We start from the raw sequence: 72,089 nt of genomic DNA on the forward strand, positions 1-72,089 counted from the left end.
TGTTAAATATTTCGGATAACAGATATCTGTCATCAGTATGATTATCAATGATGTAAAGGGAAACCAATCAATCTATTCTGATATAACTATAACAATCTTGAAAATTATACAATTGAAACAGAACACAGCAACGTACGCTTGTACATTTCTAAAATTTTAAAAATGAAGTAGGTTAGGTATTTACAACAGAGACTGCATAGATATGCTACTAACGGAAATAGTAATGTTCGATATGAACACGTATATTTCTAAAATTTCAGCAGTTTGATAATGATTAAAAAACATAATTATTATGAAACAGGTTAAGTAATTGAACGTGGCTGCGTACTTGAACATTCCAAATGAATAGCACCCTTCGATTTAGACTTGTATAATTAAAGAATTGAAGAATAGACAAAGGTACAGGAATTGCAACAGAGACTGCGTAGTAATATGAAATATAACCCAAGCAATGCGCAAATTAGAACTACACCTTTTCATTGATCCCATTTGGCACACAAATTATCACGAATCAATACGCTGGTAATTCTTTTTTTCCAAATTAATGTTCAGGAGGAGGAATAAATTCCTAACAGCTGTAAGAGTCATGTATTGAAGCCTGAGTTACTGGAAACAAGTGATGGAAGTGACTCATTCTATGTTTTTTTCATTAATGCCATCTGTGAAAACTGTCCTTAACTTTCTTATCCAAAACTTTTCCACTCACATTTTTTTAGTCTTCTTGTCCATGCATTAAAACCTTGGGGTTATCGGACAGTCGAAACAATGTGCGTAAAATATAGCAAGAAACTTTATTTTACAAATGGTTTATGCAGTCTATGAAAAAACACAAATGACTGATACATGAAAAAGTATGCAAAAAGTCAAACATGCAATACATATAGTCCTTCCAAGGTTTAACAGGTTACTAGAAATTCAAATACAAAAAATGAAATTGTGATGTCATAAAATCTTGCTATAACTCATTTGACATTTACGTACGCAAAGAGATTAGCAAATGCTGCTATGAAATTTCAAAAGAAAAGAAAACGTATGTCCTCTGAAGACAATTTTCCGATGTAAAGGTAATAAAGAATGGTCATCGGGGGAAAAACATATCAACCGTTGGCACCCGTCATGCTGTTCATGTCATGTACATAGTCAGATTCTGTTAATTTCATCGGGGGAAAGAGAACATCATTATGGTAACGACAATTGGAACATATTTGTGTGACACAGGTATTCCATAATAGTCAGCCATATTATGATGGCGTCAGTATGGGTCTTCTTTAATTGTTCATGATAATTAAAACAAGGACAAACAAATCTCTAAAATGAAGTAAAGGAAATAGCTTACACTAAGAGTAACTAAGCGATAAAGCCTTCTTTTCTTTTAAATCAGTATATGTATTATACAATAACGTTCTTGGCGATTTTTATATGGTTTTCCAATTGTGCTAGATTCTTTCTTAACATAAGTTTAATGTCTTACGTTGGATTGTAAATGTTAACTCTTCTGTACCATGACGGTTCTCTGCTTTAACGACATATGTTCCAAGGTCGCGGATCGGTAGGGGTAATATCAGAGATTCCTAACCCATTCAATTTCATCCCTTCATCTGGATATAAATTATCTTCATTGCGGATTGGCTCACTGTAGAGGTATAATCTTTGTAGAGAAACCGATTCTCCTGCTAATCGCTCTCTTCCATTTTCAGTTACCTTCCACCAAGTAACCATGGATCAAAATAACCTAATCATAAATATACTAAGCTTGAGTTATACCAATAATCAGTTACCTTCCAACAAGTAACAAGTGGATCATAATAACCTAATTATAAATATACTTATAGAAATAAGAAGAGATGTGGTATGATTTCCAATGAAACAACTCTCAACAAGAGAACAAATGACACAAAATTAACAACTATATGTCACCGTACGGCCCTCAACAATAGTCAAAGAGTACCGATATTCAGTTACTTCCCACCAAGTAACAATTAAGTGGATCATTATAACCTAATTATATATAAACTAAGCATGAGTAATATCGATGTTCACATAATGTATCATGATACATTAAAAAACGACAATATCAATATTGGATTAAAAACAAGCAGAATTGTATCCATTTCCAACGGATCAATGCCTGATAGACATGTTCTATACTCATAGGTTAAATGGTTGGTTGATCAGCGGATCAATGAACTTCCCTGATAGAAATGTTCTATACTTATAGGTTAAATGGTTGGTTGATCAGCGGATCAATGAACTTCCCTGATAGACATGTTCTATACTCATAGGTTAAATGGTTGGTTGATCAGCGGATCAATGAACTTCCCTGATAGACATGTTCTATACTCATAGGTTAAATGGTTGGTTGATCAGCGGATCAATGAACTTCCCTGATAGACATGTTACATCACTATGTAGGACTATAGGTAGTGTTGAGCACCCAATTTTTGGACTTCCCTGATTGCACGTTACATCACAGTCCCAGGTTGGGAGGATAGTTAAGCAACAGAACGATGGACTTCTAAATCCTCATATAGGCATGATACATCACTGACCCAGGTAAAGAGTTCGTCCATTGTTGAAGGCCGTAAGGTAACCTATAGCTTACCACCATTTCATTTGGTGTCTTGTGGATAGTTATCCCATTTGCCATCATATGATTGATTGATTGTTGCTTGCTTAAAGAGAACAATACATGAAATATATATATGTCATATAATAGAAGTCGCCATGGGCGACGGACATGAAATTTGAACTGTCATTGGAAAAAGAAGGGTAAATTGAATTGGGACTATGATTTAGCCTACAACAGAGATCTACAGACCCCTCAAATAGTTTGAATATAATAGCTTATAATTTATACATCCCGCAAAGTCAAACGGACGTGCTTCTTTAGTTTGGATTTTACTGGCGGTCGAAAGAAGACCAAACTGACCATATTTCTTGTCCTCAGCTACATTTAGTGTGTTTGTTATCATATCCTGATTAAAACATGAATTGCATCTAGTAATAATTGTCAAGTGAATACTAACTTTTAATACACGATGACATGAAGATGGGTCCTTTCTGATATGTAAAATTCATAAATTCAAATATAAATATATCTCATCCTCTTTATATTGAGAAAATTAAGGAATGTTTCCCTCTTTTTTATAAGTAAATACGTTAAATTGCACATCTGCGGATTTAACAATTTCCTCAGAATACAGCGTTAGTCCGAGTATTCCTGTCATAAATAACTGCATCTCCAGGGAAAATAGCATTTACATTCGTTTCAGTATACAGTGTATAATAATAAAACTTTATCGTATATATAACGTGTTTACGGAAAGTCCGAAACTGGACTCATTTTTTCCGAATTTATTACGATCATTGACACAATTACTTGACCGTTTCTGCCGGGTTGTTGGAACTATTTACAAGTTGTCCGTGCAATGTTCAAGGATTCAAAACATTTCGTATCAAACGTTATTATTAGCTACGAGGACAGAATGTAGACCACTTTTTATCTTAAAAGATCTTTTAAAATGAGCAAAGAGTTTTAAAATAGAATTGTTTTTTTATTACACATAGGATTCACTAGTTTTATATGCAATTAATTTTTCATGTTTCTTCATAACATTTGTATATTTAATCTTATAAAGTAATGAATATATCACAATGTCATGCGTCTGTTAAAATAAATGGGACCGTCATCGCCTGTCTGAAAATCGTTGTGTTATCAACATAAACAAAATTAAAAAAATACATTTTTTTAAATGAATGTGTTAAAAGTACTTTTTTTAGACCTTCATCGGTAAGCAATTGCAACACGTGAAGAGCTATATAACAAAGAGGGACCCTACATAATCACCAAACCACGTGAAGAGCTATATGAAGAGGGACCCTACAAAATTACATTAACACGTGAAGAGCTATATGACCAAGAGGGAACTAACATAATCACCTTAACACGTGACGAGTTCTATGACCAAGACAGATCAAACATAATCACCAAAAACACACGAAGCACTATATGACTAAGAGGTACCTAGCATAGTTACCAAAACACGTGAAGAGCTATATGACCAAGAGGGAGCCTACATAATTATCAAAACACGTGAAGAGCTATAAGACAAACAGGGACCTAACATAGTCACTAAAACACGTAAAGAGCTATATAACCAAGAGGTACCCTACATAATCACCAAAACACGTGTAGAGCTTTATAACCAAGAGGGACCTAATATATTCACCAAAACACGTGACGAGCTCTATCACCAAGAGGGACCCTACATAATCACCGAAACACGTGAAGAGCTATATGACTTAGAGGTAGCTTCTATATAACTGCCAAACCACATAAAGAGCTATATGATCAAGAGTGTCCTTACATGATTGCCAAAACACGTGGAGAACTATATGACCACGAGGGACCTTACATGATTGCCAATCCACGTGATGAGCTCTATGACCAAGAGAGACCAAACATAATCATTAAAACACGTGAAGAGCTTTATGACCAAGAGGGACCTTACACAAATGTACATGATTGCCAAAACACGTTTGTGAACTATATGACCACGAGGGACCTTACATAATTACCAACAACACGTGAAGAGCTATATGACCAAGATGGACCCTACATAATTACCAAAACACATGAAGAGCTATTTGACAAAGATGGTATTAACAAAGTCACCAAAACACGTGAAGAGCTATGTGACTTAGAGGTAGCTTACATAATTGCCAAAACACGTGGAGAACTATATGACCAAGAGTGACCTTACATGATTGCTAAAACACGTGAAGAGCTATATGACCACGAGGGACCATACATGATTGCCAAACCACGTGAAGAGATATATGACAAAGAGAAGCCTTACATCATTACCAAAACACAAAAAGAGCTATATGACAAAGAGGGACCTTACATAATTACAAAATCACGCGAAGAGTTATATAACCAGTTCAACCTAACATAATCATCAAAATAAATGACGAGCTATATAACCAAGAGGGACCCTACATAATCACAAAAACACGTGACGAGCTCTATGACCAAGAGGGGCCTCACATAATTACCAAAAACACGTGAAGAGCTTTATAACCAAGAGATACCCTACATAATCACCAAAACACGTGAAGAGCTTTATGACCAAGAGGGACCTAACATAATCACAAAAACACATGACGAGCTCTATCACCAAGAGGGACCTTACATAAACACTTAAACACGTGAAGAGCTATATGACAAAGAGGGACCTTATGATTACGGAATTTCCGTTTTGAATATTCCACGGAGTTCGGTATTTTTGTAATTTTACTCTTTATATAATTGCCAAACCACGTCAAGAGCTATATGACCAGGAGGGACCGTACATGATTGCCAAAACACATGAAGAGCTATATGACAAAGAGGGAAATTACATAATTGCCAAAACACATGTTGAGCTATAATACTTAGAGGTAGCTTCCATGATTGCCAAAACACATGTTGAACTATATGACCAGGAGGGACCTTACATGATTGCCAAAACACTTGAAGAGCTGTATAACTTAGAGTTACCTTGCATAATTACCCAAACGCGAGAAAATATATATGACCAAAAGGGACCTTACATAATTACCTTAACACGTGAAGAGCTATATTGCCAAAAGGGACCTTACATAATTACCCAAATACGTGAAGAGCTATATCATGTATATGACAAAGAGGGACTTTACATGATTGCCAAATCACGTGCAGAGCTATATGACAAAGCGGGACCTTACATGATTGCCAAACCACGTGAAGAGCTATATAACCACGAGGGACCTAACATAATTACCAAACCACACATGAAGAGCTATATGACCAAAAGGGACCTTACATAAATACCAAAACACGTGAAGAGATTTATGAAATGCTAGTGATTTTCGATTATTTTTATTATATTTCAACGATTTCTTGTTTTTACATTTGTTGGTTAGATTATTTTATTTTTTTACTAATCCACTTATTTGTGTAAAACCATTTTCAGTGATGCCTGAAAGATTTTTAATCAATTTCAACTTCGCTTTAATTCAATAGAATGGGTATACATTTATTATTTCCTTTTTTTTTATATGACGTGATCGTACACAAACGGACAAACAATACATAAAGAGACCAGCGATCAGTCCCTACATCAGCAAATTATCTGTTTGGCGACCAAAAACCTAACTCATTGTAAACACACAAAGAGACCACCAAGGAATCCTTAATATAGCAAATTATAGGTTTGGTGACCAAAATCCTAATTCACTGTAAAACACAAACAGAGACCATCAAGCATTCAAAAGCAATCAAAAGTGCTGACTATTAGGTTGGTGATACTTTCTGGGTTGAAACTTCTACCAGCAGTGGTATTATATTGCAAACATTAATTAAAAAGTGAGTTACTGAGTGTGAGGACACAATTAATATTTCAGAAAGTGAAATTAAAGAAGTCTGCAAGATTTTTTAAAAAGTTTTTTATGAGGTTTGCTCATATGAGTACAAACACAAGTCGGCCATAATGGGTGCAAAATTTGATATAAAAGTAAGAAGACAAATCCATTGCATGTAATGCTCGGTCCACGTAAAACGAATGTTTTAATGTCGAAAATTGAATTTACCTAACAACACATAGTGGGGCTATACGGATATTTGCGAGATTTAGAATAAACTTAGCGTAAGCAAAGCTTTAAATACAGAACAGTATATTCGCTGTAACTCAAAATTAACCGATAAGCAATTCAAGACATAATTTCGATGTTAAAATCACATAAATCAAAAACCCCACGAAACAAAGTATTTGTCTTTTGACCTTATTCTTATAATATCATCGATGCAATTTTGGCGTCAAACATAAGCAGCAGACAATTGTTGCAATATCTACGCACAAAACGAAACGAACTAAAATTTGAGAAAAAAGACAATTTCAGGTGATACATATGCTTACTTTTTGTATTTTCTTGAGAAAAAAACCTACCAATTAATTATGAATTTGAAATAGTGTTTTCCCTTATCTACAGACTAGTAGATGAAGGATATTTACCAACCAAAATATGAAATTTACTTTGGTCAAAAATATGATAGAAATTGGTTGCAAAAAAATGGACTATTTTGTAGGAATTTATTTTTCTAATTGTAAAAAGGAAAACAAAAAGGCTTGATTCAAATGTACACATATTTCTAAAAGAGAGGCAAAAGATACCATAGAAAAATTAAAACTCATAAGTCGATAATAAACTGACAACGCAATGACTAAAAAAGAAAAAGAACGCAAGACAAATAATTGCTCATGTTAGTACGAACCCGGTAATAAGTCTAATTCGGAAGGTCACATTCAGGAAAATGGGACGAGATTGTAGTCACTACATTGTGGAACAAATCTTCTGTAATTATATGTAGTACACGCTCAAATTCTTACCAAGACTAAACGCATGTTATATATATGAGAATCTTGCTTGCGTTCATCCCTTTGAGATATTATATATCATCTCTGCGAACAATTCAATGAAAGGTATATAATTACCTACATTCACTTTTGAACTCTGGTAGATGGTTGTCTCATTGGTAATCATACCACATGTTATTTTTACAATGTTCACACAGTCGTCAATCAACTTTTTTCAGAGGAATGAGTCATATAACTGATCTGAACTGCTCTGACTATTTCTTACCTATTTTTGTTTTATGCTGGTATAATGTTAGTTTCCTATGTAGCCAGTAGCCAGAACTTCGGTATTGGCATGAAGGGACGGAAATCGTTTAATTTAATTTTCCTGTTATGGAATTTCGATATAATTTAAAATAAAAGGATGCATCCCGAATGCAGCTATTTGCTCTTTGTATTAGGACTTGAAGAGTTTAAGTATCTAAACAAAATGCCTGTGTGATGATTCAGATTCGGACAGATAATCGAAAAGAAAATTGTCTAGGACCTGGAAATGCATACAACCGTATCACGGACAAAAAATCCTCATCCCCTATCTTTTTCCATGTTATTTTGGGCTATGGAATACCACTAACAGAGCTTTGGAACCGAACATCCCGACCGCTGTCTATCAGATACTGATGATAATCCTCCTGTACATTAAAATACTTTTTGATTATTATATACAACTGTCGCAAAACATAACAGTTAAAGAATTGATGGACCACTCTTGTATTTAAATTCATGAGGAAGATTGATTGCATTAGAAGATGAATAGTAACGGAATATTTGATAACACTAAAAATATACATTCGTACAAATGGTATATATCATTATTCATTGTTATTCAAACTTAAATCAAAGAAAACGCAATATAACCAAATGTCTTACAGAAAAAAAATGACAGTTATGTGAAGTCTGTAGTGAATCATATATAATAATGCCATGGACAGGGTAACTGTCCCCATAAGAGAAAATGTCATATTTTCAAAATGGAAAACGTTATTTATTCTTTTTCACCCCTCTAAATTCTTTACGTGCCTGTCCTTACTCAAGAGTTTTTAATTGCGTGGTTGTTGTTGTAAATTAACTGTTCTTACTTTTTTTCGTTTAAATTCAGTAGAAACTACCAAGTGGTCTCTCTATTGAGCTGTTATACATTTTATCGTGTTTTGGCCTTTCATAGCATACGCACAGTTATATTATTGTAATATGGTAATGTACTATTATAAAGTTATCATGCTTTGACCCAACTAACATGATTATTTAGACAGTGTCCAAAATTGTTGAACGGTGAGGGCGAAAGCCCGAACCGTTCAACAATTTTCTACACTGTCTAAATAATCATGCTAGTTGGGTCAAAGCATGATAACATTTTTGTGCGGTTATGCTAACCGTATAGAGTATATAATTAATGAAACGTTAAACAAACAAATGTCCTAGATTTCACTTCGTAAACTTCACATGTTTACTCCGCCCACTGACCGCGTGTTTGACCCTCACTCTTAATGTGTATGCTCCGCCCACTGATCGTGTAACCTGATGATCTATTGATTTTCCATGTAGCGCATAGTTGGTGTGTTTTTATGTCAACTAAAGATGGAGCCTGGTAAAAGACGATTTGTCGATACAAGTGATGAAGAAATCGAACAAAAACGTTTGAAAATGAGTGCTGATAAAACAATAAAGCAGAATATAGCAACAGCGACTATTTTCCGGGAGTATTTAAAAGAAAAGAAAATGGATCCAGGATTTGAACATTATGACACATTAAAACTAGATGAAGCGTTGGGCCATTTCTATATGGATGTGCGTAAAGCTGATGGAAATCGTTATAAAACAAATTCACTGCAGTGCTTGAGATACTCATTGAATAGATATTTAAAGGCTCAACCGTACAATAAAAAAATTGACATTGTCAATGATGAAAGATTTAGCGCTTCCAGAGAAAATTTCAAAGCGGCAATGGCAGAACTAAAACGCATGGGATTAGGAGATGTCGAGCATTATCCGTCTATTGACAAAGCTGACAGAAGGAAACTATATACCTCAATATATCTATCCTCAATTACACCATTTGGACTTCAAAATAAAGTTCAATTCGATATTCGCTTGTATTTTTGTCGACGGGGAATGGAAAATATGCCACAAATGACAAAATCTACGTTTTCTGCCAAAAAAAAAATCCGAAGACGGGGCTAAAATATGTTTTTAAAACTTTAGATGAGCTGACAAAAAACCATCGCAGCAGTGACAAAGAAAAAACTTCAGGGATAATGCCAAAAAATTCCGGTTCTGAATTTTGCCCCGTGTAAAGTATGTAAATAAATTAAATCCGGAGTGTGACAAACTATGGCAGAGACCGAAAGATCAGTTCTGTGAGGAGGATCCTTCATGGTATTATAACATTCCTGTGGGCGAAAAAACGCTTGGCAATTTCATGTCATACCTGAGCAAGAAGTCCAACTTGTCTGAAATCTACACTAACCATTCTATCCGAGCTACCGGGGCTACTGTTCTGCAATGCACAGATCATGGCCGTAACTGGACATAAGTCAGTAGCATCCCTTTCTTTGTACCAGCGGGTTGATAATGATGATAAGATACGTATGGGACAGACGTTAACAGAAAGCATCACGGGACCTTCTAAAGCATTAGCTTTAACTGTTGGTGAAACATCATCGAATATTCGTGCTTTACCAAGCTCCAGTTGTACAGTGCCTCCTAAAACTTTGCCAATTGGCCCTTCTTCTACATTTCTTCCTCTACCGAATATTACAACAGGAAGCACCGCTGTCGTTAGTACAGAACGTAGTTCCGTTACTTATAACGTTGGACAAAATACTCTATATACATCTGCTAAGGAATACAAAGCGGCGCCTTTACCATTTAGCGGACCTTTGCCATGCAATATTTTTAAGCCAAAACATTTAAGTACAACCCAACAAGGAAACAGCACACAGTCATTTAATGAATCATTGCAAGGTGTCAATCCAAACGAACTGTTCAATGATTTTACTGAAACTTCCGTAAACATAAATCGTACTACACTTTGTCCACAAGTTTTCAACAACTGTTCCGTAACTATTGTTTATAAAAAAGAATGACTTCATTTTTAGAACAAGAACGGATTTGATTGTTTTAGAACATATTTTTATTTAGATTTTACATCTGTTATCACTTTTAATTTTGTATGATATATTACAGAGAAGTATAATAAATATATTTTATTTGAATTGCTCTAGATCGACAAAGCCCTGGATTGCGCCATGCATGTATAGATGTCAACCAGTGGAATTTTTCATTCACCGGCCGGTTAACAGGTCAACTTGCCTTATGTAGGGCAATACACTAAGGTTATCACAAGACAGTGTGTTCCTTACTTTGTTCTTTTTATAGCACACATGATTTAAGGTCAACAGGTTGAGCACACATGATTAAAGGTCAACATATTACAACGCGATTGCTGGTTGGCTACAGGCACATGTTTTGTTAGAAGTTTTCTTTTTTGGGGGCAATTTGATTGGGTTGTGTACGGCGCACATGGTTATTAAGCAGATGACAAGACAGCCAGTAGAATTCAAGTTTACAACTGCATAACCGTACAATACATTATTTATCTATGTATTTCTCTGTGCTCAGTGTTCTTGTGTTTGTGTTTACTGTATTCCTGTTGTCATTTTAGCGATATTTTTAACATTGCCATATAAGCGGGAGTTTTGGCTAGCCATAAATCCAGGTTTCATCAACCACTTTTTCTTAAAATGTCCTGTACCATATCAGGAATATGACAGTTGTTATCTACAGTCCGTTTCTGTGTAAGTTGGCATTTGCTTTTGTTGTTTTTCAGTGTTTCTGTTGTTCCGTTGTTTTCCTCTTATAGTTGATATTTTTCCCTCGGTAAAAGCTGTACTGGATTTGTTTTTCGCTTAATCGAAGTATAACTATTGAACAGCGGTATAGAGCTATTGCCTTTATTTACGATATGGATTTTGTCCATTGTTGAATGTCATTCTGTTATCTTGTATTGTTTGAATTCTAGACCATTTGTCTCTTGTAAATAGTTGTCTCATTGACATACATACCACATCTCCATATATTTAAGGTAAACATAACCTTCATAAAATCAAAACCCTGATATGGTCAACCTGATAGAATTCAATAATTTAGACTTAAAAACTTCTATTGAGATGAAGAAAAACATAGTTCAATTAGTAAAATCTTCGTTACATTGCACCTCTGTCCGTTGTACCATACGGTAATTATGTATACTGTAAATATCATAATTATGTTTATTTAATTAAAACGTTATGGATAAGATAAAACACCACAATGGATGGTTTCAGATAAGCCATTTATATATCTATACATGTATTGTCTGTAGTACAGTTGTAATCATGTATGACAAAATCATTTGAATCATTGTTGATGTTTTGTGCTCATAAAGATTGCTAAGAGCAATCTGATAAACAGGCAAGTTTCATAAACTGTTACATCTGTCTTTATGTAAAAGAATACCTGACACGTGATTATATTTAATATGTCACATGTTCCTTATCATTTACATAGAGTCAGTTATTAATAATCCGATAATGTTGATTATGAGGAATTCGTCAACCCAAATTCGTAGTGTTTTTTTTTTGAACAGACAAAAGATAAATGAAAACATAGAAAAATACTAAAATTACTGACAATCTATTCAAATATATATATATATATCGTAACAATAACGTGCTGAAAGACTAACTCTGATAAAACTACACTGAGCAACAGTAGTAACACAAGGATAATAGCTCCACTGAAAGATAATCCAGGTCAACCCACATATAAGCTGTTATATTTATGTCTCTTCGTGACAATATATTACATTATTTTCGATTGAAAGTTAAAGTAAGCTACTATTATCTCTAACAGGATAAACAGCATATTAAATCCTGGCATATAATATATGAAAACGAGTATTCTTTAAGGTTCGTGATTTAACTATGTCAAAGTACACTGTTATGACAATGACTAAAAGTTTAAAAAAGAATAATAGGAAAATAAATTGACTTTGATTATCTCTGTTCGGTCTTATACATATGTTGATTTTGGTTACCTCAGATCGCCTTGCCCATATATTTACTTTGGTTATTTATGGACACCGTAAGCAGATAATGAAAAATCTTTTACCTTCTGTAACCTTAAACATATATTGACTTTCTTTACCTCAGGTGCCACATGTGGAGCAGGATCTGCCTACCCTTCCGGAGCACCTGAGATCACCCCCATTTTTGGTGGGGTTCGTGTTGCTTAGTCTTTAGTTTTCTATGTTGTGTCTTCTGTACTATTATTTGTCTGTTTGTCTTTTTATTTTTAGCCATGGCGTTGTCAGTTTATTTTCAATCTATGAGTTTGACTGTCCCTCTGGTATCTTTCGTCCCTCTTTTACTTCAAAAGGTGTTGACTTTGGTTCCCTGTATTTTCTATGCTCACTGTTAACTTTCAAAACGTAGGTATTGCTAAAAGGTACTAAATGTCACCTTACACTGATACTGACTATGGATGCCACTGGTCACCTTACACAGATATGGACTTTGGTTAACTCATGTCTGTATATTTCAGTGTAAGGTGACTAGTGGTAGCTTTGTAAGTAAGCTGACCAAAGGTTACCAAAGTTAATATATGTGTTAGGTGACCAGCGGATTTGTACTAACATGAGCCACACGACGAGTTGCATATCTGGAGCATATGTCTGCTTCACCCTGGTGGTTTTGTATACATTCTTAAGTTTTCTATGTTGTGTTTTGTGTACTGTTGTTTATATGACATTGTCGATTTATGAGTTTAAATATCCCTTCGGTCTCTTTTGCCTCCTTTTTTGCTACACATCTGAGTGTTAAATTAAAACAATTATTCGAATGACCTTAACGAAATATGACAACTTCGACTATTACATGATATAATGATTACAGTTTTCTTGGTATTTACTCCGATTGACTACTTCAAAGTAGGATCTATTAAAAATTGTAGGCATCGGTAAAATTCAAAAATTGTTTGTCGACATGGTCTGCGTCTACTACTACTTACATAGCGTTTCAAATTTTGTAATTTCCATAAAGAGTGGTTATTCCATTTATAGAGGACACTCATACCATGTCGACGTAGCTGGTTTTTGTCCTGTTTTGAAATTAGTGCTATTCTCTTGAGTTCTATTTATTTTCATCTTAATCCGTGTATTATAATAATCAACAAGACGTGAACATTAGTAGACTGCCATTGATTCAGATCTAAAAAAAAGTAAAACAGAATTGACAGAAAATCTTTAATTATATTTTAGATTCAGGAAAGTATTAACTAAATAATAGATGAGCTGGTTACATCTGGTTGCTGTGTCATTTCCTCAAGAAATATTTTAATTAGACTCAACTGTAATAATAAAAATAAAATGACAAGTAATAAAATAACATAAAAAGAATGAATATTATTAACTTGATATAAGCCCGATATAATGATATGTTTTAACAAAACTTATTAATCAGTGAATATGATACATGAATAGGTAGTCAAAAGAAATATCTAGATATACACAAAGAGTGAACTGTTATTAAATAAATTTTCAATGACGGTAAATTTAGATAATAACTTCGGAAGCGACAGTGACAATAGTCCGTATACACATTCGTAGCCTATCGTTTTTCGTCGTCAATGTCGGTGACAAACCTTCATGGTATGTCATGAAACTTATACAGGCGTTTTGAGGAGCACGTGATGTCATCTGCAGCACACGTTTGAAGATGAATCTGTATGATTGAATTGTGAAATTAAGAACTTTATTACCAGGAAAATATGTCGTTGCGAGAAACATATGACTTAAAAAAACGGTTAAAAAAATGCTACAAATGAACATTTTTAAACTTAAATTAATTCTTGTGCAATAAAAAGTAAGCCCAATTTGATTTTTTTTTGTAAGAAAACTATGTAGAGATAAAATGGACATTTCATCATCGAACATATCATCACAAGAAGTCGGACTTTTGTAATTTCAAATTAGAATTAAAAGGTTAAAAGTACAGTTTCAAATTTTTTAAGATAAATTGTTAAAATCTGTCTGAAGACGAATATGTATATTTAATTAATAGTGCGTTTTTTATATTCGATTTATTTTTAGATTGCCCGTATGCATGTAGTCAAACCTACATTGAAGTATTTGCCTGTCTTGATCTAGATAACATTTATTTTAATTCTTTAGACACTTTCGTCAAACACTTAAATTCGTGGATAAAGCCATCCACAAAAACCATGAAAATAGGACCCCACGAATAAAAGTAATTATACAGTATTTGCTATTTATTTAGAGTACGTGATGGTGAACATGTCAAACGAGTTTCAGTAAGATCTTTTGAAATCAACATTTTATTTTTCGCATCAAAATGAAGGTCGGTGGTTTTCTCCGGGCGATCCGGCTTCCTCCGTCAATAAAAACTGGCCGCCACGAAATAGCCCAAAAGCGGTGCTTAAAAGTTGCGTTAAAACAACAAAAATCAAAACAAATCACATCAAAAAGAGTTTACCTAGTTGAAACTCGACATAGGCTAAATACTACAAAAAGAAAACTTCCTTTAAACATTGCACAAAAATCCAAGTTCTGACCAGATGGAACGCTTTCATAAACCGGGATATTTAAAAGAACACGAAAACTAAGTTCAGTTAGTGGCCTCCGTAGTGTTGCTCATTGTACATGCTATAGGTAAAACGTTAGATTCGATGATGCTTATCAAGATAAAAAGACTGAATATATGCTGAGCTGTGACTTAGGTTGTCCATTATTTTATCATACAATGTTGGAGTATATATTTTCATAAATTATCGTTAATTATTTAAAACAAAAAGGAAAGTCTAAACTGAAGTAAAGTAAATAGCTTATACTTGTGGTAAATGAACGATTAATCATTTTCTTAACAGCGGTATACTACTGTTGCAGTTATTTTTCCTATCAAATCAGAATATCTGTAATAGGATAACTTTCTTGGTAATGCTTTAATCGTTTTTTTATTGTGCCCGACTCTTCTTTAAAATATGTTAAATTGTCTTACGTTGCATTGTTAATGATAACTCAGCTGTACCAATTGTGTTCTCAGCTTTAACGACATAAGTTCCAAGGTCTGTTGGAGAAAAATTATAGATTCGTAACCCATTCAATTTCGATCCTTCATCTGGATAGAAACTATCATCATTGCGAATTGATTCACTGTAGAATTCAAATCCACGTTCCCAGAAACTATTTTCAGGTAATCGCTCTCTCTCATTTTCAGTGACCTTCCATCAAGTAACATGTGGATCAGGATAACCTAATCATTGAAATATAAATCGTAAATAATAACGATATTCAAACCTTCCACCAAGTAACATGTGGATCAGAATACTTAGTAACCTAATCAATAATATACAAATCGTGATTAATAACGATATTCAGATAATTTTAACTACATTCAAAACAACAATAGTAATATTAATATTGGAGTGAAACAAGTAAAATTGTATCCAGTCAAAACGGATCAATGTCTGATGAATATGTGAGATAACTGTCCCGATGGACATTATATTGAGGGTTGAGCGACGGATATATGGATATTCCTTAGAGGTATTATACATCACTGTCCCTGTCTATTGCAGGGTTGGGCACTGGATCAATTAACTTCTTTGACATGCTATTTCACTGTTCCACGGTAAGAGGAAGCTTGAGCATTGGATCGATAAACCTCCCAGCTAGGAATATCACATTACTGTCTAAGGTAAGGGGATGTTGAGCAGCAGATTGACGAACTTTTATTAATAGATATAAGAAGATGTGGTTTGAGTGCCAGTGAGACAACTCTCCATCCAAGTCACCATTTGTAAAAGTAAACCATTATCATATGGAGCCTTGGCTCACACCGAACAGCAATATATAAAGGGCATAAAAAATGACTAGTGTAAAAACATTCAAACAGAAAAACCAAGGGTCTAATCTGTATAAAAAACGAGAAATGAGAAACGCTTAAGAACTACATCAACAAACGACAACCACTGAACAGCAGGTTTCTGACTTAGAAAAAAATACAGAGAGTTTAAACGTTTTTAACAGGCGCCAACCGTCACCCTAACATGTATTTGTAGATATACCTTTATAAATTGATTCATTACAAAATGTCATGCTTCAATACAAGGTCCGGGTTCGTCATGTCTGAAAATTCTGAATTTCATTGTTAACAATCATTCATCAACAAAAAACATGAAAAAACATGTATATTATTGCCAAATCCTTCTTCATTATGAAGAACCAAAGCAAACGGTACTAAATTTTATATCCAATTAAATAACTTTTCAGATCTGTTCATGATATTTCTAACTTTGTTTGAGTAAAATATGGAGATGTGGTATGATTGTCAATTCACCAAAGTTCAAATGAAGTGGATGTGAACAATTATAGACAACCGGATGGCCCTCAACAACGAGAAACACCCATGAGGTATAGTCGGCTATAAAAGGCCCCGGCATGAAAAATATGAACGACAGCCACTGAACTACAGGCACACAAAGAATGTGGCGGGGTAAAATTTTTATAATTATGTTCATTAAATTATCTTTTTAATGTTACAACAATTTACAAAAGGAAGGTTTGAATATCGATGAAAATTGAAGAACTCCGAAATCCAAACTTTGATTAGCTAACTAAATTGTTAAACTTTTCTTTTGGAGAAGCTAAACCAAAGGAATACCAACTTATTTGTGTAAAACGACTTTCAGTACTGCTTGGATGACTTTGAATTAATTGTAACTTCGCTTCAAAATTCATTATATTTGGTTATATTTCTACTCTAATGGGACGAGAAAGGGAGCAAATTTACTTAAAATACTTAAAGAGAACATCAAGCAGTCTCGACAACAGCAAAGAATCTGTTTGGCAACAGTAATCCAGAAATGAACGTGCGTTCTGAAATACTAATTCATTGTATAACGAAAGGACAAATTCTTTCCAGATTACAACAAGAAAGTCTAACAAGTACAAATTAAGTGTATGTTGTTATTTTACCTTCTACTATAACTTCCATTTCTTTATATTCCATATTGGGTTCTTCTACCCAATTATAGTTTACTTCATCCTGTCTTAGTGTTTTAACACCTCCAGTTGGGTTGGAATATTTAATCGTTGGATTAAAAGTTCTAATATATATTGGAATTGCAGTTTTATTGGTCTTTCCAATTCCATTATCAGCCACGCAGACATATTGTCCTTGATCCTCTCTAGTTATTGAAGGGAAATGTAACACTGGTCCCTATAGGTTGCACATTGTAAATACAGCTGTTTCTCAAACCACGCCTCTCTTGGGGAGATATTTAATATTCATAGGTATGTTAATTTGTTAACGTACTGGTTCCCATTGATGATCTCTGTGTTTCATCTCATAGAGACATCACTTGGGAATGTAACCAGTATAGAAAAACATGGTAGCGGCTAAATTTTAATTCTTAGGAGGTCCAAAAATGGAGGTAAGGGTAGTATAGAATTTTAGTATAAGTTTAAACTCTTAGAAGTTCAGGGCATATAAATGTTGAAAATATGCCGCACAGCCCTATATTTTGACCTTTGAATAAAATAGTAGTGCATATAAACTTTCCGTTCTGGGATATTATTTTTCACGAAACTTCATAGTAAAAGTGTCACAGTTTTAGCCGCAAAGGGAGTTCCTATGGGAAATTGCATTGTCTGTATTTACAGAATTGCAACCTATATAGGGTTAAAAAATAGAACATACAGAATTTCACAAAATCTGGTTTATCTCAGAGATTTTAAAGAATTTAACTCAAATATGAAGTTTTATAAATATTTCATGAAGATTGAGAAAATCCTGGGCCTTAACTATGATGACTCAGCATAAATTCACAGTTTACAGTATGCATGGTTTACTTAAAGCCCTGAATTCAAAATAAATTCATAATATATGCCTATTTGTAATTTAAATTGTTTAGAAGTGCTTATATTTACTCTTCGCAGTAATTGCAACTCATTGATCCTTCCTAAATATTTCTGGTGGGGTGTTTTCGTCCTGTCGATAACCCAAAAGTAAGCCGTAACGCCTAAATGTGCTTTTTTGTGACTGCGGCATAAAAAAGTACAAGCTAGAATTACAAAAAGACCTCAGTAAAACTTACAATAGTGTGTTCTATCCTAAATATGGAGTAAATATTCCACATTGCTAGAAACAGGGAAAAAAATTAGGAAATGTGAGGCCCCAGGGGCAAAAAACAGAGAAAAATGCCTACCCCTGAGTCATAAAACAGGTAATTTAACTTGTAAATGCTATGATTTTTTTATTTTAAAGGTCTTTTATAAAGTAAACAATAACTGTGCTAGGAAGTTATGCAAAAATCAGATGTAAGCAGTCATTTCAATCAAACTTTTAGTGAATTTATGCACCAGGCTGATATCTTCATAAATACAACTTTTGCAAATATGGCTTTGTTTAAACACTTCTAGGACATATATTAACTAACTTATGTTAGATATATGGTTAGGGATGATACTGTTGTGACAAGAATTCTAAACTGACCATTTGAGGCAGAAATTGTGAACTTATATTGACAAATAGGCATACAGTAAGATGTGGACTGGAGACACAGGCAGGATTGGATACTTTGTATAATCTTGAATGTTGGAATGCTTAACTACTAAACAATACATTTATAGTATTCTAAAATGCTTTCAATTTGTTATCAGAATAGTTTCAAACAGGTTTAAGACAGTTCATGTCAGAAAACATGCACATAGGGTAAGCTGGCAATAATTAGAGTCTTGTTTTCAAAATCTTTAAAAAATTGAAACAGGGGTAGGGGTATAAAATGTACTGTAAAAGGAGACTTAGAGTATATGCAGTGATTTCTTTAAGGCTATAATTCTGATAAATAAGTATTGTTGTGAGAAAAAGTGTTTTTAGAGAGTTTTCTATTTGAATAAATATTTGTATAGGTTGCACTTTGTAAATACAGCTGTTTCTCAAACCACGCCTCTTTTGGGGAGATATTTAATATTCATAGGTATGTTAATTTGTTAACGTACTGGTTCCCATTGATGATCTCTGTGTTTCATCTCATAGAGACATCACTTGGGAATGTAACCAGTATAGAAAAACATGGTAGCGGCTAAATTTTAATTCTTAGGAGGTCCAAAAATGGAGGTAAGGGTAGTATAGAATTTTAGTATAAGTGTAAACTCTTAGAAGTTCAGGGCATATAAATGTTGAAAATATGCCGCACAGCCCTATATTTTGACCTTTGAATAAAATAGTAGTGCATATAAACTTTCCGTTCTGGGATATTATTTTTCACGAAACTTCATAGTAAAAGTGTCACAGTTTTAGCCGCAAAGGGAGTTCCTATGGGAAATTGCATTGTCTGTATTTACAGAATTGCAACCTGAAAAACAAATTATCTATGAAATATATTTATATATCAATTCAACTAGAAATCAATCAATGTACAATGGTTCATTTAATGTTTCATTTATATGTTGTCAATATATTGGTATTCAATGCGACTGTCATACAAGTGAGAGATTCAGCTAGCTATAAAACCAGGTTTAATTCATATAATTTAATTTTATATAACTGATCTAAACAGCTCTGACATTATAACTGTTACTACAGTACTGGCATGAAGGTTCGGACATTACTTTATTGTATTTTGATGTTATGAAATTGGAATAATTTTACTTTGAGGGATGAATTTCCCAATATATCTTTTCAACCTTTGTATTAAGCCTTGAAAAGACATCTCTTTATAAAATGTTTTTTTCTATTTGCCTGTGTTACGAATAAGAATCGGACAGAAAATAGAAAAGAAAATTTTCCGGACCGAAAAGTGCATTCAGGTCCGACATACAAACGTACCACAGACAAAAAATTTTCATCCCCTATCTTTTTCCATGTTACTTTGGGCTCCGGAATACCGCCAACAGATCATTGGAACCGAACATCCTGATAGCTGTCTATCGGTTTCTGATGGTAATCCGTCTTAACTTTTGTTATTCTTGTTGTACAAAACATTGATAGTACCGGATGGAGTTGCCAGACTTTTTTCCAAATTCTCTCACAACTTTACTCAATTGAGCACTTGCATCACTGGTCACAGATTTAACTTTTAAAATTTTAAGATCATTCATTTTTTGTAAAAAAATTTCGGCAAGTTTGCCTTCACTAGAAGAAATGGATTCTTCAGAACTATAAGTTTTCTTACATTCATTATGACTACAATTAGTTTTCTTTGGATTCTTCAGAACTATAAGTTTTCTTACATTCATTATGACTACAATTAGTTTTCTTGTTGTAAAGTTTGTTAGCGGTTGACATTGTCATAAGTAGATTAAGTCCAGTATTTTTTTCAATTAGTGGGCAAAAGGACTGTGTACCGGCCTCATATCCGAATTGGTTTCTGTTGTTATACCCCGTGTCAGTCTCCACATCAACTTCATTTTCTTTTCCTATGCAGTTATTAAATTCTTGAACAAATTGCTGATTTTTTATCATTGCCGCTTCATTTAATTCTATCATTGTGTCACATTGTTTGTTGACATTTGTAGATATTAACTGTAAACTTGGTACCTTGATGTTAAGACATGCTAGGGCCATTTGTAAATCTGTTCCTCCCATTTTTGTTTTTAGTACTGCAAGAGTCATTGCCTCATGGAGGTAACCAGCAAGTGGTCCTCTGCTTTTTTTTCACATCAGTGTAAACTTTACAGGACCTTGTGTCAAAATGGCATTTCTCACAAATGGCACGAAGAGAAATACATAAGCCCATGCGCTTTGAAATGGCCACATCTACTTTTGAATGGTTCCTGCACCTGTGTTTTATGCACTTTTTTATAAAATCTTTTAACTTTGAAAAATTTACTATCATGATGTTTTCGGAATAGTCCTCCTGTTCTTTAGTTTCCTCCTTATGGGAATGACGAGGCCGCAGTCTTGTTGGCAATGTATTGGCTGCACCGTTATGCTGTGTCAGTGCAGCTTCATAAATTTCCATTTCAGGTGTACTGACTCTGATATTTGCAGCATTTGAAGGATCTCCTTCAGCACCCAATTCAAACTGTAACTAATTGTTCCAAGGTGTGTAACCTTTGTTGAAGTTATTTTTTTTTCTCCTCAGTTTTTTGTTTTTCCTCATTTCTTGGCCAGGAATTTTGAACTTTGTATTTTAACTGTTTGTTTCAAATGAAATTTTTTGGACTGTTATTGATGACGTCACAAATGTCGCTATGACGTTAAGATTGTCTCAATGATGTTAATAGACAATAGCAGATTTATTTTATTTACATATGCTGAGAAAATTTTTATAAAATTGCCAAGTACAAATGAAATATTGTTTAATCTTTTTATTTTACTTTCTTCATTGTGTGTAAATTTGCAAATTTGAAATTAAAGGATTATCTCCCCCTTGACCACAAATGAACTCTATAACATAGAGATGTGTATTTTTTATTTTGTTGATAATAAAATGAAAAAAAGATGATTATTCATGGTTCAATATGTCATATTAGAATTTCTTTACTAGGTTGACTGTCGTTTATTGTTAGATATTGGCTTTTTCATTGTTATATGTTTTATTATGTTAAAAATCCTGGTTTATGTGTACACCATTTTAACCATACAGTGCAATTATATGGCCAGAATTCATTGTGCTTGACCTTTTCTAGAAGTTGAAGTCTCTGTTGATCATGTTATCTATTTCATTCAACAGAAGAATGAGTTGCAATAAATAATGTCTTCACAGATTTAATATTCAGATTTTTCATTTTATTGCCTCATAGAAGGTTTGATGCATTGCATACTGAAATGACAATATCTCAGCCATTTTTACACCAAAATACAAGTTCAAGGCACCAAAATGCTTGAAATGACACTGGGTTTGCAACTTGATGTACAAATGGGTTATTAAAAGACATGCTAACTGGTTAAGGGTGCTATAAATAGTTTCGTATAAAAAACTAGGGGTATTTCCCCAGTGAAATTTACATACTGATGGAATACCCTGCTATTTATATACCACTGAATGAAAAATTTGATTGTTTTTATGTTTAATGTGAAAAACATATATTACAGTTCAATTAAAATGCCACTTTTGTCAAGATTTAAAAAAAAATGTTTTTGTGACTTCCTACTATATAGGAGGCAACTCCATAAACAGCTGATTTTCACCTGTTGCTAAAAGCACTTTTATTTGTCAGGTAAGATAGCGACTCTCGGAGCTGGAAAGCGTACCCTAAAACTTCATTATCTAAAATCAGCCGGACAAGCTCTTCGAAATACACCTTATTAGAAACCTCAAATATGTGCCCAGGTTATTGATCCATGGGCCCAAAGGTGGTATGTTTTTAAGATTTTTACGGGAAAAATGCCTCATTTGCAGCTTATAACTTGTACCAATTTGCATTTTAAACCAAGAATTGTTGGAATTATTTTTATTTATTAAAAACAATTCATGGAATTATCTTTCCGTTGATGTATAGATATCTATATAACTATGAATATTTGTCTTCTATATGATGGATCCAATTGTTCATGCCCTGTTACATAATGACGTCACGTAAAAAACTATTGATTGCACCCTTGAACTTAGGAATCTGGTGAGATTTTGTTTGTCCAGTGACAATGTGGGGACGTGGGGTATGTGAGCGTGCTCACAAAGGTTCTTTAACATATCTAATATATAAGAGCGATCTCGAATATCCTATATCAAAAGCCAAAATAAAAAGTTCAAACACATTAAACGAATGGAAACCAACTGTCATATTCCTGACTTGGTACAGGCATTTTCTTATGTAGAAAATGGTGGGTTAAACCTAGTTTCATAGCTAGCTAAACCTTTCACGGGTATGACAGTAAACAGTCATGATGACAGTATTTCCTTTGTAAATACAAACAGCTTTTTTATGCAAAATAAGATTACATAGTGACTTGAAATAATGAAGGAAGAAGATGGTGTGTGATTGACTGATGAATGTTGGGTGTTGTACGCCACTTTCATCACTCTTGTAAATATCATGGTGGCCAGATGGAGAAAACAGCAGTGCCCGGTGAAGCCTCAAGTTGATTCGGTATGAAATTTGGCAATCCTAGTCAAATCAATTCATGCGACGTTCGTACTCACAACCTTAGTGTTGACAGGTTTTTGTTAGTTTAGTTTTATTTGCATTACCACAAATTGGATAAGACACAAGACAACCAGACGTATGAAGTGTTCTCCATTTAACATATTTCACAATACAATATATAATAAACTCAAACACAGTAAGTATGTGGGAGCTAGCTAAGACTTTCCAAAGCTTACTTCGTTTTTCTGAATATAATATACATTTAAAAAAGAAATGATGCGAATCTTCGCGATATACACCGCAGCGGCAAGATGGATCAGATATAATATTAACTCTATGCAGATCATAATTTAAGAAGGAAGCAGATCATCTAAGTTTGGTAAGAACAATATTGAGTTTGCGAATTCCAAACTCATATTGTTTCGGCATGTATTTATTACTATTGGGATTTACGTTTTTCGGTTTCATTTTAAATTTTCCTATTGTATCTGCTTCATGGATTTTTGTTAGTTTTGTTGACATTTTCATACATGTATGATTTAAAACAAGATTTTTTTTGGTGGGGGGGGGGGGGGGGGGCTCATACTGTATGCATCTTATTTCCAATGGGTTCCAAATAATTGCCAAGCATTAAAAAAATCTGTAATTCAATTGTGGCGCTAAGCGGAAACTTGTGATATCAGGTTTCAGCTTACAAACTTCAACAATATCACATTGGTGTAGATGAAATACTTAAACCACCCTTTTATATTAATCAACTGGTTTGCAAAAGCCTAACATATACACATAATAATATTTCATGAAAGAAGGTCTGGATGGGGTTCACAGAGAAGAGAATATAATGAAAGCAGAAAAATGAGCTAAATCTATAAAGAATAGAGAATAATTAGGTAAAGTATAACGAATAACTTTGGAAAATTAATATTGATTACAGAAATAAAAAATGTACAGAATATAAAGAAATCATCTAATTACTGCAAAAATTTAAAGGTAAAATCATTTTCATGAAAATTTTACAGAATAAGCATTTTTACAGAGAAAGAAAAAATGCTTTATAAATTTAAAGAATACAGAAATTAAGGACCCCCAGACCCTCGTGTTACCGTCCAAAGTAATTTTGTGGTGTAAACACCAATTAAATTACTCCTATGTAATTCCTCATATGTAATTTGTGGTTTGCTTAGTGAAATTAAAAGCCTTTCTTAGGTTTTGATATATGCACTTTTTAATCCTCAGTATTAAATTTAAATAGAGCCATTCCATATACTACACTACCAAGAATTTACTCACACTGTTATTGTACTTTTCTACCCTCTTGAGTAGTGAGCGGTAACATGATAATGTACTTTGGCTGAATTTTATACTTATATTTGTAGAGTGACTTTTTGTTATATTCAATACACATTCTATTAAACAAAAGTATTCTATAATCCTATTCCGTCAGGAACAAATAATGTAATACGTTGGTCTGTTACGGACAAGCAGCCTGGCAATCAGCAATACTTTTGAAATTGTTTCCATTTCCTTGACAACCACCGTATGTAAATGTTAAGCATCGCTCCTTTTTCCGATTGTAATAGTATCTTTGAAAGCCTGCTCTACATGGTCCGGTTACAGGCTCTAGCTTACAAACTACAAAATATATTGTAAAGGTGATTTAATAAAACACTAGTTTGAAGCAGTATATTCATTATTTAAAACAAATAATAAAAAAATCTGTATTGATACATGAATACAAATTAAAAAAAAGAAGGCATTTTCATACATGTATGATTTAAAACAAGATTTTTTTTTGGTGGGGGGGTCATACTGTATGCATCTTATTTCCAATGGGTTCCAAATAATTGCCAAGCATTAAAAAAATCTGTAATTCAATTGTGGCGCTAAGCGGAAACTTGTGATATCAGGTTTCAGCTTACAAACTTCAACGATATCACATTGGTGTTGATAGAAAAACTCTACTATATCTCTGTTGATGTAGCTATGCTAGTTTGAATGAATAACTACCGGAGATGAAAAATCCAATTCTGGTAGATCACGAGTTTCTTCATTAGACTTCAGGTGTTAAAAAAAAAGGTACGCTAGAACGCTCTAAATAAAAGATTCAAAAGAACAATTAACAAAAGTTTTGAAATTTGAAATTTACAGAAAAATGCATCATTTTGACATTAAATTCTAATTCCTGGATTTTTTTGTTATGGACGTTGCCAGGGTTTGATAAAAGGGGGCGTAATTATTCGTGAGGGGAAAAATGGAGAGCGGAGATGATTTTATTACGATTTACTGTTGTCTGTTGCTGTCTATCATGTTTCGTTTTTTTTTTTAACACAAACATCTATGTCAATTGGTCTCTGGCTGGTGAACAGTTGTCTCATCGGCAATCATTCCACATCTCCTTATTTTATATTCATCATTTTATTTTATAAAAAAAGCGTAAAATTTACAATGTAGTTTGAATCACAATTATCCTTTAAGTTTAGAAAATTTCCAAAAGTAACAAACATGTTTACCGTCTTTTCATACATAGCTGTAACAATTATGCCTTAAAAATACAGTTTGTTATGAAAAATATCTGATGCACGAACTTGTGTTTTTTACGAATTTTTTTGTAGCTTAAAATCGTCCAAAAATTGTTCGCCTCGCTACGCTCGGCAGTATGTAAGTTGTTTGAATTACGCCCAAGTTTGAAAAAACCTAAATCCGTCCCTATATATTGTCAATGTACGATAATCATAACACAATGGAGAGATAACGGAACCGTTTATTTATAGAACTATTAATAAAAAAATCATTATTGCATTTTCTTGATGACCTGAGACTAATATACAAATTTAAACTTAGTAATATCCTTTTCTCCCCATAACATTCATTTTCTATGGCGATTCTGCATGCATATACATTTGTCTTATAATAAACACTTAGCCTTAAGTAGATTTATTTTAAACGATCATAGGAAAGATTACACCCCTTGGAAGATTGGATTAATTATAAAGATAACCATCCTGTTGTGCAAGAAAATCACATATCAAATATGCGTGTTTCAATCTTTAAGACCGTAAACTCTAATTTCAAGTTTGATCACTTACATTTACATATTTCATATAAAAAACGTAAAGAGAACTTAAACCTCAATTTGTGTTGTAACTTTCATTTCTATCTATTTCGCAGTTAAAGTATTTTTTTAAATGCAAAGCAAAATTATAATTATTTTTGTTCAAATATAGTAGGAATTCAAGTGTTTAATGATTCAAATAAATAATAAGTTGTCCTCTGAAAGAAATCGTTTTCCAACGAGCCACCAGACTCCTTTTAAACGCAGAAGTTCAATTATGTTATGCGATTATGCATTTTTTTCTTTGACAAAACCAGGTTCTGCCTTGTGAAATCTAAGACAAAACCGGGTTGTACACATTGACAAAACCGGCTCCTTCCATTTTGACATGACCCATTTCTTTCGTTCCATATACAGAAATACAAGTATTGAGGTGCTAAAAGTGGTTAGTTTAACAATCTCCATGTCAATATCTTTCTTTTCATACCTTTCTTTCCGTACAATGTGAACAATTTAACGAGATATTAAACAAATTCGAGGCAAGGTTCACTCAATTCGTCATTTTGACGTGCATTTTGACTTATTTCTCCGATAATCTAGAACGGTCGGATAAAGTATTATATCTCACAATAGAAAATAGTTATATATGTATATAAATTCTTCGATATCATAAAAATAACAAATAAATAAACAGAAACCCACATTTTCTCTGTCTATTAATGTTCCGTCACCGTGCCGGTTATTAGATACCATCGAGTCCAAACATTTTTTGCCGGTGTAGTTTAGACACAGTGATGATGTAAATAACTATACAATGTATTAGTCTTAGACACCTGCTATCTATTAGTTCCGATGAAAATAGTCACTTTGTTTTTATAATTGTGTGTTCAACTTTTTGTGACAAAATTGATTAAATGTTCTGTACCAAGTAGCACTTATCCAAAGTTTGTATTCATTACTTAATCATATATTTATCTTTTTTTATTTTTGAGGTAAGGGCTATTCCATTAAAATTTATGTGGGAGTGTAAGAAGGGACCTTCAAAATATCCCTAGAACCAAGAACCATTTTTTAGATAATGTTGCATGAGGGTAATAGACACATACTGAAAAAAGACCCATGACCCACATTCAATAATTAAACTTTCCTTCCTACCCTCCCACATACATTTTAATGGAATAGCCCTAAATAAGAAGAAGTATATTGTAATTGTTTATGATTCTGTGTTATTGTATATAAATTGTTCTTTTTCTTCCCGTAGAGAGAAGTATTATATTAACTCCTTTCATTTTACTTTCGTCTAAGTAGTCGACCTACTGTATCACTAGCCTGTCAACACTGAGGTCAATTGAAATTTTAGTTGAGCACATTTGTTGATATTACCACACATCTGTGTTTTAGTGCACACCCATATGCATGTAGAGTTATCGACATCAACAAACAAGAGTGCACACGCTGAAATGTCTCGCCTGTTCGACTTATCATTGATTTAATGTTGTAAGTCTGTACTATGAAGGTTTTTTCTTTAAGTATCACACAAACTTAACATTATCAATAATTTATGAGAATGAGGTGACAGTCAGATGGCAATCATTCCATTCAACAAATATAGTGGTCATATCGCTAACCGTACCTGCATGAGAAACAGATCAAACCACAAAAACTTATCATTGACCAATGAACCATGAAAATGAAGTCAAGGTCAACCTTGCCAGAATGACAACTACACCTTACAATCATTCTATACACCAAATATAATTGGCCTATTGCACATGCTTATAGTATCTGATAAACTGACTAAATTACCAATATTTATCATTGACCAGTGAACCATGAAAATGAGGTCAAGGTCATATGAACCCTGCCAGACAGACATGTATACCTTGCAATCGTCAGATTTTTCATACATCAAATATAATTTTCCTATAGCTTGTTATATCAGAGAAATAGACCAAGTTTGTCCAATGAACCATGACAATGAGATCAAGGTCAGATGAAACCTGCCAGACAGACATGTTCACCTTACAAACTTTCCATACACCAAATATAGTGGCTCTATTGGTTATAATATCTGAGAAATAGATCAAACCACAAAAAACTAAACATTGTCCAATGAACCATGAAAACGAGGTTAATATCAGATGAAACCTGCCAGACAGACATGTACACTTTACAATCATTCCATGCACCAAATATAGTGGCCCTTTTGATTAAAGTATCTTAGAAATAGACCAAACCACAAAATCATTGTCCAACGAACCATGAAATTGAGGATAAGGTCAGATGAAATCTGCCAGTCAGACATATACACCTTATAATCATACCATACATCCCATATAGTTGACCTCATGCTTATAGTATCTGAGATACTGACTAAACCACAAACTTAAACCTTGATCACTGATCCATGAAATGATGTCGAGGTTAGGTCAACCCTACCTGACGGACATCTGGACGTTGCAAGGAACCAATATTCCAATATATAAATAACACATAGCTGAGAGGGTGTTAGAGCAGATTGTTACCCTATCTTATTTGTAGGTCTTACTTTGCTGAACATTTTTGCCTTTTATAGATCATCAATATCTGTTATAGTTTCTGTTAAAAAAAAAACTAAAAACAATTGGTAAAATTCATCTTTAAAAAGCAATAATTCCTATAAGGGATCAACTGATGATTTAGGTCATGTTGAATTATTCTAAGGTCTTACTTTGTTGAACATTTTTGCAAATTAAGTTTTTCTCTATATGTCACAGTTTCGACAAAAAAACTTATCAAATCGCGAAACTTTTCAAGAAAGGCTAACAACATAAAAGAGATTGCAACCATTGCTATAAATCCCTGGTAACTGTCAAAATGAGAGTTTTAATTAAAGTAATTAAAGAGATCACAGTCCTTAAAAAAAAAAACTTTTCAAAAATTTCAATGCAAGTTTAAGATCATCAGTGTCAGTTGTTGTCAAGAGATTTTAACAACACAAAAATCCTCTAAGCCTTATAGAATAGGGTTAATGTTTTCGGTGTAAAGTCTTGCAAAGACTGAAATGAAATGTTCTACTGGGAATCTTCCAAGTTCTGAACGTTGAAGATTTGTTGAATTAATCGATCGTTTAGTTGTCTATTCAATACATTGTTTTTATCTGAACTGAATTAAAAAATGCAGGAAAAATCAATTGTTGTCGAATCAATCTATTATCGAATACTGGACCTTAATGTAGAATTGCAGACAATAGACCATGATGGTTAACCATCAACACACTTTTTAAGCAAATATCTATACTATTAAACGAGAAGACCTCATTTTGTGTGTCGCTTTTCTTCCTTAACCAATAAATTAATCATCATGCCTCTGTGTCCTATAGGTACCATGCATAGTGGCATTTGTCATCCATTCTTATGATTATTCAGTTTGGGTTATTTTGGGAGAAAAACGAAGAAAAATGCGTCCGGATATTGTTTCCGTCATCAGACCGACTTTTAAGTCATACCCAAGACTTCCGATTTTAAACTTTAAAAGAGGGGGTAAAGGGTTATTTTCGTGCAACGTGTTTTGCCACTTTTTATTTCACGTGCAGCCGTGAAAAAGGTTCGTTATTCACCGTGTTTCTTGAAATCGATAAAAAGATCAACGTGCAAGAAATTTTTAATTGTTCGCTCATCGTGAAATGGCAATTTTATTTCACGTTCTTCTGTGCAGATACCCCCCCCCCCCTCTTACTCCCCTCTTTAAACATAATTTTCATAATTACTCGGGGACAGGACAATTATTTTCGCGTTATTCTGCATGTACACTATGATTATAATCCTATAATATATAGAGACTCTCTATATAATATATCCGTGATCGCCGTGGAGAAGAAACTTGGAATTGATAGTTAATAGCAAATACACTTTATTTATATTAAATGTATGTTAATTCATAGTATACAGAAACGCGAAAATCATGGAATTTAACAGAAAGCAAAAATATAACGGACTTTGGAAAAAAGGGAGAGGGCTTAAAATAATTGCCCTGTCTCCAAGTGCCTATGACTCAGTTTGATACCTTTTCTGGAATTCTTTTACAAAAATTCATCCTACAACAGTTTACATACTTTCAACCAAGCTCTAAATACCCGCGATTTCGCGGGTGTGTTCTAGTATCATTTCAACATCAAAAGAAATCAAAGTACTGAAGTACTGAACATCGGATGACCACAAGTTCTTGAGGATGGTCAAAAGAACTTGTCTCAGAAAAAAACAACATATCTCTTTACCTAAAACTGAGGTTAATGTACAGAGATATATTTTTTTCTGAGACAAGTTCGTGCGTGGATGATGAATAAATGACAGGAAATTCAACTTCACCGTAATAACTATTATATTGTAGTGATACAAATCAGTATACACTGAGTTGTTGTTTATATTATATTAAAATAACAGTTACATATATATATGATTTGAATCCATTTGTATATCATTCTATTCTACTATTCTAAAAATAGTGCAATGCAAGTGCATGGTGGACACTTTTCTGTAAAAATTCGATTTTTCTAAGATTGGATACGAATAGGCATTCATATTTTCCCGCAAAATCAATTACAGAGTTACCGGTCCTTGACGGTATTTTCAAAAAAACGTTCTTTGAGATATTCTTCCGCATGCTTTAACACAATTTTTCGGTACGTGTGCATTGATATTATCAATGATTTTTTACTTATATATATATATCTAACTACAAAACATTTTCATATTATTAATTTATGTTGTAAACAAAAATATTTTTATCAGTATTCATTGAAGAGATGTATTTATATCAAACGATAAGGAATGTTATTTTGCACTCGTTTATGTGCGCGTATTTATCATGTTTATAGATCGGTTACAAACCCAAAACTAATTTACATAATGGAAATCTAGGCGATAGCAATACATCGGGATGACCTCAAGGTCATCGCGATGTAAAAATGCAATTTATATTACAAATATCATTTCGTCGCCTCGACAATCATCGGAGTCGTGTGTACATAGAACTTACATCATTCAGTCGAAATGCAATAAACCTAATCCAATTACGGCGTAAATAAATAACATTAAGACTTTACATTTGAGTTTAATGGACGTGATGCTCCATATTAAATATTGATACACAGTTCGTTATTATATCTATTCTCAGAAGACAATTCAGAAGATATGTCCCAAATTGTTTAAATTAAAATCCTTAATATTATTGCGAAGGTCAATAGTACCTTAGATCTATAACTGTGATCTGCGTCAAGGTAGGTTATAATACCCTTGAAACAGATTAGCAATTGATCAAGCAAGATAACAAATAACTGGTGTATTGCAAGACTAATATTTTGAATAATGTTGACGTATATAAAATAAGAAAATAACCCAGGTATAATTGTCAATGAGACAACTTTCCTCAAGTGACCAAATGACGTAGATGTTAATTAGCAACTATATGAAAATATGGAGATATGGTATGATTGCCAATGAGACAACTATCCATCAGAGTTCAAATAAAGTGGATATAAGCAATTATCTTACCTCGTATACATTTCTAGGAATATGATTGGTTAAAAGCGGCCGCGTGGAGACCGTGTATATTCCATATTAGGTAAGTATGGAGGCGGGGCTTATTTCAATACATGGTTAGTAGTGGAGTTACGACTTTGGCACAAAAGTTCTGTTAAATATTGTTATATCCAAGGCCGTTACTAGGCATATTATTTTAGTGAGGCAGAAAATTGAGCCGAGCGAAGCGAGGCGAAAAATTTCGACAGGGGGTCTGGAATAAATGGTGTAAAATCCTGCATTCTTGGCATTTCCAGAGAGTTTGTCATCGTTGAGACAAGCTGTCCAGAGTTTTTATTTTTGGACACTTTTTATATATTTTTTATATTTTAAGACATGTACTAACACCAAATTTTTAACAACTTTATCTAAATTTATATGTCAGATACACATCCAAATATCAATTTGAGTCTGCCGCCAGAACACAGAACAAACATCGACTCAGTAACAATTGTTATTCAAATTAGAGTTTGCCAATTGTTCTATGGACGGTTTTGTCAAATCGTTTTAGATCAACAATCGAATAATGAGGGGTTAGGAGGGGTCCGATCCCAAAATCCCGAATTAAAAGACACGAAATCAAGAAGTCCCAAATTAGAAAACACGAAATCCCGTTTTAAAGGTCCTACCGTCCCTCAATAATGTCAAAATTGGATTACGGGATGTTCTTTCAAATTTTACGGTAAAAGAAACATAGATAAAAACTAATCCATGCAGGTTTCATATTATTTAATTTTTGTTTATCTGTAAAGAGAACGAATAATGTTGGGGAAAACGGGGAAATGAATACTCAGACAGGACTGCTCCCGTGCGGTGTCCCAGTACTTGTTTTGTCAGTCTATTTATAGCTTTTGGATTAGTTCGAATGAAAATATATTCAATACTGGAACTCTTAACACCTGTTGTGATCACAAATAACATCAATTAGTACACGTGACTATAATTATTCCTTCCTCACCTCCAGTATCGCTTTTCCTTTTTCTGCAAGAGCCTGTTTTTAACCAGAGATCCATGATGATTACCGGTTACTAGTTTAATGTAATCGAGAAACCCGGTGAGATGCTGAGTTATATCCGGGAAGAATAATTTAAAAGGAACGATGTCAAGTTATAAAAATTAAGGTTGAGACCGAAAAAAATGACTATATTTCGTATTAAATTACAATAAACAAATACACAAAAAAAAAATTCAGTGTCGAAATTTTAGTGAGGCAATTGCCTCACTTGCCTCAATGGTATTTACGGCCTTGATATCAAGGTTGTTGATACTAAATTGTTATTGTTGACATTAGTTTTTTTTGTGCAGACCAGTGGAAGTAGGTTCTTAATATTGAACACTTGAACACTTTAATATAAAAATAAGAAGATGTGTGGTATGATTGCAAATGAGACAACTCTAGTCTAAATTCAACAAATAAAGATAGTCGGTAAGATAAATTCGTTGCATAGTGTTCGAGTTCCAACATCTATACATAAAATCTTCAATCGGGAAACCCCTAAACCATATACTTTATTTGTTTTAATCTTAAATTGATGACATTTCCTTGCTCTTTTTTGTCATGGGGACTGAAATAGTAAATTATAAAGAAATACAATTTCATTTTCTCACTGTTGGACTCGCCATGGCAAGAAATGATGAGCCCCGGGACTGGGCTTCTAAAATCCTTGGTGAAAAACTCAGTGACTATAGCCTGACTAATGACATCATATTTAAGACCAGAAACAAAGGGTTCCATTATGAATATTAGTACGACATAACCTTGGGTAAAACCCAATTATGATGACAATTCAATTACACGCAATATAAGATTCTATCAATTTGATGAGAAATTTATTAAGTAATTATCATTGCTTGGCGTAAGACAAGATGGAGTAATTGATGTTTTGTCATTATTATTATTTCCAAAAGTGAAATTGATATAATTTTGCATAATGAGATGGATTCTCGCAGATATGCTTAAATAAGTATAACAAAAAAATATTAAGATATGCATGAATCCATTAAGAATACAATAATTAGCAATAGACTTATGTTTTTGAAATTCCCAGAGGAGGTTCAGAGCAATCACCTGAAGTTAAAAAAGATTTTTGTTCATCAATAACAATTCACTATAAAAAGGATTTCTTAGGTAAATATCTTAAAAAGCTTTCACTTCGCTATGCCAGAAACACTTGGAGACAAACTAAGAGATTTTGCTGGTAACACCAGTATCCATGGTTTTGGAAGAATAGCCGATTCTGTTTTTATCTTGAGAAAAGTGTTCTGGATATGTGCGCTCTCAGCGTCATTTGGGATGTGTGTTTTTCAGGTCTACCGTTTGTCATTACAGTTTATCAGGTAATGTAATAGATTGCATATATATTTCACATTAATTTTTTTATTAAGCTATATATATTTCAAGGTAATGCATAAGAGTACTCGGTATAGATACGCAGACATATCCGGTTGGAAAGGAGACATAATTTGATGATACTTGTTGGGAGAGAGTCACATTCCCAGCATTTAAAACACCTATAAACATGTATATCAAATCTTCGAGGGGTCCACTTATAGCTAGTTGCAATGTTAAGTTTCCAGTCCGAGTTCCTCGCTCTTTTTCCCGGTCCATTCACTTCACAGAACCTTTGATGTATTGCTCTATTCGTCGGTCTGCCCTGAGTATGCCTGAAATATTTGTCACTGGACGTTAGTCAAATAACAATAGATTAATCATACCTAGTATTGGTTTATCTTTCATGTTGTGCACTCGATGTTAAAGATATTAACTACTTATTTTCACATGATCGAGTTTGGTTCAGAGGGGATAAATACTTCGGGTACATTTTATTCAAGAAAAGTAAACAAATTATACTTTTGTTACTATAATCATCTGTAAGGGCTAGCTGTTACTCATAGTTAAATTTTCTCAATATTATTACATGAATAACTTCACCTTTTGCACAAAAGTCGATTTCGGTGGAATTTTATACAGAAATACAGTAATGTACAATCATTTTTTAAAGACATACTTTTTCTAAAGCAAGGCTGGACTATTAAATCTGTTTTTATAGGGTTGAGATCTCACAAAACATGTTTAACCCCGCCGCATTTTTGCGCCTGTCCCAAGTCAGGACTTGTATGTTTTTTTAATTTTAGTTCATTTATATGTTTTGGAGTTTAGTGTGACGTCCATTTTCACTAAACTAGTACACAATTTTATTTAGGGGCCAGCTGAGGACCGCCTTCGAATGCGGGATTTTCTCGCTGCGTTGAAGACCCATTGGTGGCCGTCGGCTGTTGTCTTCACTTTGGTCGGGTTGTTGTCTCTTTGATATATTCCCCATTTCCATTCTCAATTTTATTTGGTACCACACGAAAAATATGAGACATTTGAATTTATGCAAATAACCAGTATATATCATTATGTTACACTCTCAAACGTATAAATCCCCCACCCCCGGGACGTGAACAATCTCCCAACTGTGTCTATTTTCACCAAACGTGTCACATAAATTATATATTGTTGAAGGCCGTACGGTGACCTATAGTTGTTAACTTCTACGTCATTTAGTCTCTGGAGGAGAGTTGTCTCATAGACAATCATACCACATCTTCTTATTTTAACATATAGCTGTAAATGTTTTTATCTTTCCTTTTCAGTGAGGGTGTAAATACAAAAGTATCCGTGACATACAAAGAACTTGGTTTTCCTGCTGTTACAATTTGTAATCTAAATCCTTTAAAACTAAGCGATGTATTACTAGAACCAGATCTATTCCAGGTATTAAATGAAACCGAGAATGCTTTTGGAATGAGCATCAATTACCCTTTTCCTAAGGTTAGTATGCGTGTTCTTTTTCGATAAACGTTAATACTGTGTACTTGTATTAGAATCATATTCACCACAACTAAATACACATGCAATGTGAGGTTTGTGAGGACATGGTTATTATCAATTCCATTAATGTCAGAATATAAAAAAAAATATTAGAGCGAAAAGTACTTGAAGTTATTACGTAACGTAGAATTGATCATATATGGAGGTCTGGATCAAAGTCTTACTTTTCGTTATTCTTTATTTTTTTAGATCATTTTCTCTTTTCTTTATTTATTTTGCCCACTATTCTCTTTTCTTTTCTTTTTGCCCTTTATTCTGCACTTTATGTCCATTATTCTCTATTCCGTTAACACCATCAAGACCCTCATATATATATAATTGAATCGGACTAAACAGAAGAGAATGGTGCAATTTTTTCTCCGATGCTATGTATCGTTCATTACAATCCGGTAAAACTACTTATTTTTTACAATCATTCCTTCAACCTTTAGTTTAATAAACAGAACACGATTTCATTTGATCAATTAAAAACAAAAACAAAACTAAAACAAACTTGAGCTGATTTTTTAAAAGAATTTCCATCACTTCGCCCAAGGTTAAATCTAATAATAATCTAGAAAATGAGAGAGAAGATTTGAATGAGACACATCCACCTTTATTTATCAAATGACAATAAAACGAATATTTTAATGAGTGTCGAGATGGGGATTAGAGAGAGAGAGAGAATAAATATTTCCAAAAAGAATAGAGAAAAACGGGAATGCTTAAATAACGGTGCTTAAATATGGAGAATACAGAATAATGAGCCCCAAAAATAAACGGAGAAAATGGAACAAAATATAATGAATTTAGAAAGGCAGACCACTCATCCAGATCCTCAAGTTCAATTCTTCTATTATAACTTTAAAAGTTTAAATGATTTCAAAACTGTATACTCTTATACCTGAACTGTAAGAAATGATTGAAAAATTAATACAGCGTTTGCATCGATTATCTATATTTAAAGAGGATTGCCTCATGACTTCAAACTGAGAATCGAAAGACAAATTGAACGCTTAGTTAGCCTAACTTGTCAAATATTTCAAATTCACAGTTTTTTTTATAATTAACACTAAGTCTTTATAATTTTGTAGACTTCATTTTCACACACTGTTCCATATAACTCAGGTAAGTGAAGTAAATACAACATATGTACTTACCCACGGAAGGAGGGGGATTTTGAGATTGAGAATCCAATAGTCATACGCCTCCTTTTCGCCGTCAACTGGCAAATATTACATGCAGATCTTTTCGGCAAACAAAACTGTAATTACCGATAATCAGCACAGCAGTTGTTGGGGAATTGTCATTACGTACCTACGGAACTAAACATATTTCTAGATTATCCTGCATAATAACGATCCCGAAGACGTTTGATGAATTAAAGTTTAATAGTGCAGGGATACAGGCGCGCCGCTCTATCTGGTAAATCACGGGTAGTAACCTCGTCATATCGAGAAGCGTTTAGTACAGTGATGTTGTCATAGTTTGGTTAAGATGAACATGGTTGTGTCAAGTTACTTCCCCGAACAATTGCCTCAGTTCTATTCAAACGAGCAAATAAAACGCAAATAAGATGTTTTAATTTGCATTGTTAGTCAAACGATCTACATTGGAATTGTTGTTTTCAAGAAACTAACGCAGAATAAGCAAACTATTGAAATTGCTATGGTTTGGTTAAGTTATGACATGGTTCGGTTAAGAGTCTAGAAATTCGTCATGGTTTTGATCAAGTTTGTCATGGTTTAGATCCAAATTAATATATATGTGTTTCAGCTCAATATTGATAGTTTGTTTAAAAACGCTTGTAATAAAACGAAGTTACACAATTTACCAACTGACTAAGAAGAAAAAAAGCCTTTTAAACCAAAATTAGATGTGTTAATTGGAAAAGCGTACATTAAACAATTTAACTGTTCGTGACTTGTCTTTGTATGCAAATCGTACTACTACGAGTGTCTTGTAAAAGAATTAGGAATATAAATGAGCACTCATGTAATCCCACATACAAAAAAAATCATTTGACAAGGATGAGATTTTGGTGATTCATAAATTCTTAATAGCTTCAATGAACATTACTTTGAGCAGCAAATAGGAGGACTTACCTTGTTTGTATTGGATACCTAAGCTTCACAAAATTCCATACAAACAGTCATACATTGCCAGCTCATCTACATGTTTGACGAAAGAATTGTCCATTTGATTGACAAAGATTCTTTCCGCAATGAAAGAGGGTTTTCAGAAATACCGCGAAACTGTTTACTCGCGTAGTGGTATTAACCATATATGGATTTAAAAAAAAACTCTTAAAGAATCTCTAAATAAATGTAAAGCCCGATGTTTCTCTAAAATTAGTTCTATCTGTTCAACTCTGTGTACCACCATTCCCTATGTGTAATTGAAAAATCGTCTAAAAGAAATAATTTAAATCTACATTGCTTTTCAACATAAAAATGGTATCGCACTCTATACATTTATTACTTTTGGATACCATACGGCATATTTTGTTAATAGTGAACAAAAAAATAAAACATGATACACAGAGGAACAAGTGACCAGTATGCTGGAGTTTCTTATTGACAAAATATTTGTTGAATTTGGAGGTAGACTTTGTCACCAAACTGTCGGTATTTCTATGGGAGCGAACTGTGCGGCAGCGACCTCTTCTTATCTTCATATTAGTCGGAGTTCCTTCAGACATTTGTAAAAAACAAGAAGATCAATGAAGCCAGATAATTTAATTTCACATTCATATATATTGATCTTTCCATTAACAATCCAGACTTTTCTGATTGAATTCCATTAATATATCCCCAAGAACTAGAAATTAATGGAAAAAACAGACACGGATTCCTCTGCCTCATTTTTAGACTTAACTTCGAATTTGACATCAGCGGTCATCTTATTACCAGAATCTATGACAAACGAGACGATTTTAATTTTAAAATTACCAGTTTCTCCAACCTTAGTAGCAATATACCAACTTCTCCTTCACATAGGATATACATTTCCCAACTCATTTGATATTCAAGAGCTTGCAGATGCTACTCAGACTTTGTAAACCGTCACCAGTGTCTGAGTAGAAAGTTGATGAACCAGTGGTATGTCAAAGAACGTCTCGTCCTTTTTCCTAAAAAGTTCATCGGAAGACCTTGTGGGTAAATATTCCTTTTCGACTTCACAAATAATAAAAGATGGTCTTTAAGTAAAGATTCCAAGTACTGACGTTGTTTGTCACCTTAATGGCGTGTTATGGTACTCTTTTATTTGTCTTTGTAAATTATTACTTTAACTGTTTAGTCTATTTTTGGCCCAATCCATTTGACGTGGCTCGGTACTTATACATCCCGTCATTGTGTTATTGTGCTATGGTAAATTTTTGTATTCTTGTCTTTCGTTTTTGCTTATGTGCTTTGTCTATATGCCTTTTTGTTTTTCTTTGTTGAAATATTTGTTTTGTTTTTATAGTGACTTAGATTATAACACAATATTGCCTGCTGTACCCTTATTTTTTGACATTTATTCCTATTATGTCTGTTTGTTTTGTTCACACATCGTCGTCAAATAATGGAATTTTATGCGACTGTCATACATGTGAGAGGTTAAGCTGGCTATAAAACCAGGTTTTATCCACCATTTTCTACAGAACAAAATGTCTGTACCAAGTCAGGAATATGACAGTTGTTATCCATTCGTTTGATGTGTTTCAATTTTTGATTTTGCCATTTGATTAGGGACTTTCCGTTTATAATTTTCATCGAAGTCCCGTATTATTGTTATTTTGCTTTTATAATTTAAATAGTCAAAATGACTGCTCTTTTAAACTAACTTTTGAGATAATAATTATAAAAACAGAAAGCGCTGCTTCTGTTTCAAATAGATTATTTTCTCCGTATGTCCATGATTGACTCTGTCGATGATATCGTGAGCGGCATCACTTGTAAAATTTGTAAAAACATCTACTTCAAGTTGCAAACGTATCAGCTAGTCAAAAAGTAATTTTTGTTCTACTTTTTTTTTCTACTAAACTATATATATCTGTTGTTTTACTTTGAACCAGTCTACGATGAATAAAAGGAGATGTGGGTTTATACGCCAATGCTAAAGTATCCCAACTACAAAACTAACCAAACGATATCAAGAGGACACATCCACGAAACAAATAGTTAACGCGTGACATGGACAACAGTTAAAACTTATTTGTTTTATAAACTATTAGCAATATTAAGATAAAAAAAAAAAAAGAAATACACACAAGTTCAGAATTTAAATATATGAAAAATCACAATTCCGAATTAGAATGAAGCCGATTTAATGTCCACTTTAATCAATTATTATTACGAACGAATAAAAAATGATTATGTTTTTGTAATATTGACTAATACATTGGTTTTCTCATTTAAATTTTTTAATTTTGTCGGAGCCTTTTATAGCTTGCTAAAAGGTATGGATTTTGTTCATTGTTGAAGGCCGTACGACGACATATAGTTGCTTACATCTAAGTCATTTTGGTCTCGGGTGGATAGTTATCTCATTGGCAATCCGACCGCATGCACTTTATATATATAATACTACATTGAATGTGCGTATATATGTCCTTTTGTATTCCAAATAAAACGATTTAAAAAAGAGTATTTCAATATATAATGTCTGTTTACTCTTCCTTCATTCACGAATAGAATCACATAACTGAACCATGTTCAACATGAAATAAACCATGACACGAATGAACCAAACCATGACACCGAATATTCTGTAATCTCAAATTGTGTGCACTAGGGGCTGTTTTTCGGGAAAATTGACGGCAGTTTTATATCATAACAAACTATTTGATGTAGCAGGCAGTAGGCAAACCACTTTTCTTTATGCATTTGAAACGAATCACAACTTTTAAATTTTGACATACGCAAGCATTGTTCTGTGTCAAATTAATAACTATATGATACAAATTTTGATGTACTAACATCTTAGCTATAAACAAAGATACTTACCAGCTTGAATTTGTTGTCATTATTTCCTTTAACAAACTATTCGAATGTTTATATTTTGACACTGTTTGTCATCAAAAACACTTAACACAACCATGTTCATCTTAACCAAACTATGACAAAATCACTGTACTAAACGCTTCTCGATATGACGAGGTTACTACCCGTGTAAATGACGTCGTCGTAAAGGCACGCATAATTGACGAACTTTTCCGGTGAAGGACAAAACTAAAAAACCCTTATTAGATCACCTTTTAATAGAAAATCCATCTATTCACACAAAACATGGTAAACTTCGTTTTATTTAAGAACTGAATGCTTCTTTTTTAAATGTTATTGGGGTGTAAAAGCGTTGACCGAAGCACATTTTTTCCGAACTTCATACCAAAAATGTGCGCATGGTCAACGCTTTAACAAACCTATAAAATGAAAAAAATAAAGAAGCATTCAATTCTTATAAATACACCATGAAATAACGAGTTAAAGCAATATTTTTTTTGTTTTCCTATGCATTGTTGTGAAGTTGTCATGAGAAGCTTGTGCTATCATGAATATTGAATTTCATTGAGAAATACAATTTGATATCGTTATGCCCAACAACTGCTTTCAGCCAATCTAAAGTACGGATTTTTATGAAACAAACATGTATTGTAATTATCTTATTGTTTAATCCGCCTATTATTTCCTTTCCAGTCATTATTGATTATAACTCTTTCGGGTTCTGAGACAATTGAAATTTTTAGTAAATATAAAGTTGATTGATTTATCGTTTTTTAAAAGGTGCTTCACCAATGCATACAGCAAAAGAAGTGTTCCGCCTTCGGATGGGGACCTACACAAAAGATGAAATAGTTGACATGAGTATACCGATGCAAGACTTCATTTTATTGTGCAGATACCAAGGAGCTACCTGTGAATCAACGTGAGTAGTTCTATACCAAAAGCTCGTTTAGAAATTACAAAATCGTAACTTCTCGGCCATTCTCGCTACCTTCGGCAATTGTCGGTAGGTAGCGAGAATGGCCGAGTAGTTACGATTGGAAATTCCCAACATAAAGAACACTTTATCGTATATTTACAAAATATAGAAATGTCAACAGGTAACGAAAAGAAAATTTTATTATGCCCCCGCAACAAAATGTCGAGGGCATATTAATTTACCCCTGTTCATCCGTCCGTCCGTTCGTCCGTCTGTCCGGATCATGGTTTGTCCGGCTATCAACTCCTGACAGTTTTTGAGCTACAGCTTTAATATTTTGTAGGTTGTTTGTATACACAATGGAAGTGTGCATGTCCACAGGATTTTATTTTTTTCAAATATTCTCAAAATGCTAGGTATTTGGACTTAGTCATTTTGTTTTGTACTAAAAGTCAGAAGGGGCGATGTTAGATATTCACAAAAAACGGTTGTTGGACTTCATTTCTTTCTCACTTGCTATATAATTGAAAATATGGTTTGTACTACTACAGTTTAATTTCTCTAATGCAATAAATAAGATTGTTTAGTATTGTTAAGTATTTAAATCAATACGGGAAGTTGAACTTAGTGACCACTGGAAATAGAAAGTTGAACTTAATGACCACTGGAAATACAAAGTAGAACTTGGTGACTACTAGAACTGGAAAGTTGAAACCTTTTGGCTGAACATTCAGTCCTGCAAGTGTAGACATTCAGAATAAAAATAAAAGATAGATAATCATACATAGTGTTAAATTCATAATTTCTTATGGTAAGGTTGGGGCATCATATGTGTCTTACAGACAGCGCAACAATTTCAAGTTGTATTTCAACATCACTGTTTGTCAAATCTTAAGTATGTGGAACTATACTCATGCATATGGCAGAGCAGAGGGGGCATCGTCCATATCTATCTTTTTTTTATGTTATATTTGCAAATAACCAATTCGATTTGCTTGCTCTAGTCTGCGCAGGTTTATGTGGTTGATTTAGGGTTTTGTAATGTAACGTGGGATCTACATGTCATATGAAAATTGTTGAAATATTCTTTTATCTTTTGTTGTAATAGTCTTTCATATCTTGGACTTTTCTATTTTTCATAACCGAAAGGAAGAGAAGAGTTATTAAGAATACACATTACAATGCTTTTCTAGATACTACCAAGCTTAACGCATTTTTTGTTATAGAGAAATTAAACAAATACGAGATGAGGATTATGGAGTATGCTATACGTTTGAGCCCAAGGTGCCTATTGCAAAATTGGCAGGACCTTCCATGGGTATGTACTTAATCATTCTTGTTTGATTTGTAATTGACAGTATTTAGAATTGATTTGTTTCATTTCGACTTACTATAAAGCTGGTATACCTAAACCTTACAATTTCTTTTATTCCTTAGCCTTACAATTTCTTTTATTCCTTAGCCTTACAATTTCTTTTATTCCTTAGCCTTACAATTTCTTTTATTCCTTAGCCTTACAATTTCTTTTTTTTCTTTAACTTACATTGTCTTTTATTCCTAAACCTTACAATTTCTTTTAGTCTTTGATCTTACATTTTCTTTTATTCCCGAACCTTGCATTTTCTTCTATTCCTTAACCTTGTTAATCTTGCATTTTCTTTTTTTAACCTTGCATTCAAGTTCTTTTGTTAACCTTACAATTTCTTTTATTTTGTTACCGTACATTTTCTTTGATTTTTTAACCTTGCAATTTCTTTATTCGTTAACCAATGTCATACATTTTCTTTTATTCTATAACCTCAGATTTTATTTTTTCGTTACCCGTATAACTTTTTTTTTATTTGCTAATCTTGACTGGGTAATAGAATTGTGGGCTTTTGGACTCTCTAATCCAACACTAACGCCCATACTAAAGATGTGTGTCTGTTTAAAAGAAACTTCTTTTTTTTTTTATTATTTGTTGTCTCGGGATTTTTTTTTTTATATCATGTATGCTTACTTAAAAACAAACGTGGTGCGGATGCAGAAAAATGGGAATATGCACTTCAAAGTGTTTTGTAACACGATTATGGCGTCGACATTATATTTCTTCAGATTGATATAAAAGGGCGTATGACATTTGCGCCAATTTTCAAAATATCCTATTTTTCATGTGCGCCAAAAAACAAAAAGTTTTCATTTGCGCCAATTTAATTTGAACAGGTGAGATCTGATACATTTAGACAATTACCTTTACTTACGTTAAAGGGGCACTAGCTACGAGATATAAAAAAATTATAAAATATGATTTTTTTTCTGTTCAATCATTAATGAAAGTGGAATAGTGAAATAATAATTCGCTTTTAGCAGCCAGTATTGTCTAATTTTGTCAAAATAAGCAAATAAATATTGATGATGAATTATTCACTTGCAAGTGAATAATTCGACCTCATTGAATCCGTATTCATGTGAACTTCAATTTAACCCCTTAGATAGAGTTGGATAACGCATGAATTGTGTGCGTGTTTGATTATTTAAAGGAAAAGAATGTCAATAATGAAAGTAAACAAAGGTAATTCATTTAATTGACTGATTCGATCCTCAAAAAAATCATTCTTATACAGGTAAAAATGATGATTAACATATATTTTTAATCTATAAATGAAATTAAATTGACCTAGAAGAATCCAATTGCACGAGTTGTGCTATCTATTTATATCTTTATTTATGTTTATATCCCTTATATCGGCATAGGTGGTTTTCGTGAGGTCAACTCGACAGTTGATTAGATGGCGTCTAGACTAAAATACACACAAAACGAAGCTACATATTATCGACCCTATGCCCTGTAAATTGTTTATTTTAGATTTTTTTATAATTTGGATAAATGTTTTACATTGTTATATAACAAATATGAGAATTTGAGTCAAATCGGTGAACATGAATTTGACAGCTAGTGCCCCTTTAACCCAACGTTGAAGGTAAGTGGTGTTCAATGAGAACATGTTCATGTTATATGTACATGTATGTTTATACATGTTGAGATCATTGATTTCCGGAGGACATAATGTCTGAGGCACAAACTGATAAAAAGTGTGTTGCATTGAGTTTGTAGATTATGTACTAGACACCTACGTGTCTCCTGTTTCGCGTTTTCCGGCTCATATTTTGGCAGCACCGCCTGTTAAAAACAGTAAAAGAACCATGAATTGTTTCACTCGCACTACAATGCACAGTTTCAATCACAACACTCAAACATTTACATTTTTACATCGCGATAACCGTGAGGGCTTTCCGATGTATTGTTGCCACAGCGGTTTGACTTTCGTTTTTGAATGGTAACCGATCGTATAAATACGTGGACATTATCGAGTGCAAAATAACATTCCTTATCGCTTGTTATAAATTCATTTCTTTAATGAATACTCATAAAAAAAAATTTTTTTACAACATAAATTAATAATATGAAAATGTTTTGTCGATAGAAATATATATATAAGTAAACAATCATTAATATCTATGCACACGTACAGAAAAATTGTGTTAACGCATGCGGAAGAATATCACAAATACGTTTTGCGGGAAAATATGAATGCCTACTCAAATCCAATCTATTAGAAAAATCGAATTATTACAGAAGAGTGTCCACCATGCACTTGCACTGCACTATTATTAGAATAGTAGGAGAGAATGATATACAAATGGATGAAAATTATATATACATGTAACTCTTATATACAAATATTAATATAATATATAACAACAAACCAGAGTATACTGATTTTTATCACTACAATATAATAGTTATTATGGTGAGGTTGAATTCCCTGTCATTTATTCATCATCCACGCACGAACTTGTCTCAGAAAAAAATATATCTCTGTACATTAACCTCACTTGCAGGTAGGCTCCGTGTTGAAGACCATACTTTGACCTATAATGGTTTACTTTTATAAATTTTGACTTGGATGGGGAGTTGTCTCATTGGCATTCATACCACATCTTCTTATATCTATATAGAGATGTGATTTTTTTTCTGAGACAAGTGTTTGTGACCATCCACAAGAACTTGCGGTTATCCGATGTTCAGTACTTCAGTACTTTGATTTATGGATGTCATGAAGAAAATCCAGGCAATCACTTAGTAAAAATCAGATCTCTCGACATGCCAGCAACCGTAAGAAAACATGGAAAGGAAAACAATGAACTTTGTTAGTGAAAAATATCGGATGTATTGTAGAGAATATATCACAAGGTCAGTTCATCAGAAGTGTTGCATACAAAATAACAAATAATCAGCTAGGACAGACTTGTAAATATGCAAATGTTGTTTTGACGTCAAACTGTAACTATTTTATTAAAAAAGTGTTATTTCGCGTGGGGTTTTACCGTACATTTTTGTAGAAACTTTTACAAATAAACATATCATGCTCGAAATCCCACTTCCACCTCCTCGTGGTGAGCAGGGGGTAGATGGCAGACGTGAGGGGTATTTTTGTTATTAAATCAAAAATTCTGTACAACTTAAATGTCTCATGACTTGTGTTTACCTGTAAATTGGCAAAAATAAAAAAAAACAATATTGGCGCAAATGATTTTTTTTTTTTTTGCGCAAATGAAAAAAAATAAAATTGGCGCAAATAAAGTACAGATTAATTGGCGCAAATGCAAAACGCCGATAAAAAAAGATATGGCGCCGACAGAAAATCTCTTCAAATTGATTTTTTTTATTTAAGGACTTGAATTTATCCTAAACGTACACCAAGAGGAATATATACCTTTCATCACAGATTCGTCTGGTATACGAGTTGCAATCCATAACCGGAAGTATTCCCCAGACATTAGAGGAAGTGGAATATCCTTAGCAACATCAGTTGAAACAAGCATTGCACTAACTCAGGTAAAAAAAAATACTGCATCAAAATGCATGATTAATATGTCTATAGAATTAAGTTTGGAAAAATTTTCATTCATATAATATTTGGATTTGAAAAATAGTATCAACTTACATGTGTTGACCAACAGGATCACAAGATAGTCGCTTTTATGTTCTTGGGATTTTTTTGGGGGGTGTTGGAGTTTTTTTAACCCTATATATTTTTATTATTTATTCTCTGATTATGTTAAAATGTTTATATGTTTTAATTTCTTTTCACAGAGGTCATTCGTTCGACATCCGGGTTCTGATGGATCCCGATGTGACAAAGAGAACAAATATTATGCAATACTGGTATGTTACATGCACGTAAAACATAATTGATGGTCTGGAGGCGGGGTCCTTTATTTCTTTTTCTTTTCTTTTTTTTATTTTCTAGGCCATTTTTCTCTATACTTATTTTAGTTTGCCCATTATTCTGTATTCTTTATACTTAAACACTCCATTTTTCTCTTTTCTCTATTTTTTGGGGCTATTTTTCTCTATTCCTTATTTTCTTACTCATTTTTCTGCAGTATTGGCCTATTACTCTTTATTCTGTAAAGCTCATCCAGACCCTCATGATTATTGATTTAAAAATAAAGAAATACACCAATAAAAACCGATTAGTCATTTCTTTCCATTTCAATTAATGACTACAAATTGATAGGTTTTTTTTTTACTTCAGAAAAATCACTATTGCACAGTATTAAAGAGTCGATCAATAAGAAACATATTTCCTCGTTATTTGTCCGTCATTTCAGGATATCACAAACTATCCCCTAAAAATTTGACGTTACAAGAGAAAATGTGGCCGAGTATATGTCAATGAGACAGCAAATCAACAACAAAACAACCACAAAAGACATATAGAGAGCAGCATGCAGTCAGCAACACAGGAAAATTGCCCATACAATATGTCAAGCTCTAAATCGGCTGTTGTAATTTTATATGGAAAGTGGTAGAATCTTCAGTCGGGGAAAATAAAAAAAAACAACAGCAAACAACAAGACAAAATACACAAATAACCGATCAAAGGTACTAGTAATTACTGAAAGCTAGTTCTAATCCCTATTTCAAATAATAGATAAAACATGTTTAATCATAACTAAGACTAAAATATCTAAGACTTAATATCGATCCGCGCACTAACAACGGATTTTGTAAAAGACATACATTTGTTTGCACCTGTCCTAAGTTAGGAATCTGATGTTCAGTAGTTGTCGTTTGTTGATGCGGTTCATAAGTGTTTCTCGTTTCTCGTTTTTTATATAGATTAGACCGTTGGTTTTCCCGTTTGAATAGTTTTACACTAGTAATTGTGGGGCCCTTTATAGCTTGCTGTTCGGTGTGAGCCAAGGCTCCGTGTTGAAGACCGTACTTTGACCTATAATGGTTTACTTTTATAAATTTTGACTTGGATGGAGAGTTGTCTCATTGGCACTCATACCACATCTTCTTATATCTATAATCAGCAGTCTGAGTAAAGCATGATCTTGTGCAATGCCAAAATATAAGTATCGACGGTATGTAGGGCCATGAATGTTAATTACTATATATAACAATGCATAAGTATATAATTGGTAGCTGGTTCTAATTAAGCGCCCTGCGATGACCTCTGCGTTGTGATGATGCTAAGAGCCTCACTGCTGTACACTGATCATGAGGAGAACTACTACTAAATATGAATAAAATACTTGTTGTATTCCTTTCTTTTAAATACATTGTAAATCTATTGCTATAAAATCGAGCTCATTACAACAATAATCAAATATTGTAATATTGTAATGATATGAATTTTATTTTAGTGTATGTTTTCATTAAAAACTTTTATTATATGACTATAAATTTTCTCTGTTCTCATTGGCTAAAAAGCATCGGAAATCCTCTTTGATAAAACATTATATTCACCGCGGATAAAATTACGAGAGGTTAATATAAGATTTGGAACAGCGTCCGTGTACCTTAATATAGAAATTCCAAGGCAACGTGAAAGACGTTTATGACGTCATGTAATTTCCCGTTTTTTTCTTTTTCTTCTTGTTTTCGGTGTAATTTTTCTCTTCTTCTTGTTTTCGGTGTATGTTTTTAGTAAACTTTATTGAATATTTCAACTTATGGAAATTAGCAACTTCAAAAGCAGATGATATTTTTAGTATAAAAACAAGGAGCAGTTTTTAAAGGATCTTGAGGAAATACTAGAAAATTGTTGAAGATAAAAAGTCATATATTAATAAAACAATTGTTGACTCTTGATTTCAGTTGATACTATGATTTATCAACCCCAGAGATGTGACATTCATCCTCGGCCGTTGGCCTCGGTGAATGCCATATCTCTGGGGTTGATAAATCATTGTATCAACCTCATCAAAAGTCAATAATTGTATATTATTCTCACATGTGTTGAGATAAATATCATTTGTAATCAATTGTACTATATATCTTTATTTAGCCTCTGTTATGAGAAATAGTGATATAAATAATATATTAATAAATAACACAATATAAATAAAGTTTGAACAGATGAATCTTGTCTGACAATGGCCCATGATTCTTAATAAAACGATGTCTAATGTCTAAAGCCATTGAAAGAAAACCAAGGTCAGTATCGACAAAGACAAGATTCAAAGATCTTTCTTCAACATTTAATTGATAACCTTAAATAATAGGTCGATTTAAATGACCAATAGCTTAACATGGATCCAATCTTAGTTTACAAGCTTTATAAACAACACCCACCATAACAAGTTTTGGGTCCCTTTATAGCTTGCTGTTCGGTGTGAGCCAAGGTTCCGTGTTGAAGACTGCACTTTAACCTATAATGGTTTACTTTTATAAATTGTGACTTGAATGGAGAGTTGTCTCATTGGCACTCATACCGCATCTTATATCTATGATGTGATAAACCGTTTGCAATAAGATTTCTACAAAGAGGACCGCTAGCTGTATTGAAGAAAACAATGAATTTTTGAATCATTTAGTTTTACTACTTGCATTAACATTCTAAATTGATTACGACGATATATTATTTTAAGGTGTGTATGGAAAAATGCATAGGCAAAAGTGTTGCAAATACTTGTGGTTGCCTTAGTTCATGGTTATATGGTACCGATCAAGTTTCTACGATGTGCAGTACGCCTGAAGGTAAATATGAGCAAAAAGAGGTTTACGCCAATTAGACAGCAACCTAATGACAAAAATAACATAGAAGGCACATACAGTCGGAAATCAACAAAAATGATACGTCACACAATACAACAGGGATAGTGATTGCAATCATCTTTTAAAGGCAAACACGGGACATTGTCATATTCAGTATTTATCTTTCTTGAATGGATTTTAAAAAAGTTCAGGTACATCGAATTTACTGCTTAATAATCTACATACATTTCGATTGCGATTTTAAATGTAAAGACTTATTTCGCAGAGACTGTTTGCTAAATATTTCCCACTTATCAAGCGAGACAATTTCAAAATCTTGCACAATATCATTTCATTTGTTCAATATTTCTATATTTAGTTAAATGTTTTCATACCAAAGGGAATTTTTTTTTACAAATTTACAACTTTTCTACGAACAGGTTGTCAAATAATATGCCGCAATTTTCTTCTCAACAATGATTTTTGTCGTTATCTCCATCTCGGTGTACTCAGCAATGACTGTTGCTGTTATCTCCGTCTTGGTGTACTTAACAATAACTTTTGTCGTTATCTCCATCTCGGTGTACTCAGCAATGACTGTTGCTGTTATCTCCGTCTTGGTGTACTTAACAATAACTTTTGTCGTTATCTCCATCTCCGTGTACTCAGCAATGACTGTTGCTGTTATCTCCGTCTTGGTGTACTTAACAATAACTTTTGTCGTTATCTCAATCTCGGTGTACTCAGCAATGACTGTTGCTGTTATCTCCGTCTTGGTGTAATTAACAATAACTTTTGTCGTTATCTCCATCTCGGTGTACTCAGCAATGACTGTTGCTGTTATCTCCGTCTTGGTGTAATTAACAATAACTTTTGTCGTTATCTCAATCTCGGTGTACTCAGCAATGACTGTTGCTGTTATCTCCGTCTTGGTGTAATTAACAATAACTTTTGTCGTTATCTCCATCTCGGTGTACTCAGCAATTACTGCTGCTGTTATCTTCGTCTTAGCTTGGTGTAATTAACAATGACTTTTGCCGTTATCTCCGTCTTTGTGTTCTTAACAATAGCAGTTGCCGTTATCTCCATCTTGGTGTACTAAACAATGAAATTAAACAAAAATGTTTGCATCATAAGGTTAATGGCATATAGATTCCCATTACAAAACATGAACGTTGTCATGTCTATACAAGCGGGGATATGAAGTGGTTAGTTGTTCCAACGATGCTTTTATCTTGAACTTATATCACCGGGAGAAGCTATATCAGTTATACTTCCTTGCCATGGGACGTACTTTTCATTTCGGCTATTTAGTTTTAAAAGATCTGTTAAACGAAAGATAATCCAAATTTTGGAACAGGGTCCACGGTCCATTGCCCATCACAAGAGCATTATAAATTAGTCTTTTTAACAGAAAAATGTATCTAATCCTTTTACCGATGTGTGTATGTCTGTGTGTTGGGTTTAAATTTTGTGAGTTTTCCTATGCAGCTCGCAAAGAAAAGCACCGTTCACGATAAATGTTGTATCATATTCTAACAGACTTACAACTTTTGTAAAGATATGTTGAGGCGGGTGGAGGCAATGAAAATTAAAATAAAAGCGTCATTTTCTTTTTTTTCCATCAGTTATAGTTGTTCAAAGTGAAAGTCATCGGACAAAGCGACGTAACTCAGATCTATATTGATAAAATACTACTGGTTGTTTTTTTCTATGTTATAGATTTCAATACAAAAAAATGAAAAACTGGATGCCTTTGTGATATTCAAATTATGTGTAAACAATGGTAAAGGAACAGAATGATACATTTTGAATAGTCGTTATGTATTTTTGATGCAGAATGCTAATTTTTAACACTATTCTGCTATTCCTTATTTAACCTTTTAGTTGGAATGCCTGCATTATAAATATACAAATATGTTTAATTAGACCGATACTTACGATATACGTATAACTTAGATTTCACTTCTGCAATGACCTCCAAGGTAACAGATTATTCTTTGCATATTGACTCTTTTTAAATTTTTTAACCATTTTTATGAAACATGAGGAACACACTCATACTCATATCATACAACTGTGATGCTATATTTCAGAAATAGACTGTATGAAGATAGTTCAGAGTGCTGCAGTAAGTGTTAGTGCAGAAGACTGTGATTGCAAAGTACCTTGTCGGTAATATATTTATATGTTACTATATATTTATACTCCTCAGAATCTTAGGATGGTACAAAACACCTTGACTAAAATTAATTTGGCTCGTTTAATTTTCATAAAATTTTGACAAAAATATTTACTTTGACCCTTTGACAAAAATATAAAAATTTCAAAAAACTTGAACCACACACTTTATTGGAAAAATTTCATTGGATATATAGCAGTTTGACAAACACTAATTTGATCATTGAGAAGCTTAATATTTCCTTAACAATAGAACGTGATTAAAACGTTCAGTTGATTTTTACAGAGTTATCTCCCTGTAGTGTTATGTACCACCTTAAGTAAATCCAAGCATTTTGTATGTCATATTTTCATTTCTGGTACGATTATTCCTTTCTTTTTTAAATGTGGACCTTTCTCCCATCTGAGAATCTTTATGGGGTTTACAGAATAGAGTATATTGGACAAATGAATTAGGAATACAAAAAAAAATTAAAGAATTCAGAATAAGGGAGTAAATGGACTGAAAATTAGTAGAAAATTAAAGATCTAGTGATGAAAAACTCACGCGATAATCCAGACTCTCATATTTATACAAATGTGAAAGTGGACATACAATTTGAAGTTCTGACTACAATTGTTTTCGGTGATTCAAATTACATACGTAATTAAAAAAACGAGAGCAGACTCTGAGTCTACAACGTAATATAGGTATAATATCGAAAATCAGTAAAGGAAGATGTGTTTATAAAGTCAATGAGACAACAATCCAACAACACGAATATCAAAAAACACAAGTTCAAGGGAAACGAACACGTACAGGTCTGTTTGAAATCCCCAAACGGAATCTGATGACCACAAAAAATTAAAAAAAAAAACCAACAAAAACGAATCACAGGAGGCATTTTTTAGGTAGCGGTTTTATATGAAAGGTTATTTGCTTATAGCAAGGAGGTTATTGTCAGGATATGCATAAAACTATTTTTTAACGATTAGTATTTATGCGTTGAGTTAAAACATATTGTGTATTTAAGAATTTGTGTTCCCTGAGTTTTATGCGTTGCTCATATAAATACTATACAGATACGATTTTTATGTTGCTTCTATTCAATCGTTTGTGTTTTGATTTCCGTTGAAAACCGGAGTTGGTAGGACAAAGCCGAGGTTAACCGATGTTTTGATTTCCGTTGAATACCTGAGTTTGGTAGGACAAATCCGAGGTTAACCGATGTTTTGATTTCTGTTGAAAACCGGAGTTGGTAGGACAAAGCCGACGGAGGTTTACCGGAGTAGGTAGGACAAAACGAGATTAACCGATGTTTTGTCGAATATTGCAGTCTGAAATTTTCAGCGATCATCATGACTTATTATTGTGGTCTACCATATATGTTAACTTCAATGAAGGTCTGGATAGGGGTCTATTTCTTTATTCGTTATTTTTAGACCATTTTTCCATATTCTTTATATATTTTGCCCTTTGTTTTCAATTCTTTATAATCTACATTTGTAGCAGCACACCATTTTTCTCTATTCATTATATTTTTTTGTCTATATTTCTTTATTTGTTTTTGCCCTTTATTCTGCACTTTTTGTCCATTAAAAAGTAACATATCTATTATATATAATATACATTCCAAGACATCAAATGTTCAATGAAACATTATTTCTCTGCGTCTCAAGGATAAATATTGCACGTTTGTGTTACACCTAAACAGACAACCAAACAAAATTTTAGAACCATATCACGTTCAATACTGACTTTTCTTTAATATTTTAGAGAGGTGACCTACAATAAAGAAGTTTCTACTACTACATACCCAGCAGTCAACCAACAAGGGGTTCTAGAACGAATTCTTAACACAGACAGCGCTTCATTTGGCACATTACGGTAGGTTTTAGACAAACAGAAGCTGCACATTCTGTTTAAATATTAACGATATTAAAAAGTTCAAATAAATGATAACTTTTTCCGACTGTGCACTATATAGGTCAATAAAAAAAATAAGCAGATATGGTATGATTTCCAATGAAGCAACTATCCATCAAAAAACACCGATGGAGATAAAAATAAGGAGATTTCAAGGATAAAGAAAACAAGTTTTCAACTATCCACCAAAGCACAAAGATGGAGATAAACATAAGGAGATTTCAGGGACAAGGATTTTTTATTATTTTTAGGTCCATTTCAGTCATATAGCTCTTCAACTGTTTCGGTTCTCATACATCCTTGGCCATCAAATATTCGGCTTTCAGCGTTCCTGATGAATTAATGTAAATCCAGAAAATTGCTTCAGATGCATGAAATTTAAAAAGTGTTGTTTTCATTTTTGTCAAAAATACCAATAATCAGTTGCAGAATTTTATTTTTGACCATGAGTATGCATACATTAAATGTTTTAACCTAACCTATTGTCATTGGTAATTACAGGGAAAGTTTGGTGTATCTCAAGGTGTATTTGGCTTCATTAACAGATGAATTGACAGAGGAGGAAGTAGCATATACAGTGAGTTATTGAACATATTTCAAATATATATTTTATATTTTATTAGAATCCTGATTAAATCAAATGATAAACTACATTGTACATCTTGTTAAGAATATGGTATACCAATAGACTATATATTTTATATTTTATTACAATCCTAATTAAATTAAATGATAAACTACTATTATATTGTACATGTTGTTTTGAATATATATATGGTATACCATGGAAGTATTATATTGACCATGGGTAAACTATACCAATAGCCTAAGACTATTTTCTTATTACCGACTTCTGACTCTGGAGTATACAATGTTTCGACAGGTTACCTACTCTGTGGATATGCTATTCTGGAACTCTGTCAAGTAAGAGCAACTAAACGAAGTAAAATCAATAGTCTGTTAGTTCAAACGGTTATTTTTAGTGGTGAACCAGTAATGTTTGCATTTTATCGGGTAACTTTGGCAGTTTTCTATTCACTGTGATCATTCAATAATATTAAAATAAGAAGATTTGGTATGATTGCCAATGAGACAACTGCCCATAGAGCAAAGAGCAAAGATATGAAGAATGACCGTACGGCTTTCGACAATGAGCAAAATCCACAACGTATAGTTAGCTTAAAAAAAAGGCCTCGATATGACAATATCTGATGCCATTCAACAGGTCCATTGATATTACCCTTACCTATTTTTGAGAGATAAATGCTGGAGTTGTAAAAATATTAGAAAATTAAATAAACACTTTTATAAATAATTGCTTGTGTCCGATGTGCTCTACTGGAATCATCCGGAATCCTCACACCTCAACATTTGAAAGCAAGAAATTTGTAAATACGTAGAAACGTTAGGAGCTATATGACTAAAAAGGACCTCAACAAAATAACCAAATTCATCTAAGGTCAACTCTGCCTGAAAATACCAATTAATTAGCTGTTAACCGACTTCGAATAAACTATTTAAAATATTTGAATAATTAAGATGAGCAAATACATCATCACCGTATGATGTAAAATAAAGAAAATAAAGATTAATCTGAATCAGGCACTGAAATGTCACATGTATTATTCATAAAATTGATCAAACCAAACGTTCGTACATAATGTAGTATTGTCTCCTGCGGTTTGAGTGTGACAGCTATCTACCAACAGCAAGTCACATTCACCATCTTTTCAAGCTGTTCTTTTGAGTCGAATAAATTGTAAAACAGGTTTAAAGGTGACCTTGATTTCGCATAGTAAGAAGCCTGAGCTTTAACGATAAGACAATGATTATTGATATTTGCACTAACATAATTTGTTTTAGTTTCAATTCTATGAAAGACAAGAAAACGTCTTTTTTTTCTCTTTTACAGGAAGAAAATTTTGTCAGTGACATAGGTGGCCAGCTAGGATTGTGGGTAGGAATTTCAGTTCTAAGTATCGCTGAAGTGATTGAACTTATTATATTGCTCTGCATTTGGTGCTTGTCAAGAAAGAAAGACTCAAAAACAGACGTGGAGAACTTTGACAAGAAAAGAAGTAGTATTGCTAATGATTGATGAAAAATAGCTACCTAGTAAATCATGTATATAAATAATAAGAACTACAAATTTGTTATATCAATATCAACTCTGACTTGTACAATATAATAAATAGATTTTTATTGTTCCACTGTTTTTATACTTTCCAGCAATAACAATAACGGTACCAATTTTACTGCACCAGATGAGCATTTCGACAATTATTACCTCGTTGCTCGAGGACAAAATATTTAAAATTAAAAACCTAATACAAAAATTCCAAAGCTTGTAAACCAAGAAAGAACAAAAGTATAGCCGACTCCGGACAAGGGATCAGAGCTTTGCATGAGGGAGATACACTGCTTTTAATTCCTAATTGATTTGCACACTTTTATAGCAGCAAATTTAAAAAAAAACAATATCCGTATGTTCATGTCAGCACCGAAGTGCAGCATGCCCCCAACGAAACTTGTTTCAATTCAAAATACTTCTATTGTCTGGAAAATTAGAATAAAAAATTTGAAAACTTAAAATGTATAAACACATATAGGAGCTTAGTGGCACAGTATCGTTCCCTTGACAAGGGATAGAGTCCCCTTTATAAGGCATATCGCAGATAAAAGCAATTGAATTCCATTTCCAGTCTGATTGTTACCATGCATGGTTTGTCTATTATATTAGTGGCATATAAAAATTAGAAGATGTGTTATGATTGCCAATGAGACAACTCTCCACCAGAGACAAAATGACGTAGAAGTTGGCAACAATAAGTCACCGTACGGGCAATAAGCAAAACCCATACCGCATAGCAAATGTAATGTGCAGTTGCAGTGTGACGCAAGACTGTTACTGTGGCTGGCTTTCGTAAGAAAGTAAAGTTGGTATATCTATCACTCAAATTTACGGTCTTTCGTCTACTCGTTAAAAAGGTAGTCTTCATCTGATACAACATTACTCATTAGATATTAACCAAATAATTTCATCACATCGTTCCAATCTCCAAAAACTAGATTGAAAAGATCAGATCGTCGATAATAACAGAAAATGCCTATATTTTGATCATCATCCACGATATTATGTGTAAATAAATATTCCTTAAAAACTGAATCATATAGATGATAGTATTCAATTATAGCTTCTTTGTCTCCACCGAAAAAGGCGCCGTTCAAAACAGGTGCAGCTTGTTCTTTATATATCTCTAATTCATATCCTTTGAAGGCGTCTGGGTTCTCGTACAATTTAATGTAGGTAATTTTATTTTTCAATTTAAGCAGATTTTTTGGTTCCCAGTATTTTGTTGCCGTAGGAAAGAAAGTCCGATTTCCATGTCCATACCCGGCATCGATCCAGAAAAAATGGGATGTATGAAACGGGTCCTTCTCAACAGCCTCTTTCATAAATGATAATTTATTGCTCATTAATATAATATAATCAGCCGAATAAGCCTCGGGATGGTCTAACATTTTATTATCTTTCTTGAATTCTTCAGATGACAACGTCTCTTCTATTTTGTTCCGATATTTAGCATATTCCAGTTGAGAAAATGGTATTACAATTGTATGTATGTTTTTATGAGCAAGGTATTCACTGTTGTACTTTAAAAGTAGTAATGTTGAACTATCACAAAACAAAACAAGCTTTGTTTTAAGTTTAAGTATATTGGTAAAATAACCAAGGTACTCTTTGAATGATCTTTGAAATGATTTCCATTCTTCACGATTTATATCGTACAACACCGAGACCAAAGTAGCAGAATTTTCCTTTTTATTGTTGCCTGTCAATAGAAAATAAATGATAAGATAAGGAAACGAATAAAATTAGTACGATCGTTTTTATTTTGTTTTTTTTTCTAATGTTTTTGATTGCTCAATTTTGCTACGGTTTTGTTTTGGTTGGGTTTCTTCCAAAATATGTAAACATTTATGAAAATATATACTACAGAGTGTGAACAAAGTCCCAAAATCGTATTGGCCCCGTATTGGTAGAGGCAGCATTCTGGTCATGACTCTACATATTCCCGTAGGAAGTGTGTTTCTTAAATCTTACGCAATGATTTCTATTAATAATCTATCATTTAATAGTATTATCAATTTATTGCTACGATTCGTTTGTATTCGGTAACAATTTCATTTCTGAATTTTGATTAAACAGTCGAATGTTGACTCGAAGACACCGAGTTCTGCATGTTCAAAGATATCCTCACTGTTATAGGTTGGCCGTCAAAGAATTTAGAGGGACTTTTAGAGTACCCAATATCAGAAACTTTAATCCATACAGCTGTATAATTATATGTACAAAAGCAACTTAGAAAGATTTGCTATAGTTCAGTTGCTCTGAATTAAGCCGATAGCAGTTTACCGATGTTCAACCTTAGGAATCGACTAAAAAGATGCAAATCAAGATAACAAACAAAAACTGAGGGAACCGCATGAACTCCAAAAGAAGCCGCGAGACCGGGCGAGTCGAAAGGTTATCGTCTCCTGTTTTGAATTTATCACTCGTCATGCGAATCTACAATCCGATTTTGAACTTTTTTTAAGTTTTACGTCCGAATTCAACTCTCAAGTAGTAAGCAACCTTGAAATGACTTGTAATAAGGATGTATCTAAATGAGCCATTGAGTACGTCGTTCAATCAAACCTACATTTTATGGTTCATTAACTTGAATGAAGTTCTACGACCGAATTCATATCACATACCTAATGGCATATAATCATATAACTTAATAGTATTGTAAACTGTTGTTTGTATATCGGTCGTTTTTCGTTTTTTTGTAATGGCGTTGTCAGTTTGTTTTCGACTTATGAGATTGAATATCCTTTGGTACCTTCCGCATCTCTTTTTTCTTTGTAAAGATATATCTTTGAAAGCATATCAGCCGCTAACATAAAGTGAGTCACTATGACCTATATTTCACGCGTCGTCTAACTTAATGTATTTTTAAAGCTTACCGTTCGAGTTAAGATACTTAGTATCATACAGTCATATAACTCTTGTGTAAGAAAGCATCACTTTCACAGAAAATTTGTGAAAAGTATTCTACTCTTTTCTATTTAATAGATATGATGATTAATATCTGTCATTCCGTCATTCCTCAACGAACAGTTATACGGCTTTTTTTCTAAACGTCTTCTCATATTGAGCTGATATTTAGTATGTGAGATTATTATGATAAGATACAGATCAAGTTAACATTTGGTTTGGTTCCGCTCCGCTGATTCGTGCCGAAATTACATGCCTAGACTTGCGAACCTGTCTTACTGTTATGTTTTACTTCGTTAGAAACTGTCAACATATATTAAACCGTATGAATGTCATGTCATCGTAAAGTTTTTTTCAAAAAATCTTTCTACTTTCCTACTACAAGTGCCGAAAGTGCAAAATTCAAAACGTTAGTTGCTGTTGTGGTGATTTAAACATGTTTATTATTATTATTTCTTGGGCAATGATATACACCAAGAAATAATTATAATAAACATTTTTAAATCACCACAACAGTAACTAACGTTCTCAATTTTGCACTTTCGGCACTAGTAGTAGGAAAGTAGATATATTTTTTTAACAAAACTTCACATTTTTACCGGGGTAGTTTAGACACAGTGATATAGCAACCCAAACAAAGAACCAAAAAAACATAACCTTCAATAGTAGAATTAAGGATGTTCGCTCCTCTTTTTTTTGATTTTTTTCCAGATATTCGGAATCCTCTGGTTTTATCCATGTAGTGCCATTAAAAAATTTGCCCACTGACCCTTACTTTTCTTTCCATAATTTGATAACATATAGTTTAAAAGTCATCTTTTTTTTTTTTTGAAAATCTTATAAAATCCTTGTTATTTTTTCATCGTTTTTAAAAGAAAAAAAGGTGCCAATGTTAAATGTATGAAAAATCTAGAGAGAATTATTTCCAGTCAAATTTCCAATGGCTTATATCTCGAAAACAAGAGCACGGGACCCTTCATTTTTTTTTCTGCTTTTTAGTTTCTTATTTATATTCTATCAATTTATAACAGTCTTTTAAAAAGCTTGTTATTTTGAAACAGAGTAGCGAACATCCTTAAGAATAAAAATAGATGTGACGACATATATATTGAAGATGATTTCTTAAGTCGTGTGTTCAGCCATTAGTTCTTTTTTTTAAACAAGCGTTGTCGTGCTATGTATTCTCCCCTTTTCAATTCAGTGTATCGGAAATAGATAGTAGGTGTCCGAGAAATCCATGAAAACAAGTCAACAATTATAACGCATCACTGTTGAGTCGCTGACTAAATACGAAGTCATTCTGTTATTGAACTACTTAGAAAAGTGTGAGGAAAAAAATTATTGAACAGACAGACGGACGTACATTGTAATTGCAATATAGTCCCCACTTTTAGAATGAGATATAATGATCATACATTGTTTCGCCATTATCACCAGTGCTGTGCTTACCTTTCAGAAATAGATGTTCTTTACTTCTCCTTCCTAGTTCTCCTTTAAACAAGTAGTTAAATCCATTCCAAGAAGTTACGAAATAAACTGTGAAAAACAGAAATAAAGAAATTGGTATCAGTTTCCTTTTTAAGAAGAAAATTCGAGGCATTGCCTATTGTGAAACCGAGCGAAGAATCGCAATTAACTAACTATCAAATACATGCAGCTGTCGTATTTCATGTTAACTGACAAATTATTATATTTAATCTATTAAGCATTCATATCAAACTAATAAAAAAAAAACATTCTGCACAGATGCTACAATTCGACCGAATAATTAACAATATGAATTGTTTTGTACTTTGGATAATACTATTGACAATTGATTAGAAAGTGAAGAAAAGTAAGGTCATTCGAATTTTCCGTCCCAATAATCAACATTTTCATGAAATTATTTGAAAATGATAAAAAAAAAAAATATTTAAGATAACAGACTTAACATTTGCAACCCCAGACTCATCAGTGACGCTCGAATCAAAACTTCTTAAAGGCCAAATTAAATACTAATCAGAGCTGAGTTATCCTTCTTAAATTATTACTGTCTTATCAAAGGCCGAACCCTAGAATAATAAGCGATAAAATAATACTACAAACGACTCTTTTAAGAGATCAGATTCGAAATCTATTTTAAAAATTAATGCTTCTTTTTTTGGTTTTATGGTGAAGCGTTGGACGACGTATTTATGAATCGCGGAAGGGTTTCCGTCATATTAGAGGTGGGCGTGGTCAACGCTTTTACAACTCTATTAAACATAATTTTTACTGGTTTATTAAACTCTCCGTCGATAAACTAAGAATTTATTAAGAAGCCAAGGTTTAACCTTTCTCTGGCAAAGTTGACCTTGGATTAATTTGACTGTTATTTTATGTCCACTTGGTCATATAGCTCTTCGCATATTTCGGTACTTTTACATCTTTTGCTTTTAAATTTTTGGCTTTGGGTGTTCCTGATGAAGGTTAATAAATAACAGTGTTGAGGACTATAAACTTTATGAAGTGGACTACTCAGTCTATGGAAAGTGCGAATAGAAAAATCCGTTTCTTATGTGGAGTAGCGATATTTTCTTTTGTAAATGAAATGCATTGTCGGGAATTCTCAGACGAATGTTGACATTTGTAGGATTAAAACTTTTATTTTATTTGGAAACATTTTCTTGTCAACTATTATTGGGGACAGTCGGTTTTGCAACTTTGTATATTAAAGTCTTGCAGACGAAAATATTTGCTCCGACGTCACCGATGTGACGGAATGGCTAAGACATGTTAAGTTTAAAGTGTTAGCCTAGGTAAAGCCAGGTTCTCAAGAAGATATATTTTATATAAAGAAGACAGCAATATTCTAACAGGAAACCGATTAGTCGAGTATCGTTTTAGTATTCGATACTCGGTTCTACCGAGCGATACTCGAATACTCGAGTACTCGTTGACATCCCTAATTAAAAGAAAATTCATCGGAAAGTACTTGACTGTTTATTCTTTTTAAAACATAGACGTATTTAACAGAAGAAACGTTTACACAACTTGCCATGTATTTTGAATATTTTATCCCAAGTACGTTGTATTTATACGAGTAAACACGCAATTTGCATTAAACAAAACCTATTTGCACGATCTATAATTTCGAGGTGTCCAAATACTTTGGCAATGATGTACCAAAGACAGTGGAATGACCATTGAACTTATTCGATTGCATTCTAATCCATACTCACTTGTGATTGGATATTAATGCTATTTTTTCTTATATGAATGCGACGTTTTTCTAATAGAATAGCGATATGCTTTTATTATGAAAAACTTTTCCAATGCGATATGTTTCTATTAGAAATGCGATACTTTTTTCATACGAAAAAAATACGATAATATGGCACAATGAATTAGAACAAAGTAGAAAAATCGACAATTATTCATGACATGTTCGATGATACAGGCAAACTATCACTGACATTTCGTATAGATGATGTACGTACATAATAAACCAAATATACGCTTATAAAGAAGTAGACACGATGTTCAATATCCACTGCGCGTCGATCAAAGGGTTTATAAATCAATGTTGCACAGTATTTACCACCTTTCAACTTCCGCTGAAAATAATATCTGGCTAGTGTCAGTCTAGAATAATAAAGTGTTGACACAGATATATGTATCATCTGTCATGTTTATATGTAATTTTAATAGTTAATGCAGTTGTTGAAATTAAAATAAATATACTTTATCATGCATGTATTATGCAAAACATTCAAAGTCAATGAAGTTGCAGGGCCAAATAATCTCCCTGGAAATGAGATATGATAATTCTGTTACAACTGCATACCAAATATCGTTAACCTATTGTCAATGGTTCTCCTTAAACTGACCTAATCAAAAACTCTAACTGTAAAAAGTAAAATAACGAAAATACCGAACTCCAAGGAAAATCCAAAACGGAAAGTCCCTTATCAAATGGCAAAAATCAAAAGCTCAAACACATTAAACGAATAGAAAACAACTATCATATTCCTGACTTTGTAAGCGATGCAAAACTTTCGCAGTCAATGAACCATCGTTCAGGGGACGAGGCCTTATTATCTCCACTAAACTATGCCAATGCTTATACAAATGCATACCAAATATCCATTGACTTATCGTTAGTGGTCCCCCTTTTAAAAAACTTACCTTATCAGAAATTAGAAAAAAAAAATGTTGCCGCCGTCAACGCCACCGGAAACAGCACGCCTCCATTAATTCGTAGAGGAGAGACAAAAATATATAATCTAACATTTTTTTCGCCCTCTTATATCTGGAAAATCTATATGTGATGTAATGTTATTGCAATTTTATCGAATTATGTCTGAAGATTAAAAAAGCCAAGAACTGCATTCGATAGGTTTAAATGTGGAAAGTAAGAACATAATTTTGTAGTTGTTAACCAGGAAACGTTTTTCTTTTCCATTACTTAAAGTAAGTTTTATTTTCCTGCGATCTTCTATTTGACATGCATGAAAAGTCGTGCTTAGAATTATGATATTATCTAAACATATTTCTAAGTAAACACATAAAATGAACACATGTCTTGAAAATAAACACTTTTAAATGTGTTTTAGAGTTAAAAGTTTTTAGGACTTAAACACTAATTTCGAAGCTAAACCTGACCCTAAAACACAATCCTAAACACTTTCTTCAATCAAAACACGTTACGAAATTAAACATGTTAAAAAAGTGTTCAAACAGTATACATGAATTTAGAATTGTGTTTAGGATTTAAACACCATTTATACAGTTTGCATGTAGTAAGGATATCGGAAATGCATTTTTGGACGTGTGCATATAGAAATTTTATAGATATTATCATTGTTATGTCAATGCCACCAATTGGAACGAAAATTCGGGTCGGTCTATACAACATGACTTGATTTAACAAAAACTCCAGGGCAAATTCGAAACGGGGAAGTCCATAAAAATTGAGAGAAAAAAAAAACGCTATTAAATCAACGAAACAAGTGAAAAAGATCTGCCATAAAACTTTTATCTAATACATATTTGTCTGAAGAACAATTCTGAATTTCGAAATATGTCTCAAAAGTTCATTTTGACAGTAAGCAGTGGGGTAAAACTGCTATCTTATATAAAATGAATAGCATTTAATTATTTATTTACAAAAGAAAAACGTGGCAGTACAATTTTTACAAGGACATAAAATTTAAAATTTACTTTTACTTTGATATTGAGCATATTTCAAGATTTTAACTGATAGGTTAACAGTTTATATGTCCGTACAGAAATTTTACCTTACTGCTCGTTTAACTGGTCCATTTGACTTATTCCCTTTAGAACGACCTCAATAGACTGATAATAATCGATTTCACACTCTATTGATTAATGGTAATATATGGAACTCTTCTGTGTGTAGCGTGAATTAATTTCGGACTGAACGTTTAATTATATTTAAATATTAAATTTTTTTTATTGCAAAAAAAATATCTTTTTCCTCATGGAGTGTCTGCATATTTACAATTTCATGTTAGAAAATATCGCGACTCCACATGAGAAACGGTTTTCTCGACTCACACTTTCCATAGATTGCTACTGCTGTCGGACTATTAGTCATATGGGGTATCATCAACTCAGTGGTCAGTGCTTCTGTACTGACATGATTTTTTTACATACATTTCTTTAATTTTCCGTTGATTAATTTAGAATTTATTAATGATTTATTAGGAAACTAAGGTTCCACCTCCCTCAGGCAGAGTTGAAATAGATGTCGTTGTTATCTGTTGATCCTTTTTGGTAATAAAGGTCTTCACGTTTTTCGGTACCTACAAAAATGTATACGTCCTAGGCTTTCAATGTATTTACTTTGAACGTTGCTGATGGAGCACAATCCAAAAAAAGAAGAAGCTTCAGACGCATGGTGACTATAGTTCAATATCTCTATGACCTTCAGTTCAACTTTTTCTCCATAAAGTAATGTAACTAATACATAATTCTTCATTTTTAATACATAGTCCCAAGGCTGAGTACTTTAATTAATACGCTTTGTTAATTTATTGGGAATCCATTATCTGACTTTGTATTACAATAAAACTATTTAATATTTAACAACTTCCTAATCTTGTTACCAGGACAATTTTGTGATCAAGTATTAACTTAACAATGAATGACTCATATAATCAATCTATAGTAATTTACTGAAAAGACACGAATATACACCGAATATGAAAATATTCCTTGTCTTTCGTGTCATTTCTTGTATGAAATCTATCGTGCACTATATACAGTCTTCGATATTAAAGTGAAGGACATAATGATTTCAAACCAGCAGATTAACCAGTTTGAGCTTTCTTTTATAAATGATTGATTGAGTGTTGGTGTTTAAAGCCACCTTGTATTAACTTTCAGCATTCTTTCACACGATATTGTTTTGCTTGTCTTTATCGATAATACATAGTTAGCTACTTTTCCGGGACTGGTTGATATGTATAATTTTCTTCTTCACGTTCGAAGCGTTTTTCTGTATTACCTTAACTAGGAACGCTCAGTCAAAATAAAGAAAAAGAAAATTGAATAGACTCCGTATTCAGATTTTTTTGGAAAATCCATGTTTCAATTGATTTGGTGTTGCTAGTCACCTGTGGATCAGGATCTGCTTAACCTTCCGGAGTTTGGCAGGGTTCGTGTTGCTCAGTCATTAGCTTTCAATGTTGTGTTTTGTGTACTTTTATTTGTCTGTAAAAAAGTTTGTCTTTTTCTTTTTTAGCCATTACGCTGTAAGGTTATTTTCGACTTATGAGTTTGAATGTCCCTTCGGTTCCTTCGGTATCTTTCGCCTCTCTTCTTGAACAGATCAATTTCAGAATCTCCTGACAATTGTAACTATTCAAATCGTTATATGACTAAAATCGTTTCCCAGAGGATGTTATTTCATCAATTATTAAATCTTATATTTGACAAATAATTCAAAGCTACAAAGCCAATTAAATTTGTTGCTAATTTCATTGTTTACACGTCTAGAGATTGTCGATCGGAATCTATTGACGGACTGAGCTCTTTTTGGAAACTATTTTCTGTAGTTAATTGCGTCTGTGCGTTTTAGATTGAATTTAAAATTAAAATTCCCGTATGTAATACTGTATGTCTTATAAATAGTCGGAGTCAACTGCATTTAGTTCGCATTTCCGGACGACTTCGACATAGCAAGATGTTGGTCTCCAAGCTGAAAGCGTTTACTGGATATACGTCTATCCACGGTATTGGAAGATTCGGAGATGCTAGTTATATCTTGCAGAAGATTTTCTGGACTTGTGTTTGTTTAGGATCGTTTTCAATGTGTGTTTTTCAGATATACCGCCTTATTGGTCAGTACACAAGGTAATTTTGTTATGTCAATCTTCAATTTGAGCTTCTGAATTTAATTCACTGAAAAGACCCGAGTATATACCGAATGTGAATATATTCCTGGTCTTTTATACCGTTTCTCGTATGAAATCTATCGTGCACTATATACAGTCTTCTGATTTGAAATTTTGAGCTGCTGATTGGAAATCATTATGTCCTTCGCTTTAATATCGAAGACTGTATATAGTGCACGATAGATTTCATACAAGAAACGATATGAAAGACATGGAATATATTCATATTCGGTGTATACTCGGGTCTTTTCGGTGAAAGTGCTGATTAAAATACAGATCGTGTGTGTCCGAGCTAGCCTATACTAACTAGGATCAGATCTTGACAATAAAAAAAATAAATACATGTATATGTTCTTTAAATCTTAATCTTAATTTTATTTTGAACCACTATTTTGAAACTTTTGTTAACCATATATATATAATAGCATATATAAAATAGCCATAATATCTATGGTTTAACGATTAAGACTAAGTACATTCAAGAAGGTTGTATGAAAAAGTCTCAGTTTCTATATCACGTGTGCAACCACCAGACTCAAGCTGGCAGCCACTTTTAGTAGTCAATCAAGATAGCAGCCACTTTTTTCAAGAACCAAAAAAGCTGTATAAGACTCAAACGTTCCAAAAATCTCAAAATCTTAGTTAAATATAATAGCACCTCCTTTGACAGCTGAATTCGACATTTTCACGGCTTGTCGTGATTCAAAAAAGATGACAATCCGTTTTATATACCAATGATGCTAGCAGCCACTTATTTTTCGGAGGACACTGTTTGTTTAACAAAAACATGTACAAATTTAAATCGTTTTTCCGTTCTTTTTCTCGTTTTTTGATTCCTTATGATTAGGAGGTACAGAAACAATGTAGGAATAGAAAGTACAAAAAAATCAAAGCACAACTACCATTGTTAATAATGGATTTAAGTAAGTTGGAAGGAATCGTGTTATCATATATATTTCCATGAACTGAATAAAAAAGATGCAATGTACGACAGAAAATTACATACAGACTTTCCATACACTCGACATCCTCAAATATCCTGTATTTCAGTTGAAACCGTTTTCAATATCTATTTCTGTTCATATGAAGTTGAAACATTTCGATATACATGTAATGTTAATCTTTTTTTTATGTGAACTATTATTTTCTATAAAAATCCTACGTGGACTATTTTGTACGGCATACGGCATTACCAATTTATTAATCTATTGACATATAAACCTTAAACAATAAGTAAGTGACAATTACAAAATAAGTATACAATATAACTGAAATTCACATATATATACACAATCCTTAAATTACAGTAAATAGTCCAGAGTACCCTGTCCTCAGTTCTAATGACTTTTTAATGTAGGGCCCAACTTTATTTACTTGTGACGGTGTTGATGGATTGAGCATAAAAATCAGTTTTTCTTCATCAGACAAATTTTGAACAGAAAAGGGTAATTCCAAATGATCACAACAGTTGTTTTTCAGTTCCCTATTTGATTTACAATCTTATAAAAAAAAATGTTTTTCGTCTTCTTATATGTTACATTTAAGACATACTCTCTCTCGGAATATTAGAATGTCTTCCTTTTTCTATATTTAAATTATGGTCACTTCTTTTTAGTTTTGTTATTAATTTTCTGTATGTAAAGTTTGATATTCTTAAATAGTCTTCAGAATATTTTGCTTAAGTCTTTTTTTTAAAATATAGTTTGCTTTTTATAATAACATACTTTAGAGTCTAATTTGTTTATTTTTATACATGTTTAATGTATTCATTGTGTTGATTTGGAATCTAATGGTCATTGGTTTTAGGAAAAAATGTCCAAATGTTACAGTTACTGTACAAACATATATTTTAAAGGAGATGTTTGGTAAAACAATCAATCGACAAGAAATCCAAAACATTAGATAGTAAAGAAGCAAGTTTCTATTTCAATGTTGTCGTTTTTAATAATTTGACTTAATCTGTTTTTCTCCCCTTTTTATGCACAAATTTGGTAAATAGACATATGACATATTAATTAACTTTCATATTTGTCAGGGGTAATAGAAAAATGAAAACCACATATCGTATCTCAGCAGATAGTGAATTGCTTTAAATAATAGGAAGCTGAGTCGGTAGATTCAGACTTTGACAGAAAATGAACAAATAAATTATATAATATGAATCCATATTAGTAAAAAGTATATTTCGTCACTTTTATCTTTAATTACAAGTAATTGAAGAAAGAAACACTATATGCTTTTAATCAGTTCTTTTATTCTATTAAGACTAAAATATTTTTTCTCCAAAATTTAGTGTACACCCAGGTGTTTTGATGTAAACATATAGCTAAGCGCCTGGCGAATACAATGAATTGACTTAGAACATTGTTATAGTATATGAAATAATGTATTGCGACTCTTTTTACAAAAAAATCTTACGATTAAAATCTATCGTAAGTTATACTGAAATGTGTATGACTTGCGAGTATTTGTTACTCATTAAGTTTTTTTTGGAACAGAGTCGCCGAAGTGTAACTGATCAGATGAACAAAATGAAGTATATATCAAGGCAGCAAAAATTCGAAGAAGGGAATAGACAATACTGACTGGCAAATAGAATAAGTCGACAATATACTACACAAAGAATTTAGAATGGGAATGATAATCCGGTCCAATATATCATGGATGAACTCAACACGTGCTTTGTAAGGGTTAGTATTCGCTGCTAAACTACTGGCAACCATTTTGATTCAATTACAGATCATGCACGTGTACACGCTGCGCTTACAAATATCTGACAACGCTCTGTTCTAAGTTACGTTTTAGAGACCTTTCGGAATCTTGTTTTTTTTTTGTCGTTATGATTACCCAATTTCAAAAATGTGAAGACTTAAATTTCATTGGCTGATGTAATAATTGCCAGAATAGAAAGTAAAAAGCAAAAGTGTCGGACAAAAAGCAAAAGCGGACATAAAGCTAATCCCGGACTAAAAGCACCGTATCAGACACTGTCAGATCCTTGTAAGTGAAGCATGGACACATGATCTGTGTCTTTATCAGATTGAGTGGCACCCAACATGTGACTCCAATATCCGAAACAGCGGTGATGCTACTTTGCTAAATCATCACGATAAATCAACGTAGCAAGGAAGACGTTACCGCTGTTTCGGAGTTTTGTGTTGCTCCGGACAATAAAAAATCGTTGTAAAATTAAATATTGTCATACACTAGGAAGGGAAAACGTTATTGGTGCTATGACAAATAGAACATTCTTTATAGTTTAGCTTTCGGTAAGTGCGTTTTTTGTCTTATATTTAAAAAAAACAATAATAGATAGATGAAAACTTAAATGAACAAAAATTATCAGCAAGACGAGATCTTCCTGAATTAAGTTTGCAATCTTGAAAAGAGGGACGAAAGATACCGGAGGAACAGCCAAACTCGCCAAGGAATATATTTTTGTCCCGGCTGATAAGGCTGCTAACAATATCATTATTGTTTTACGTAAATTTGACATTGATGTTCTACAAAAGGAAATCACAAATTCACCAACTTTCCAACTGACTCCATTTTCGGAAAATGACATCTGTAACAAACATAAACTTTTAGCTACCTCTTTACAAGCAGAACCAAATACAATGAAAGTTCCAACTATGTACTGGCTTCCGAAGCTGCATAAAACTCCTTACAAATATAGATTTATTTCGTCTTCAAGCCATTGTTCCACTACTAAACTATTTTTTCTACTTACTAGTACACTTGGTACAATCAAAAACCTGGTAATAAATTGTTCAAATAAGGCCTTTGAAAATAGTGGAATTAATTACTTTTGGAGTGTCAAAAATTCGTTGGAAGTACTTGATAAATTGCATGCTTATATAGGTGATTTCGAATCTGTTCAAAGTTTTGATTTTTCTGCCCTATATACCACGTTGCCTCATAATCTTATTAAGAAAAAAATCACACACCTGATTAAATGGGCATTTAAAAAGTCGGAATGCGAATATATATGTTCAAACTCTTTTAGGTTATTTTTTAGTAACAACAAACAAAAGAACTATGTCAATTGGACCTGCTTTGATACTATAACTGCCCTTGAATTTTTGCTAGATAACATTTTTGTTCGCTATAATGTTCCCTATATCGTCAGGTTATCGGAATTCCCATGGGGACTAACTGTGCACCACTTATTGCGGACCTGTTTCTGTATTGTTATGAGTTACAATTTATGACTACAATTAGCAAAGACCCATCGAAACAACATCTGATTCAAAAATTTAATAACACTTTTAGATATTTAGATGATATATTGGCTCTCAATAATGACGACTTCAGTATGTACACTAAAGAGATTTATCCTGCCGAACTGACTTTAAATAAAGCTAATACTAACAATGAACACTGCCCTTTCCTGGATCTTGATATCTTTATCTTTAACGGGAAGCTTAATACCAAAATTTATGATAAAAGAGATGATTTTTCATTTCCTATTGTTAATTATCCATTTTTAGATGGTGACGTTCCCTTGTCGCCATCTTATGGTGTTTATATATCTCAACTTGTTCGATTCGCTCGTGTATGTAACAACGTATTTGATTTCAACGAAAGAAATCTCTGTATTACTGAAAAATTATTACACCAGGGTTTTCGATATCACAAACTAGTCAAAATATTTACTAAATTTTATCATCGGTACAAGGACATCATTCGTAAATATAAATCAACATGCAGACATCTTATACGTTCAGGTATTTCACATCCAATATTTTATGGTAATATTCTTTACAAAGCACAAAAATGTCGGCATTCACCTCAAAAGCTAATCAAACCTTTAAACAGACTTATTCGGAAAGGATATAGTTACGATACTGTTGTCAAGTCATTAAGGATTGCATATTTTGGTATTAATATTGATTCACTCATAGGATCTTTGCATCGGAAATAAACACATTTATTCTAAAACCAGTTGTTGGCATGATACGGGTTATGTTCTTCTCATATATTTTATGATGGTATGATACTAAACCCCTAACGGGAGGGATTGTACTTGATTTTTATATGATGAAGACATAATCTTTCAATCAGTTTAATTGAGGTCTGGAGCTGGCATGTCAGTAACTGCTAGTAGTCCTTTGTTCATTTATGTATCATTGTCATTTTGCTTAGGTTCTTTTGTTACCTATTCTGACATCGGACTCGGACTTCTTTTAAACTGAGTTTTACTGTGCGTATTGCTATGTGTTTTTTTATTCTACATTGGCTCGAGGTATAGGGGGAGGGTTGAGATCTCACAAAACATGTTTAACCCCGCCGCATTTTTGCGCCTGTCCCAAGTCAGGAGCCTCTGGCCTTTGTTAGTCTAGTATGTTTTTTTAATTTTAGTTCATTTATATGTTTTGGAGTTGAGTGTGACGTCCATTTTTCACTGAACTAGCACACAATTTTATTTAGGGGCCAGCTGAGGACCACCTCCGGGTGCGGGATTTTCTCGCTGCATTGAAGACTCATCGGTGGCCTTCGGCTGTTGTCTGCTCTTTGGTCGGGTTGTTGTCCCTTTGACATATTCCCCATTTCCATTCTCAATTTTATCATAGATCGAAAACAAACTGACAACGCCATGGCCAAAAATAAAAAGACAAACAAACAAATAATAGTACAGTTGACACAAC

General features: G+C 33.0%; 2 protein-coding genes and 1 pseudogene across 2 annotated transcripts; 1 reads left to right on the plus strand and 2 right to left on the minus strand.

Moving 5' to 3' along the window:
- Positions 1 to 19,891: 19,891 nt before the first annotated feature.
- Positions 19,892 to 21,458, minus strand: LOC127712916 (uncharacterized; annotated as a pseudogene).
- Positions 21,459 to 41,837: 20,379 nt separating this feature from the next.
- On the plus strand, positions 41,838 to 56,190 carry LOC127712917 (degenerin unc-8-like). The gene is made up of 8 exons (XM_052219511.1): positions 41,838 to 41,902; positions 43,126 to 43,217; positions 46,615 to 46,778; positions 47,037 to 47,108; positions 52,048 to 52,109; positions 53,872 to 53,982; positions 54,523 to 54,598; positions 55,934 to 56,190. Exons 1-8 carry the CDS (start codon positions 41,838 to 41,840, stop codon positions 56,117 to 56,119), a joined length of 828 nt encoding a protein of 275 aa, XP_052075471.1. The 3' UTR covers positions 56,120 to 56,190.
- Positions 56,191 to 56,892: 702 nt separating this feature from the next.
- Positions 56,893 to 58,789, minus strand: LOC127712918 (protein HtrL-like). The gene is made up of 2 exons (XM_052219512.1): positions 58,780 to 58,789; positions 56,893 to 57,854 (listed from the first exon to the last, which is right to left on the minus strand). Exons 1-2 carry the CDS (start codon positions 58,787 to 58,789, stop codon positions 57,046 to 57,048), a joined length of 819 nt encoding a protein of 272 aa, XP_052075472.1. The 3' UTR covers positions 56,893 to 57,045.
- Positions 58,790 to 72,089: the final 13,300 nt, after the last annotated feature.

The sequence above is a fragment of the Mytilus californianus genome, unplaced genomic scaffold (assembly GCF_021869535.1).
Source record: "Mytilus californianus isolate M0D057914Y unplaced genomic scaffold, xbMytCali1.0.p SCAF_8, whole genome shotgun sequence".
NCBI classification, from domain to species: domain Eukaryota; kingdom Metazoa; phylum Mollusca; class Bivalvia; order Mytilida; family Mytilidae; genus Mytilus; species Mytilus californianus.

What these genes read in the sequence shown, in the direction of transcription:
- LOC127712917 (XM_052219511.1), top strand. Translation starts at nt 41,838, where the DNA reads ATGAGTATACCGATGCAAGACTTCATTTTATTGTGCAGATACCAAGGA. An exon ending in CAAGCATTGCACTAACTCAG is followed by an intron (nt 46,779 to 47,036) that starts GTAAAAAAAAAT and finishes TTCTTTTCACAG; the next exon opens with AGGTCATTCGTTCGACATCC. An exon ending in GCTTCATTTGGCACATTACG is followed by an intron (nt 53,983 to 54,522) that starts GTAGGTTTTAGA and finishes TGGTAATTACAG; the next exon opens with GGAAAGTTTGGTGTATCTCA.